We start from the raw sequence: 72,089 nt of genomic DNA on the forward strand, positions 1-72,089 counted from the left end.
TGAGCCGCGTATCTAATCCTATCCTGTGTGATACTGTCTGCTGAGCTGTGTATCTAATCCTATCCTGTGTGATACTGTCTGCTGAGCTGTGTATCTAATCCTATCCTGTGTGATACTGTCTGCTGAGCTGTGTATCTAATCCTATCCTGTGTGATACTGTCTGCTGAGCTGTGTATCTAATCCTGTGTGATACTGTCTGCTGAGCTGTGTATCTAATCCCATCCTGTGTGATACTGTCTGCTGAGCTGTGTATCTAATCTTATCCTGTGTGATACTGTCTGCTGAGCTGTGTATCTAATCCTATCCTGTGTGATACTGTCTGCTGAGCTGTGTATCTAATCCTATCCTGTGTGATACTGTCTGCTGAGCTGTGTATCTAATCCTCTCCTGTGTGATACTGTCTGCTGAGCTGTGTATCTAATCCTATCCTGTGTGATACTGTCTGCTGAGCTGTGTATCTAATCCTATCCTGTGTGATACTGTCTGCTGAGCTGTGTATCTAATCCTATCCTGTGTGATACTGTCTGCTGAGCTGTGTATCTAATCCCATCCTGTGTGATACTGTCTGCTGAGCTGTGTATCTAATCTTATCCTGTGTGATACTGTCTGCTGAGCTGTGTATCTAATCCTATCCTGTGTGATACTGTCTGCTGAGCTGTGTATCTAATCCTATCCTGTGTGATACTGTCTGCTGAGCTGTGTATCTAATCCTCTCCTGTGTGATACTGTCTGCTGAGCTGTGTATCTAATCCCATCCTGTGTGATACTGTCTGCTGAGCTGTGTATCTAATCCCATCCTGTGTGATACTGTCTGCTGAGCTGTGTATCTAATCCTATCCTGTGTGATACCGTCTGCTGAGCTGTGTATCTAATCCTAACCTGTGTGACCCTGTCTGCTGAGCTGTGTATCTAATCCTATCCTGTGTGATACTGTCTGCTGAGCTGTGTATCTAATCCTATCCTGTGTGACCCTGTCTGCTGAGCTGTGTATCTAATCCTGTCCTGTGTGATACTGTCTGCTGAGCTGTGTATCTAATCCTATCCTGTGTGATACCGTCTGCTGAGCTGTGTATCTAATCCTGTCCTGTGTGATACCGTCTGCTGAGCTGTGTATCTAATCCTATCCTGTGCGATACAGTATGCTGAGCTGTGTATCTAATCCTATCCTGTGCGATACTGTCTGCTGAGCTGTGTATCTAATCCTATCCTGTGTGATACTGTCTGCTGAGCTGTGTATCTAATCCTATCCTGTGTGATACTGTCTGCTGAGCTGTGTATCTAATCCTGTGTGATACTGTCTGCTGAGCTGTGTATCTAATCCTGTGTGATACTGTCTGCTGAGCTGTGTATCTAATCCCATCCTGTGTGATACTGTCTGCTGAGCTGTGTATCTAATCCTATCCTGTGTGATACCGTCTGCTGAGCTGTGTATCTAATCCTATCCTGTGTGATACTGTCTGCTGAGCTGTGTATCTAATCCTGTGTGATACTGTCTGCTGAGCTGTGTATCTAATCCTAACCTGTGTGACCCTGTCTGCTGAGCTGTGTATCTAATCCTATCCTGTGTGACCCTGTCTGCTGAGCTGTGTATCTAATCCTGTCCTGTGTGATACTGTCTGCTGAGCTGTGTATCTAATCCTATCCTGTGTGATACTGTCTGCTGAGCTGTGTATCTAATCCTGTCCTGTGTGATACCGTCTGCTGAGCTGTGTATCTAATCCTATCCTGTGTGATACAGTATGCTGAGCTGTGTATCTAATCCTATCCTGTGCGATACTGTCTGCTGAGCTGTGTATCTAATCCTAACCTGTGTGATACTGTCTGCTGAGCTGTGTATCTAATCCCCTCCTGTGTGATACTGTCTGCTGAGCTGTGTATCTAATCCTATCCTGTGTGATACTGTCTGCTGAGCTGTGTATCTAATCCTATCCTGTGTGATACTGTCTGCTGAGCTGTGTATCTAATCCCCTCCTGTGTGATACTGTCTGCTGAGCTGTGTATCTAATCCTATCCTGTGTGATACTGTCTGCTGAGCTGTGTATCTAATCCCATCCTGTGTGATACTGTCTGCTGAGCTGTGTATCTAATCCTATCCTGTGTGATACTGTCTGCTGAGCTGTGTATCTAATCCTGTCCTGTGTGATACTGTCTGCTGAGCTGTGTATCTAATCCTATCCTGTGTGATACGGTCTGCTGAGCTGTATATCTAATCCTATCCTGTGTGATACAGTCTGCTGAGCTGTGTATCTAATCCTGTCCTGTGTGATACTGTCTGCTGAGCTGAGTATCTAATCCTATCCTGTGTGATACTGTCTGCTGAGCTGTGTATCTAATCCTATCCTGTGTGATACAGTCTGCTGAGCTGTGTATCTAATCCTATCCTGTGTGATACTGTCTGCTGAGCTGTGTATCTAATCCTATCCTGTGTGATACAGTCTGCTGAGCTGTGTATCTAATCCTATCCTGTGTGATACTGTCTGCTGAGCTGTGTATCTAATCCTATCCTGTGCGATACAGTCTGCTGAGCTATGTATCTAATCCTATCCTGTGTGATACTGTCTGCTGAGCTGTGTATCTAATCCTATCCTGTGTGATACAGTCTGCTGAGCTGTGTATCTAATCCTATCCTGTGTGATACTGTCTGCTGAGCTGTGTATCTAATCCTATCCTGTGCGATACAGTCTGCTGAGCTATGTATCTAATCCTATCCTGTGTGATACTGTCTGCTGAGCTATGTATCTAATCCTATCCTGTGTGATACTGTCTGCTGAGCTATGTATCTAATCCTATCCTGTGTGATACAGTCTGCTGAGCTGTGTATCTAATCCTATCCTGTGTGATACTGTCTGCTGAGCTGTGTATCTAATCCTATCCTGTGCGATACAGTCTGCTGAGCTATGTATCTAATCCTATCCTGTGTGATACTGTCTGCTGAGCTGTGTATCTAATCCTATCCTGTGCGATACAGTCTGCTGAGCTGTGTATCTAATCCTATCCTGTGTGATACTGTCTGCTGAGCTATGTATCTAATCCTATCCTGTGTGATACTGTCTGCTGAGCTGTGTATCTAATCCTATCCTGTGTGATACTGTCTGCTGAGCTGTGTGACATCAGACCTTATATTTGGCATCACATTATCTGGAGGAAAATAGAAGTCAGGGTGTATAACCTTGATCTAGGGTCCAGGAGGACATCAGTTCTGCCTCAGGAGGATCATCCTGGACCTTCCATGGCTCCTTCTCTCAGGGACATACAAGACACCGCGTCACCCAAGTGTAAAGTGTCTCTGGTGACATCATCAGAGTTGTTTCAGCTCGACCTCATGAAGAACGTAAGAAGAGGACTTTTGTTTAGGAGCAGGTCAGAGAAAAGATGGTTCTGGATCAAGTCAGATGGATGGCATGTAGACTGCATGCAAGGTTTATTTAGGTCCAGTTTGTACTGGCGGTGTGGCTGCCTCCTCAGTCATGCACTCCTGGCCACCCTGTTTGCCCTATGGGCTGATTTTAATTGGTGTTAGTGCATAGTCAGGCCTGCTCCCCCTCACTCACTGAAGCCATGGCACCAGGAGTGAGATAGTTTGTGGACTCTCACTGCAATCCTTGGTAGCCGTTTGGCGCCGGTGGTGTCGTGGAGTGGGCCTGCTGTGTAACCTACACTCCCTGAAGTGTATGGTAGCCGTCATGGCACCTAACAGGTAGAATTTAGCGTAGGAACCCGTCTAACAGAGATCGCCTTGACGCTCGGCAGACGGGCTCAAATAATTTTGTACAAAACGATTTGCCAAGTATCTCGCACTTATAGTGTAGCACTTGTTATTATTATGCAATTTTGTACTCTATATTGCAGTTTATTGTCGCATTGCATGTTTCTGTCTTTTAATGTTGTTCCCTGCCATAGCAATGTGCTACTGCGGTTTGGTATGTGCTGACTGACCCCCTTTTTTGGCTTTTCTAGGTCAGGGTTGGGTAAACTGCGGCTCTCCAGCTGTTGTAAAACTACAAATCCCAGTATGCCCAGTCTGCCTACAGCAGGGCATGATGGGAGAGCCGCAGTTTGCCCATCCCTGATCTAGGTCCATGGATGGAATTTTACCAAGCCTTGTGGTGGTTCGACTTAGACTGAAAACTGATCTGCTGCCTTGAGTACCTAAAAGGAAACCCTACATAGATGCTGGTTGAGCCCATAAGCTGAGGTATGGAGGCTGATGGGAAAGAATGTGAGTCCATGCAGATTTCTGCTCATTAATGTAGCGCAGATTGATGATACAGCATGTCAATCGCTCCTGATCTGGCCCTGTAAAATAGTACTTCTGTACAATTGTCCCACCTGGCCCCATGCTTCTACCTCAGTACACTCCTGAAGAGGCCATCAATGGCTTAGAAACGGCCAGAGTCTGGGCACAAAATCATTATCGGGATTGTCTAGCCAGAAATTTTTGTCATGTCTCACCGATCCTGTGCTTCCCGAGTCCTGTGTTCTCTACTTACTGGTAACCCCTACTTACTGGTGACCCCTCAGCCAATCACTGGTGAAGTTAGAGTCATGGATGCGGTTAGCAATTGGCTGAGCCCTAATATTCTGTGTGGAGAGGGACCAGGAAGTGGAGACCATTGGGAACCCGGGAAACAATGGGACTGGTGGAGGAATCGGTGTGGAGTATTGAAGTAAAAAAAACATACTGGCCAGACAACCTTTTAACAAGTCTCTCTAGAACAGATACCACAGCGGGTGTACAGGGAGGGAAAGTTTGTCAGGTCTAGTTCTGCTCCCTCTACTTCTAGATCTGAAGAGCTGAAATAATGTGTAGGATATGTTAACCAAGGTCTTCCTAAAGAGGTGATCAGACAGTGGTCGGGACACATAGAGATTCTCCCGAACCTCAATGGTGTCCCATCAGTGGGTGTCACTGTTATGGTATTTCTCACAGTGATACAGGGCTCGTAAGAGGGTCACCACATATAAATGCCCTCCAAAAAGTGAACCCAATTCTCTCTTGATTCCCTGATGGGGCTGAGTTTTGTTTTGTCAGTGACGACACAAGCAACTATAACCCTATTGCAGCCTGAGGAAGGGCAACCTGCTGATATCTGTAGGACTAGCTGGCCATCTAATGTGTGTGGAGTGTCCCAACTCTCTCCTCACAGCAGATGTCAGGGGAAAGAAGGATCGAGCTGTTAGATTTTGACATATCTGATCTTTTCATTGTTAGGGAAGATAAGCCACCACCAGAGCTGCCTGGCTCGGTCAAGCCCCGAGGGTTTGGCCAACTACAAGGTAAAGTACATGGACAACTTGATTCACATGGACCCTTGATTATCTCTTCAGAGGGTAACTGTGTGGTTATAATCGGACCGACTACTGCAGTCTTCCTATTCAATCATCCCATATCTCTATCTGGTAATGCTAGGCAACAACTAAAATGGCCGCCATTACAGCTCCCATGTGAGCTTTCACTGACCCCCCCCCCCCCCTTCAATCCTGAATGTCTAGAAAGAAGGATCAACAGATCCATTTTTATAGGCAAACTGGCCAATCAAGAGTCTGGAAAAATTCAGTAATGGTCCATTTTAAGGGCTATGTACACCTTTGGGGGCAATTATTTTTTTTATGATTACACTTTACTCATTTGGGGCTAAAAATTATTTTATCAATTGGTCTTTAATATATTCAGCCGTTCTGTCACAAAAGGTTAACCGTTTGTCTAGCTGCGTGAAACGTGCTTTCACTTTCTGCCGTCTAATAAACCTTATCTCTAAATTACAACTTATATAAGCCACATTCTTATCAGAACTGAGCTATAATGATTGTTTAGGAGATCAGATATAAGGAGCTGAGCTGCTGAGGGAACACAGTAAAAATACAGATCCTGCTACTAGAGAATCTCAAGTCTGTACAGAGAAAGGGGCTCAACATTTTTAATACAGACCAATTGAAAAAAAGATTTTTAACTTAAAATGAGTACAATGGAACAATTAAAAAACATTTCCCCAAAAGGTGTACATAGCCTTTAAATATAAAAAATTTCGCTAACTAATCCATTGTAGAGAAGGCAAGACATTAGGAAGGCCTATTCATTGATTTTATTAAAAAATAGTAAATAATCACCAGAAATGTAGTAAAAACTAGCAGTACTCGTCACACTGCGTATTGGGGAAATGATTCAGGTTTCCGTAGTTTGAGGGATTCTGCGCTGGTATCGCTAAATCCACGAAGCCCTCTCTGTTACCATGTAACGAGTTTATACAGATGTCCCACACCGGCGGAGAGCCGTCCGCCTCCTGTGTTTTCTGCTTGTTCTGTAAACTTCTCTCCAGGTTCCGTCTCCTCTGCTTGAATTCTAGGATGGTCTTTGTGTATCTGTTGATGGTAGTTACCGATGCCGCCATACAGCACGTGAATGAGCCCCACGCCAAACTACAGGAAAAACATGTATTATTATATATTTCTTCACTAAAGCAATTGTATACAGCTGGTATAATATGGGCATCTTGTATACAAAGTAGGCATATGGACCATGCTGGTATAACCTGGGTATTTCCTGTATATAATTATATATGTACGGCTGGTATAAGTTATACATCTTCTTGTATATAGTGATATGGAGCATGCTGGTATAACCTGGGTATTTCCTGTATATAATTATATATGTACAGCTGGTATAAGTTATACATCTTCTTGTATACAGTGATATGGACCATGCTGGTATAACCTGGGCATCTCCTGTATATAATTATATATGTACAGCTGGTATAAGTTATACATCTTCTTGTATATAGTGATATGGAGCATGCTGGTATAACCTGGGTATCTCCTGTATATAATTATATATGTACAGCTGGTATAAGTTATACATCTTCTTGTATATAGTGATATGGAGCATGCTGGAATAACCTGGGTATCTCCTGTATATAATTATATATGTACAGCTGGTATAAGTTATACATCTTCTTGTATACAGTGATATGGAGCATGCTGCTATAACCTGGGCATATCCTGCATATAATTATATATGTACAGCTGGTATAAGTTATACATCTTCTTGTATATAGTGATATGGACCATGCTGGTATAACCTGGGTATCTCCTGTATATAATTATATATGTACAGCTGGTATAAGTTATACATCTTCTTGTATATAGTGATATGGAGCATGCTGCTATAACCTGGGTATCTCCTGTATATAATTATATATGTACAGCTGGTATAAGTTATACATCTTCTTGTATATAGTGATATGGAGCATGCTGGTATAACCTGGGTATATCCTGTATATAATTATATATGTACAGCTGGTATAAGTTATACATCTTCTTGTATATAGTGATATGGAGCATGCTGGTATAACCTGGGTATCTCCTGTATATAATTATATATGTACAGCTGGTATAAGTTATACATCTTCTTGTATATAGTGATATGGAGCATGCTGGTATAACCTGGGTATCTCCTGTATATAATTATATATGTACAGCTGGTATAAGTTATACATCTTCTTGTATATAGTGATATGGAGCATGCTGGTATAACCTGGGTATCTCCTGTATATTATTATATATGTACAGCTGGTATAAGTTATACATCTTCTTGTATATAGTGATATGGACCATGCTGGTATAACCTGGGCATCTCCTGTATATAATTATATATGTACAGCTGGTATAAGTTATACATCTTCTTGTATACAGTGATATGGACCATGCTGGTATAACCTGGGCATCTCCTGTATATAATTATATATGTACAGCTGGTATAAGTTATACATCTTCTTGTATACAGTGATATGGACCATGCTGGTATAACCTGGGCATCTCCTGTATATAATTATATATGTACAGCTGGTATAATTTATACATCTTCTTGTATACAGTGATATGGACCATGCTGGTATAACCTGGGTATCTCCTGTATATAATTATATATGTACAGCTGGTATAATTTATACATCTTCTTGTATACAGTGATATGGACCATGCTGGTATAACCTGGGTATCTCCTGTATATAATTATATATGTACAGCTGGTATAAGTTATACATCTTCTTGTATACAGTGATATGGACCATGCTGGTATAACCTGGGCATCTCCTGTATATAATTATATATGTACAGCTGGTATAATTTATACATCTTCTTGTATACAGTGATATGGACCATGCTGGTATAACCTGGGTATCTCCTGTATATAATTATATATGTACAGCTGGTATAAGTTATACATCTTCTTGTATATAGTGATATGGACCATGCTGGTATAACCTGGGCATCTCCTGTATATAATTATATACGTACAGCTGGTATAAGTTATACATCTTCTTGTATATAGTGATATGGACCATGCTGGTATAACCTGGGCATCTCCTGTATATAATTATATATGTACAGCTGGTATAAGTTATACATCTTCCTGTATATAGTGATATGGACCATGCTGGTATAACCTGGGCATCTCCTGTATATAATTATATATGTACAGCTGGTATAAGTTATACATCTTCTTGTATATAGTGATATGGACCATGCTGGTATAACCTGGGCATCTCCTGTATATAATTATATATGTACAGCTGGTATAAGTTATACATCTTCTTGTATATAGTGATATGGACCATGCTGGTATAACCTGGGTATCTCCTGTATATAATTATATATGTACAGCTGGTATAAGTTATACATCTTCTTGTATATAGTGATATGGACCATGCTGGTATAACCTGGGCCTCACCTGGTATATAATATACAGTATATACAGGTGGTGTAGGTATTTTATGTCAGCAGTAGTTTACCGTGTAATGACTTTTTTGATTTTCGCTGTGCTCGGTAGATGTTAATGTCTCTTCTCGGCAGATTATTTGCTGATTTTATATCTTGTGCCCCTATAATTGACTTCAACATTGAAACCACTTTACAAAGATGGCGATAAAATGTGTAATGAGTTTTCTTCATCTTGAAATAAATTCTTCCCCGACCTGAAACTGCTGATTAATGAGATCTGCTGAGAATTTTTCTCTGTTTAAGAACTATCCTGGAAGCTTTTGATCTCTTCGAGGGACTGAGATGGATAATTCATTACTGAGGAGCCAGTACTTTCTCAGCAGGACATGATAGCCGGTCTAATTGCAGAAGGCGAGAGACTGCCGAGAGTGAAATGGACCATGTGATCTGGCGTAGCCATGTAGCATAAGCTTTGATCCTTGAGTTGGGTGCATCATAGATTTCGTATTCCACTGTCCCAGGATTGAGGACGAGTCCATAATGGTCCATTGATCGGGTGGCATTACCTGCCGCTAGGATTGAATTAGCGGAATATCTTCAGGTGAGCGGTAAGGTCTATGTCCCAGCACCCAATTCATTGCATCTACATTGTATTCTTGAATTTCATACTTTTTTTTTAGTTTTCCAACAGAAATAGAGTTAGGTTATCAGGGCACAGCTAGAGCATGACCACTACCTAAACAGGTTAAATTTTTGGGATAAAGCAGAAGTCAGAATTTCAAGGAAAAGATAGAACTACTGATGATGTCTATGGTTGTGTTGGGTGCTACGGTCTACACTTCTACAACTGCAGGCAAAAAGTCGATTGAGTATAACCATCTTACCAGTAGGACCAGCCATAGTCCCAGTTCTGAGGTCTCCAATCCTCTGGACCAAGATTGACCGTCATCTGGAACACCGTTGTGTACATCATGTGTGCAACCATCCCGAGCAGCCCTGTAAGAGATATCATTACGATCATTAACCTCTCAAAATCATTTCCAATCCGGAATTTCCAAAAAGAATTGAAATTATTCAATTCAAAAACAACCTGCACTTTGATTATGACTTTTCTACCACTGGATGGCAGCAGTGCACAGCAAATAATTTTTTGTGTCAGTAATGACTGGTAGATGAAAGTCGAATCGGCCGGTTCTGAACATTCCCGCTGATCTTCGAAAATTCTGAAGAAGCAGTGGACAATTTCAACCATTACTGGAAAATACTAGAACATCTAGTGCATTGGGTAGTGAGTTGGGTAAATGGTGCAAATGGCTCACACCTGTCCACTATACTGGAGCCGAACAATATGGAGGCCAGGACAGCTTCTTCCATTGTGTCCAGTTCCATGTCATTTGTTTGGTCTTTATGACGTGTCTGTGAGACATCTCATAAATTTGAGGTGGGTTGAGGTCTTACAGATAGGACCACCATGTGACTAGATAGTCTCAAATCATATTAAAAACTATAGGTGTCCTAATGTATGGATGGCAATGGTGACCCTTAGGTCCAATTAACAAAGATTGGTCCAGTCGGGGTAAACTGAACCGTCTACATGCTGGTCCTCTGTATTATCTTCATACACAGTTAGAGGAGCTATGGAGAGAATTTGTTGAGAAGACTTTCGCTGAGCAAGAAGAAGCAGGCAACATAGATAACCAGCATGGAGAGGGTTGAGTTATATGGTGATAACACCTAAAACATTGTGCCCAGGGGACCCCATATCACTTCTGTCTCTCTTTTCCTTCCTATAACTTGGTAGATTTGCACAGTATAAAGCCTCGATTGTAAACCCTCAAGTCATGTGGTCAACATAAACTTCTGCTATTGTATTTTCCACAAAGGAAGCCAAACATTGTGGAAACATCTCAAGCTCAGGAGACATAAATCAGATGGTGGATTGCTGCCATTTCTTGGAATTTTTTGCTTCCCATAAGGCCCTTTACACAGCCCAATTTTGCAGACAATTGTCGGGAGGTAAGTGTTCCTTCCAGACAAGCGCTAGCTCATTAGTAAAGGAGACCGTTGCATTTGCATGCAGCGATCTCCTCCACTGTCCGGGGAGGAGTGATCGCTAATGTCATCGCTCGTCCCCACCTTGACACCACCAGATAATCGCTAAGAAGCGTTCCTATGAATGCTCCTTAGTGATTATCTGGCGTATTCTTGGTCCGTGTAAAGAGGCCTTTAGAGTTCAGTCTTATATCTTATCTTGAAAATTCACTCAAAGCTTCGGGAAAGAAGATATGGTGCCGGGATCTCACCACATGTCGCCCCTCATCCAGGCACCGGTGAGAAATATTTGAAGAACTTAAAAATCTGAGGAAACCGTAAAGTGATGGTGTCTCACCTGATAAAACAGTAAAAATGGCAGCAAAGGCGTTGAGCTTGAGGCCATCAATAACTGAGGTATAATAGCAAACCTCCACCGACATAAGGCTGACTCCTGTGAGGAGCAACGTGATGTACAGGACTTCAGCCACGATCGAGAGCCACAAGACGCCTGCACAAAGATAGAAGGAAAATCGTTATCATAGAATGTACTACATATTACTGTAACATCTATTCTTCTATTACTGCTGACAACCTGCCTGTATGTCATGTCTGAGAGGTAGTCACAGCCCCGCCCCCTGCTGATGACATCACTGATATAATGACATGTGATCAGACATGAGATCCACACACCTTATACTACAGGAACATCTATTCATCTATTACTGCTGACAACCTGCCTGTATATCCTGTCTGAGAGGTAGTCACAGCCCCGCCCCCTGCTGATGACATCACTGATATAATGACATGTGATCAGACATGAGATCCACACTCCTTATACTACAGGAACATCTATTCTTCTATTACTGCTGACAACCTGCCTGTATATCCTGTCTGAGAGGTAGTCACAGCCCCGCCCCCTGCTGATGACATCACTGATATAATGACATGTGATCAGACATGGGATCCACACACCTTATACTACAGGAACATCTATCCATCTATTACTGCTGACAACCTGCCTGTATATCCTGTCTGAGAGGTAGTCACAGCCCCGCCTCCTGCTGATGACATCACTGATATAATGACATGTGATCAGACATGAGATCCACACACCTTATACTACAGGAACATCTATTCATCTATTACTGCTGACAACCTGCCTGTATGTCATGTCTGGGAGGTAGTCACAGCCCCGCCCCCTGCTGATGACATCACTGATATAATGACATGTGATCAGACATGAGATCCACACACCTTATACTACAGGAACATCTATTCTTCTATTACTGCTGACAACCTGCCTGTATATCCTGTCTGAGAGGTAGTCACAGCCCCGCCCCCTGCTGATGACATCACTGATATAATGACATGTGATCAGACATGAGATCCACACACCTTATACTACAGGAACATCTATCCATCTATTACTGCTGACAACCTGCCTGTATATCCTGTCTGAGAGGTAGTCACAGCCCCGCCCCCTGCTGATGACATCACTGATATAATGACATGTGATCAGACATGGGATCCACACACCTTATACTACAGGAACATCTATTCATCTATTACTGCTGACAACCTGCCTGTATATCCTGTCTGAGAGGTTGTCACAGCCCCGCCCCCTGCTGATGACATCACTGATATAATGACATGTGATCAGACATGAGATCCACACACCTTATACTACAGGAACATCTATTCATCTATTACTGCTGACAACCTGCCTGTATATCCTGTCTGAGAGGTAGTCACAGCCCCGCCCCCTGCTGATGACATCACTGATATAATGACATGTGATCAGACATGAGATCCACACTCCTTATACTACAGGAACATCTATTACTGCTGACAACCTGCCTGTATATCCTGTCTGAGAGGTAGTCACAGCCCCGCCCCCTGCTGATGACATCACTGATATAATGACATGTGATCAGACATGAGATCCACACACCTTATCCTACAGGAACATCTATTCATCTATTACTGCTGACAACCTGCCTGTATGTCATGTCTGGGAGGTTGTCACAGCCCCTGCTGGTGACATTACTGATGTAGTGCCCTGGAGAAGGGATACTTTGAAGTCTGCACATTTGTCCCTATTTCTCCTATGCAAGGTCATCATCACGTGTGATATATATCGTGTTCATTTGCACTGTGTTTGCGAGGCTCTGTGGAAAGGGTTAATGAACATAGAGACTTTTGGAACTTTCTAGCTAATAATGAGAAGCTGGTAATTTTCCACAGTTTCCATAAGAGATTTAAAAAAAAGACAATGTTTTGGAGGGAAAAAGCCAGACCTTGTTTACCACCAAAACCAGACAGACTGACCTTGTGACACTTGTTTGTGTCTGGAAAATCTGCTCTGTCATTGCCATTAGGTATTATTGAAAATATAATGCAAGTCTATGAGAGACGGAAAGTGTAACATTGTATTTGTTTGTACTGAGTTTCTCCTCTCCACCCCTCCCACTAGAAAGTTCTAGTTCACCCAGAAACTGTATATAAGGAGAGCAGTCAGAGCCTCTAATGTTCTGCAGTTAGGGAACAGTGTTTAGAAGAGGGGACTCTGCCAGACTACTGAGTGACCAGAAGAAGATGCTGAGACGGGGATACTCTGCCACAGACCATGGATCACCAGCCTTGGATCAGGAGACCAGCCTTCTGAAGAGAGAGAGGGACAGCTAGCTCAGGCCTTTCCTCAGCATCAAACCCTTCTTCTGCCAGGGAGGAGACTGGAGAAGCCAGCCCTATGCCTCGTCTCAGGGAGGAGACTGGAGAAGCCAGCCCTATGCCTCGTCTCAGGGAGGAGACTGGAGAAGCCAGCCCTATGCCTCGTCTCAGAGAGGAGACTGGAGAAGCCAGCCCTATGCCTCGTCTCAGGGAGGAGACTGGAGAAGCCAGCCCTATGCCTCGTCTCAGGGAGGAGACTGGAGAAGCCAGCCCTATGCCTCGTCTCAGGGAGGAGACTGGAGAAGCCAGCCCTATGCCTCGCCTGTATCGTTTTGTACCTGAATCCCTCCAGTAAAGAAGCCCCCTGGTTACTGCAGACCCTGACTCTCTGGACTTATTTCCCATTGGGGTGCACCACCCCTTACCATCCCTTCTGGAGAGCAGCAACACGTGGTTAAACTTCGGCAGTGTCGGGGGACCCAGTGTAGCGATGGGGTCACCCGGACCTGGACTCTGAACTGATATAATGACATGTGATCAGACATGAGATCTACACACATGATACTTCAATAGCAGCAATTCAGGTATAGCTTTTGTTTTGAGTCATACTCCAGTCACATCTAAAGCTGCATTAACTATACTGGGAGATCTTTTTTCTACACTATACTATTATAAGAAGATTGGATTAATCTTTACATTTCCAGGAGTATGCAGTAGGCAGCCCCTGAAACAGCAGTAATTTGAGGTCTTGATACAGCTTTGGCTGTGACTTGAGAGTACTGAGAGATGGATCCCGCTCATCTGCCGGGCAGTCATTTGACAATATAAATGGTAATTCTGATGCAATATTGGCATGGACTTCACACCTCGTCGGAGCCACAGCGGCTGATGCTGCAGTTTTTTTCCTTAACATGTTTATTTTTCATTCAGTTAATGGATTTTTGGTCAAAAAAGATCATCTGAACAATTCCAATTCCCTGCCTGGATGGTCAGCAAGGGAAGAAACCAGAGCCGACCAGTACTCAAGTGGTACTGTGCAGCCGCCATACCTCCTGTACAGCACAGTGTGAACTGGGGAAGTGGTACTGTGCAGCTGCCATACCTCCTGTACAGCACAGTGTGAACTGGGGAAGTGGTACTGTGCAGCCGCCATACCTCCTGTACAGCACAGTGTGAACTGGGGAAGTGGTACTGTGCAGCTGCCATACCTCCTGTACAGCACAGTGTGAACTGGGGAAGTGGTACTGTGCAGCCGCCATACCTCCTGTACAGCACAGTGTGAACTGGGGAAGTGGTACTGTGCAGCCGCCATACCGCCTGTACTGCACAGTGTGAACTGAGGAAGTGGAACTGTGCAGCCGCCATACCGCCTGTACTGCACAGTGTGAACTGGGGAAGTGGTACTGTGCAGCTGCCATACCTCCTGTACTGCACAGTGTGAACTGGGGAAGTGGTACTGTGCAGCCGCTATAACTCCTGTACTGCACAGTGTGAACTGGGGAAGTGGTACTGTGCAGCCGCCATACCTCCTGTACTGCACAGTGTGAACTGGGGAAGTGGTACTGTGCAGCTGCCATACCTCCTGTACAGCACAGTGTGAACTGGGGAAGTGGTACTGTGCAGCCGCCATACCTCCTGTACAGCACAGTGTGAACTGGGGAAGTGGTACTGTGCAGCTGCTATAACTCCTGTACTGCACAGTGTGAACTGGGGAAGTGGTACTGTGCAGCCGCCATACCTCCTGTACTGCACAGTGTGAACTGGGGAAGTGGTACTGTGCAGCTGCCATACCTCCTGTACAGCACAGTGTGAACTGGGGAAGTGGTACTGTGCAGCCGCTATACCTCCTGTACTGCACAGTGTGAACTGGGGAAGTGGTACTGTGCAGCTGCAATACCTCCTGTACAGCACAGTGTGAACTGGGGAAGTGGTACTGTGCAGCTGCAATACCTCCTGTACTGCACAGTGTGAACTGGGGAAGTGGTACTGCGCAGCTGCCATACCTCCTGTACTGCACAGTGTGAACTGGGGAAGTGGTACTGTGCTGCCGCCATACCTCCTGTACTGCACAGTGTGAACTGGGGAAGTGGTACTGTGCAGCCGCCATACCTCCTGTACTGCACAGTGTGAACTGGGGAAGTGGTACTGCGCAGCCGCCATACCTCCTGTACTGCACAGTGTGAACTGGGGAAGTGGTACTGTGCAGCTGCAATACCTCCTGTACTGCACAGTGTGAACTGGGGAAGTGGTACTGTGCAGCTGCAATACCTCCTGTACAGCACAGTGTGAACTGGGGAAGTGGTACTGTGCAGCTGCAATACCTCCTGTACTGCACAGTGTGAACTGGGGAAGTGGTACTGCGCAGCCGCTATAACTCCTGTACTGCACAGTGTGAACTGGGGAAGTGGTACTGCGCAGCCGCCATACCTCCGGTACTGCACAGTGTGAACTGGGGAAGTGGTACTGCGCAGCCGCTATAACTCCTGTACTGCACAGTGTGAACTGGGGAAGTGGTACTGCGCAGCCGCTATAACTCCTGTACTGCACAGTGTGAACTGGGGAAGTGGTACTGTGCAGCTGCAATACCTCCTGTACAGCACAGTGTGAACTGGGGAAGTGGTACTGTGCAGCTGCCATACCTCCTGTACTGCACAGTGTGAACTGGGGAAGTGGTACTGCGCAGCCACCATACCTCCTGTACTGCACAGTGTGAACTGGGGAAGTGGTACTGCGCAGCCGCCATACCTCCTGTACTGCACAGTGTGAACTGGGGAAGTGGTACTGTGCAGCCGCCATACCTCCTGTACTGCACAGTGTGAACTGGGGAAGTGGTACTGTGCAGCTGCCATACCTCCTGTACTGCACAGTGTGAACTGGGGAAGTGGTACTGCGTAGCCGCCATACCTCCTGTACTGCACAGTGTGAACTGGGGAAGTGGTACTGCGCAGCCGCCATACCGCCTGTACTGCACAGTGTGAACTGGGGAAGTGGTACTGTGCAGCTGCCATACCTCCTGTACTGCACAGTGTGAACTGGGGAAGTGGTACTGTGCAGCTGCCATACCTCCTGTACTGCACAGTGTGAACTGGGGAAGTGGTACTGTGCAGCTGCCATACCTCCTGTACTGCGCAGCCGCCATACCTCCTGTACTGCGCAGCCGCCATACCTCCTGTACTGCACAGTGTGAACTGGGGAAGTGGTACTGCGCAGCCGCCATACCTCCTGTACTGCACAGTGTGAACTGGGGAAGTGGTACTGCGCATATAGTGCGGCTAATATCCACACTGTCCTGGTTAAGGGCGCCCTCTCTATGGGATCCCGTATCCAGTTAGTATTGGTCAGATGTTGCATACTTAGGAGTGGCCACTAGGCGGCAGCACATGACATGTAGAGAGGTGAAGGAGGCGTCTCATCAACCAGAGATTTCTTTCCTCAGTCACGTCCAGGTCACTCGTTCTTAATTTCTAAGAGTTTAATAACTTTACCAAAGAAAATATAGGAAAGTCTGAAAAATGCACAAACTCACCTCGATCTGCAGGGGGCGTGAGAGTAATAAAGCTGCGACATTTCTCACCTGGAAAAAAGGATATGAGGAGATTACACAGTAATACAGACAGACAGATATTAGATAGAACGTTGGTTAGGAGGAATTGCAGCCCTTTCCTCCATACAGAACAGCTTCAGCTCTGCTATGTTGGTGGCTTCCGGATCCCTATACTTATTGTGACCTAACACTCCAGGACACGGGGCGACCTTGACACGATGTGGCTGATGACTATTTACATAAATGTGATTTGCAAGTAACTCTGTCTCCTCTACTGATCCATCATGGAGACCATTAGTGACACTTCCATCCCAGAAGAGATCTGTGCTATTACACCGATCCATTGGCCCCTGACCCCGCTCGTGATTGAACATGGGACACGCAGTCTCCTTCCTGTCACTGATAATTTACTGGAACTCCCATGGCTCGAGACCTGAATCTTTGATGGAATTTTTTTTGTAAACATTTACAGAGTACAATCCAAAAAATTCACAACACGGGCAAGCTATGGCCACAGGATCGAAGATCCAGAAGGTATAACCCAAAATTTTTAATTATTATATATTTTCTATGGGTCTTTGTCAAGACAAGAGGTTGCTCCTTCTATTTGGAGCACCAATGACCAGAATAAGGCTTCATCGTATGGTGGCTATACTATGAGGAGATCACCTCCATACAGAAGACATCTCCGAATGACCCAGAACTAGTCCTAGAAGAAAACTGTCATGCCAACCTTGACGACCACCACAAACAGGAGGATGACAATGATCAGAAACAATAGGACAACCATCAGCAGAGACAGAAAGACAACCACCGCCACAAACAGGAGGAAGACATCGCCAATGCACAGACAGGAGGAGAACCATAACCACCATAATCAGAAGGAAGACAGTCACCAGAAACAGGAGGACAACCATCAGCAGAAACATAGGGACAACCGATACCACAAACAGGATAAAGGCCACCATCAATAAACAAACAGGAGGAGAACCAAGAACACATAAACAGGGGGACAGATACCACAAACAGAAGGAACACAATAACCAGAAACAGGAAGACAAAAGACACCACAAACAGGATGAAGGACACCATCAATACACAGAAAGGAAGAGATCCAAGACTACCGTAAGCAGGAGAACAACCGCCACAAACAGAAGGAAAACAATAACCAGAAACAGGAGGACAACCTTTAGCAGAAATAAAAGAACAACCACCAGCACAAATTGGACGACCACCATCATTTCAGACAAGAGGAGAATCACCACTACTGCAAACAGGAAGACAATCACTATCACACTTGCGCCAGCAGCATGCTGTAGTTTTTGTCCGGCCAGTCCCCATTATAGTGAATGGGGCCGGAGCGGACTTCTGGCGGCACACATGGGCTAGTGTTAGTACGGATCCGGCAGGCTGTTCTCCTGCCGGACTCTATTAGTGCAAGTGTGAAAGTAGCCTAAACAGGAGGATGACGACTATCTCCGGAACCAGGAAGACCAACTATCAGCAGATACAGAAGGACAACCACCACAAACAAAAGGACAACCAACACCACTACAGAGAGGAGGACAACAACCACCAGATACAGAAGGACAAGTACCAACATAAACAGGAGGATGACCATCATCACAAAACAGGAGGCCGTCCACACTGGAAACAAAGATAACCAGTACCACCACTAATAGGAAAAGAACTACCACCAAAAACCAGAAGGAAAACCAGCCCCAAAAACTAAAGGAAAATCGCCACCACAAACAGGAGGATCGTGATGAGCGAAAATTTAATTTGGTTGCTTAACCAAATTTTACAAACAAAAGTCACTTTGTGACAAATTACTTCATCACGAAGCACATTTCTTTGTAAGTACTGAGTGCAATGACAGGGAGCGGCGATTGTGCTGCCCCCATCAATGAACCTTTCAGATGCTGCGTTCATGCATGATCGCGGCATCCGATAGTAATAATACAATGTAAAATAAAATTAAAACATTAATAAAATCATACTTACCCTCATCCGTTTGATTGCGAAGAGCCGGCTGCCGCCATTTTGATTGAAGATCATCATCACGTCGCCCGGTGTGTTGACGTCATACGTCACCACGCAGGGGATTTCGTGTGATATTTTCAAATCAAGATGGCGGCAGCCGGCTCTTTGTGCTCAAACGGATGAGGGTAAGTATGATGTTATTTTTTACCGCCATTCAGGGAAAATCAACTCATTACCAAGAAGCACAGGAAAATTTGGCTTTGCAGCGATTCTCTCAACACTACCGGAGGACAATCACCATCAAAAAGAGGAGTGCAACCACCACTATGTTCACAGGGAGAATCATCACAACAAATAGGAGACAACCACTGAAAAACACCTCTGTAAACAGGAGGCCAACCAGCACCACAAACAAGAGAATGGCCACCACTACCACAAGAAGCAAGAGAACCAATGCCATCATAAAGTGGACAGCTACCACCACCAGAAATAGGAGGAGAACGACTACCACCAGAAAGCAGGAGGACAACCATCACCACAATTGGGAGAGAACCATCACTTCAAAGAGGAGGACCACCCTCACCAGATACAAAAAGGACAACTAGCACTACCACTAATAGGAGAAGAACAAAACCACAAGGAGGACAACCACCATCACCAGTGTGCATGTGTTTTTAATGGGAAGAAGGTACTGAGCAGCTACTAGACTATTCTGTGGCCTGCTTATCTCCCATGAGAAGAATGGATTGGGCATCTTTAAATTCAACATATCCAATCCTTCTTTCCTAAAACATCTACCACTGGGGAGAGTCAAGTTGCACCCATACTCATTAGATGGTTGTCCAGTTCTGCCGAAACAGGTGGATTCAGCCAATGTTTATGGGGTCTTTTACTCCTGCATGCCCACCACTGTATCTGCCACTCTCCATACATGACTTATAGTAGCCAAGGTCAGCACAAGCAGCAATGAGTGGTCAACCCTTCAAGTCTTGTTTCTTGGGGAGCACATAAACTCCATTGATGTGGTCGGACCATTATGCTCCTCTGACGGTTGACCACACTTCTTTCTACCAGATTTTATTCAAAGGAGAATTGAGGGTTATAGTCTTCATGTCAACAGACAGCGCTGTGATCTTCTCATATCCATCCAGGAGAAGTCAATATGGATACTGTGACCTACACATCCCCAGTAATGATGCCTTCAATATTTCAAGGTCGGCTGCTCCGGTATATTGGACATCTATAATGCATGCTGCCAAGAGATGCGAGCTTCATCGCCGAGGGTTATGAGGATTAGGCCTCAGGAGAAGACAATTATTCTAGCTGCTTTAATATGTGCATTGGGAAAATGAAAATGTAAAATCCGACATGGTCCCGACAAGAGGCGTTATAAGAGCTTAATAACCTCACATATAATAAACCGGGAACATCAGGACAGGTCTGAGATTGTGCGTCCGGCTGTAGAGGGGAGATGGGGAGGTCACAGGAAATGGGGGCCCTCCTCAAGAGCTGCCCGACACCAGCACAATCCTGACAACCTGCAGCCGGTGGGTGGGATAACTCCATCCAACTTCATGCATCACATACATTGTCCACTGGGCAGACGACCACCCTGTAATGAGCCCTCTTTATTGTGAAGTCCCATATTAGCAGCACAGAGGATTTCTGGAGAGGAGTGTGCTGATCTTGTGGAGGTCACAGGATGAGAGTTACATAGTGGAAGGAGCAGGGTCCTCCCAGCAGCACAGAGGATTTCAGGAGAGAAGTGTGCTGATCTTGTGAAGGTCACAGACTGAGAGTTACATAGTGGAAGGAGTAGGGTCCTCCCAGCAGCACAGAGGATGTCAGGAGAGGAGTGTGCTGATCTTGTGGAGGTCACAGAATGAGAGTTACATAGTGAAGGAGCAGGGTCCTCCCAGCAGCACAGAGGATTTCAGGAGAGGACTGTGCAGATCTTGTGGAGGTCACAGACTGAGAGTTACATAGTGGAAGGAGCAGGGTCCTCCCAGCAGCACAGAGGATTTCAGGAGAGGAGTATGCTGATCCTGTAGAGGTCACAGACTGAGAGTTACATAGCGGAAGGAGTAGGGTCCTCCCAGCAGCACAGAGGATTTCAGGAGAGGAGTGTGCTGATCTTGTAAAGGTCACAGATTGAGAGTTACATAGTGGAAGGAGCAGGGTCCTCCCAGCAGCACAGAGGATTTCAGGAGAGGAGTGTGCTGATCTTGTAAAGGTCACAGACTGAGAGTTACATAGTGGAAGGAGCAGGGTCCTCCCAGCAGCACAGAGGATTTCTGGAGAGGAGTGCGCTGATCTTGTGGAGATCACAGACTGAGAGTTACATAGTGGAAGGAGCAGGGTCCTCCCAGCAGCACAGAGGATTTCAGGAGAGGAGTATGCTGATCCTGTAGAGGTCATAGACTGAGAGTTACATAGCGGAAGGAGTAGGGTCCTCCCAGCAGCACAGAGGATTTCAGGAGAGGAGTGTGCTGATCCTGTAGGGGGTCACAGGATGAGAGTTATATAGTGGAAGAAGCAGGGTCCTCCCAGCAGCACAGAGGATTTCTGGAGAGGAGTGTGCTGATCTTGTGGAGATCACAGACTGAGAGTTACATAGTGGAAGGAGCAGTGTCCTCCCAGCAGCACAGAGGATTTCTGGAGAGGAGTGTGCTGATCTTGTGGAGATCACAGACTGAGAGTTACATAGTGGAAGGAGCAGTGTCCTCCCAGCAGCACAGAGGATTTCAGGAGAGGAGTGTGCTGATCCTGTAGGGGGTCACAGGATGAGAGTTATATAGTGGAAGAAGCAGGGTCCTCCCAGCAGCACAGAGGATTTCTGGAGAGGAGTGTGCTGATCTTGTGGAGATCACAGACTGAGAGTTACATAGTGGAAGGAGCAGTGTCCTCCCAGCAGCACAGAGGATTTCTGGAGAGGAGTGTGCTGATCTTGTGGAGATCACAGACTGAGAGTTACATAGTGGAAGGAGCAGTGTCCTCCCAGCAGCACAGAGGATTTCAGGAGAGGAGTGTGCTGATCTTGTGGAGGTCACAGGCTGAGAGTTACATAATGGAAGGAGCAGAGTCCTCCCGGCAGCACAGAGGATTTCAGGAGAGGAGTGTGCTGATCTTGTGGAGGTCACAGGATGAGAGTTACATAGTGGAAGGAGCAGGGTCCTCCCAGCAGCACAGAGGATTTCAGGACAGGAGTGTGCTGATCTTGTGGAGGTCACAGGCTGAGAGTTACATAGAGGAAGGAGCAGGGTCCTCCCAGCAGCACAGAGGATGTCAGGAGAGGAGTGTGCTGATCTTGTGGAGGTCACAGGCTGAGAGTTACATAGTGGAAGGAGCAGTGTCCTCCCAGCAGCACAGAGGATTTCAGGAGAGGAGTGTGCTGATCTTGTGGAGGTCACAGGCTGAGAGTTACATAGTGGAAGGAGCAGGGTCCTCCCAGCAGCACAGAGGATGTCAGGAGAGGTGTGTGATGATCTTGTGGAGGTCACAGGATGAGAGTTACATAGTGGAAGGAGCAGGGTCCTCCCAGCAGCACAGAGGATGTCAGGAGAGGAGTGTGCTGATCTTGTGGAGGTCACAGGATGAGAGTTACATAGTGGAAGGAACAGGGTCCTCCCAGCAGCACAGAGGATGTCAGGAGAGGAGTGATGAATCTCAGAGATGTAAGCAGGAGGAGAGGAGGACGGGCGGTCTGCCAGCTGTAGGTACATTCAGATCTTGGACGTCTCTCGTCTCAGCTGCCGCTCTGTCCACCTCGCAGGAATTGCTGAGCGTCTATGCACTTGGCACCAGTTCCCGCTGCCTCATCCAAAACCTGCGCTCGCTGTTTTGTCAGGATACTTCCTGGGGATCCGGCTCAATTAAATCTAATTATCTGTTTTTTCTTCTCTTGCCTTTTCTTAAAGGGACAGTGCTCTCAGTATTAATGGCGCAGGAAACTTTCCTTAGCTAAAGAGAACGTGTCAACGAAGGGGAACCATGCTGCCCGAGCATCTCCAAAGGCTGCCCCCTGGGGACATGAAAATACCTTCATTCATAAACCCCTCCCATCTGAGGGCCCTCAACTAATCAGGAGAGCCCAGAGGAGTCACATGACAGCTCCTTGAAGACGCCAACAGGAGGACCGCTGTTACTAAACCTCCATATCGTGGTGGGCTTGTTTGTGGACATTATATTTGGGAAGCTTTCATACAGATTACACTTTAGGATCAACTTTTGACCTGATCTGACCCTAGAGGATGTTTCCCTTGACGGGGCTTGGGGTCCAGGCACACTGTCTATAAGGGTCAGAGCATGAGGATTTCAGCTCTGGAGGCTCTAGGCTTATACAGTGAGGATTAATGTATTTCTAGGCAGTAACACATTGGGGACATGCATCCTCGGCAGCCAATCCTATTAAAAAATACTTTACTTAATCAGCTCGTTTTTCAGAGGGGAAAAAAATAAATCAGCAAAGGCTCAAGATCCCAGAAAATTCGACCGACATCCAGCGCCCGCGCCGTGCCCCGTCCAGCCTCATTCATTAATTCCTGCATTCATTCACTGCCGTACACAAAAGATCAAAAGATTTGTGTCCGGGGTAGAAGCCCCAGTCCTAATCACAACCAGTAACCCCTGATAGCCCGGAAATCTCCAGAAAAACCAGCAGGAATACAGGACATGGCAGAGAGGAATCACCCGCTCCAGGGAGGAAGGGGTTAAACTGATGTGGTTGTTATGGAGACTGGAGATGGCTGCTGCCCGCGAATATATGGAAATATAGTGACCATATCATATAGACCCCTGATCACATTTATACTTGTATACAGGAGATACCCAGGTTATACCAGCATGGTCTATATCACTATATACAAGAAGATGTATAACTTATACCAGCTGTACATATATAATTATATACAGGAGATACCCAGGTTATACCAGCATGCTCCATATCACTATATACAAGAAGATGTATAACTTATACCAGCTGTACATATATAATTATATACAGGAGATACCCAGGTTATACCAGCTGTACATATATAATTATATACAGGATATGCCCAGGTTATACCAGCATGCTCCATATCACTATATACAAGAAGATGTATAACTTATACCAGCTGTACATATATAATTATATACAGGAGATACCCAGGTTATACCAGCATGGTCCATATCACTATATACAAGAAGATGTATAACTTATACCAGCTGTACATATATAATTATATACAGGAGATACCCAGGTTATACCAGCTGTACATATATAATTATATACAGGATATGCCCAGGTTATACCAGCATGCTCCATATCACTATATACAAGAAGATGTATAACTTATACCAGCTGTACATATATAATTATATACAGGAGATGCCCAGGTTATACCAGCATGCTCCATATCACTGTATACAAGAAGATGTATAACTTATACCAGCTGTACATATATAATTATATACAGGAGATACCCAGGTTATACCAGCATGGTCCATATCACTATATACAAGAAGATGTATAACTTATACCAGCTGTACAAATATAATTATATACAGGAGATGCCCAGGTTATACCAGCATGGTCTACATCACTATATACAAGAAGGTGTATAACTTATACCAGCTGTACATATATAATCATATACAGGAGATGCCCAGGTTATACCAGTATGGTCCATATCACTATATACAAGAAGATGTATAACTTATACCAGCTGTACATATATAATTATATACAGGAGATGCCCAGGTTATACCAGCATGTTCCATATCACTATATACAAGAAGATGTATAACTTATACCAGCTGTACATATATAATTATACACAGGAGATACCCAGGTTATACCAGCATGGTCCATATCACTATATACAAGAAGATGTATAACTTATACCAGCTGTACATATATAATTATATACAGGAGATACCCAGGTTATACCAGCATGCTCCATATCACTGTATACAAGAAGATGTATAACTTATACCAGCTGTACATATATAATTATATACAGGAGATACCCAGGTTATACCAGCATGCTCCATATCACTGTATACAAGAAGATGTATAACTTATACCAGCTGTACATATATAATTATATACAGGAGATGCCCAGGTTATACCAGCATGCTCCATATCACTATATACAGGAAGATGTATAACTTATACCAGCTGTACATATATAATTATATACAGGAGATGCCCAGGTTATACCAGCATGGTCCATATCACTGTATACAAGAAGATGTATAACTTATACCAGCTGTACATATATAATTATATACAGGAGATGCCCAGGTTATACCAGCATGGTCCATATCACTATATACAAGAAGATGTATAACTTATACCAGCTGTACATATATAATATATACAGGAGATACCCAGGTTATACCAGCATGCTCCATTTCACTATATACAAGAAGATGTATATCTTATACCAGCTGTACATATATAATTATATATAGGAGATACCCAGGTTATACCAGCATGGTCCATATCACTATATACAGGAAGATGGATAACTTATACCAGCTGTACATATATAATTATATACAGGAGATGCCCAGGTTATACCAGCATGGTCCATATCACTATATACAAGAAGATGTATATCTTATACCAGCTGTACATATATAATTATATACAGGAGATGCCCAGGTTATACCAGCATGCTCCATATCACTGTATACAAGAAGATGTATAACTTATACCAGCTGTACATATATAATTATATACAGGAGATGCCCAGGTTATACCAGCATGCTCCATATCACTATATACAAGAAGATGTATAACTTATACCAGCTGAACATATATAACTATATACAGGAGATGCCCAGGTTATACCAGCATGCTCCATATCACTATATACAAGAAGATATATAACTTATACCAGCTGTACATATATAATTATATACAGGAGATACCCAGGTTATACCAGCATGGTCCATATCACTATATACAAGAAGATGTATAACTTATACCAGCTGTGCATATATAATTATATACAGGAGATACCCAGGTTATACCAGCATGGTCCATATCACTGTATACAAGAAGATGTATAACTTATACCAGCTGTACATATATAATTATATACAGGAGATGCCCAGGTTATACCAGCATGCTCCATATCACTATATACAAGAAGATGTATAACTTATACCAGCTGTACATATATAATTATATACAGGAGATACCCAGGTTATACCAGCATGGTCCATATCACTATATACAAGAAGATGTATAACTTATACCAGCTGTACATATATAACTATATACAGGAGATGCCCAGGTTATACCAGCATGCTCCATATCACTATATACAAGAAGATATATGACTTATACCAGCTGTACATATATAATTATATACAGGAGATACCCAGGTTATACCAGCATGGTCCATATCACTATATACAGGAATATGTATAACTTATACCAGCTGTACATATATAATTATATACAGGAGATGCCCAGGTTATACCAGCATGCTCCATATGACTATATACAAGAAGATGTATAACTTATACCAGCTGTACATATATAATTATATACAGGAGATGCCCAGGTTATACCAGCATGCTCCATATCACTGTATACAAGAAGATGTATAACTTATACCAGCTGTACATATATAATTATATACAGGAGATACCCAGGTTATACCAGCATGCTCCATATCACTGTATACAAGAAGATGTATAACTTATACCAGCTGTACATATATAATTATATACAAGAGATGCCCAGGTTATACCAGCATGCTCCATATCACTGTATACAAGAAGATGTATAACTTATACCAGCTGTACATATATAATTATATACAGGAGATACCCAGGTTATACCAGCATGGTCCATATCACTATATACAAGAAGATGTATAACTTATACCAGCTGTACATATATAATTATATACAGGAGATGCCCAGGTTATACCAGCATGCTCCACATCACTATATACAAGAAGATGTATAACTTATACCAGCTGTACATATATAATTATATACAGGAGATGCCCAGGTTATACCAGCATGCTCCATATCACTATATACAAGAAGATGTATAACTTATACCAGCTGTACATATATAATTATATACAGGAGATACCCAGGTTATACCAGCATGGCCCATATCACTATATACAAGATGTATAACTTATACCAGCTGTACATATATAATTATATACAGGTGATACCCAGGTTATACCAGCATGCTCCATATCACTATATACAAGGAGATGTATAACTTATACCAGCTGTACATATATAATTATATACAGGAGATGCCCAGGTTATACCAGCATGGTCCATATCACTATATACAAGAAGATGTATAACTTATACCAGCTGTACATATATAATTATATACAGGAGATGCCCAGGTTATACCAGCATGCTCCATATCACTATATACAAGAAGATGTATAACTTATACCAGCTGTACATATATAATTATATACAGGAGATGCCCAGGTTATACCAGCATGCTCCACATCACTATATACAAGAAGATGTATAACTTATACCAGCTGTACATATATAATTATATACAGGAGATGCCCAGGTTAAACCAGCATGGTCCATATCACTATATACAAGAAGATGTATAACTTATACCAGCTGTACATATATAATTATATACAGGAGATGCCCAGGTTATACCAGCTGTACATATATAATTATATACAGGAGATGCCCAGGTTATACCAGCATGGTCCATATCACTATATACAAGAAGATGTATAACTTATACCAGCTGTACATATATAATTATATACAGGAGATGCCCAGGTTATACCAGCTGTACATATATAATTATATACAGGAGATGCCCAGGTTATACCAGCATGGTCCATATCACTATATACAAGAAGATGTATAACTTATACCAGATGTACATATATAATTACATACAGGAGATGCCCAGGTTATACCGGCATGGTCCATATCACTATATACAAGAAGGTGTATAACTTATACCGACTACATATATAATTATATACAGGAGATGCCCAGGTTATACCAGCATGGTCCATATCACTATATACAAGAAGATGTATAACTTATACCAGCTGTACATATATAATTATATACAGGAGATGCCCAGGTTATACCAGCATGGTCCATATCACTATATACAAGAAGATGTATAACTTATACCAGCTGTACATATATAATTATATACAGGAGATGCCCAGGTTATACCAGCATGGTCTATATCACTATATACAAGAAGATGTATAACATATACCAGCTGTACATATATAATTATATACAGGAGATGCCCAGGTTATACCAGCATGGTCCATATCACTATATACAAGAAGATGTATAACTTATACCAGCTGTACATATATAATTATATACAGGAGATACCCAGGTTATACCAGCATGGTCCATATCACTATATACAAGAAGATGTATAACTTATACCAGCTGTACATATATAATTATATACAGGAGATACCCAGGTTATACCAGCATGCTCCATATCACTATATACAAGAAGATGTATAACTTATACCAGCTGTACATATATAATTATATACAGGAGATACCCAGGTTATACCAGCATGGTCCATATCACTATATACAAGAAGGTGTATAACTTATACCAGCTGTACATATATAATTATATACAGGAGATGCCCAGGTTATACCAGCATGCTCCATATCACTATATACAAGAAGATGTATAACTTATACCAGCTGTACATATATAATTATATACAGGAGATACCCAGGTTATACCAACATGGTCCATATCACTATATACAAGAAGATGTATAACTTATACCAGCTGTACATATATAATTATATACAGGAGATACCCAGGTTATACCAGCATGCTCCATATCACTATATACAAGAAGGTGTATAACTTATACCAGCTGTACATATATAATTATATACAGGAGATACCCAGGTTATACCAGCATGCTCCATATCACTATATACAAGAAGGTGTATAACTTATACCAGCTGTACATATATAATTATATACAGGAGATGCCCAGGTTATACCAGCATGGCCCATATCACTATATACAAGAAGATGTATAACTTATACCAGCTGTACATATATAATTATATACAGGAGATACCCAGGTTATACCAGCTGTACATATATAATTATATACAGGAGATGCCCAGGTTATACCAGCATGGTCCATATCACTATATACAAGAAGATGTATAACTTATACCAGCTGTACATATATAATTATATACAGGAGATACCCAGGTTATACCAGCATGGTCCATATCACTATATACAAGAAGATGTATAACTTATACCAGCTGTAGATATATAATTATATACAGGAGATACCCAGGTTATACCAGCATGCTCCATATCACTATATACAAGAAGATGTATAACTTATACCAGCTGTACATATATAATTATATACAGGAGATGCCCAGGTTATACCAGCATGGTCCATATCACTATATACAAGAAGATGTATAACTTATACCAGCTGTACATATATAATTATATACAGGAGATGCCCAGGTTATACCAGCATGCTCCATATCACTATATACAAGAAGATGTATAACTTATACCAGCTGTACATATATAATTATATACAGGAGATGCCCAGGTTATACCAGCATGCTCCATATCACTGTATACAAGAAGATGTATAACTTATACCAGCTGTACATATATAATTATATACAGGAGATGCCCAGGTTATACCAGCATGCTCCATATCACTGTATACAAGAAGATGTATAACTTATACCAGCTGTACATATATAATTATATACAGGAGATACCCAGGTTATACCAGCATGCTCCACATCACTATATACAAGAAGATGTATAACTTATACCAGCTGTACATATATAATTATATACAGGAGATACCCAGGTTATACCAGCATGGCCCATATCACTATATACAAGAAGATGTATAACTTATACCAGCTGTACATATATAATTATATACAGGAGATACCCAGGTTATACCAGCATGCTCCATATCACTATATACAAGATGTATAACTTATACCAGCTGTACATATATAATTATATACAGGAGATACCCAGGTTATACCAGCATGGCCCATATCACTATATACAAGATGTATAACTTATACCAGCTGTACATATATAATTATATACAGGAGATACCCAGGTTATACCAGCATGGCCCATATCACTATATACAAGATGTATAACTTATACCAGCTGTACATATATAATTATATACAGGAGATACCCAGGTTATACCAGCATGCTCCATATCACTATATACAAGAAGATGTATAACTTATACCAGCTGTACATATATAATTATATACAGGAGATGCCCAGGTTATACCAGCATGCTCCATATCACTATATACAAGAAGATGTATAACTTATACCAGCTGTACATATATAATTATATACAGGAGATACCCAGGTTATACCAGCATGGTCTATATCACTATATACAGGAAGATATATAACTTATACCAGCTGTACATATATAATTATATACAGGAGATGCCCAGGTTATACCAGCATGGTCCATATCACTGTATACAAGAAGATGTATAACTTATACCAGCTGTACATATATAATTATATACAGGAGATGCCCAGGTTATACCAGCATGGTCCATATCACTGTATACAAGAAGATGTATAACTTATACCAGCTGTACATATATAATTATATACAGGAGATGCCCAGGTTATACCAGCATGCTCCATATCACTATATACAAGAAGATGTATAACTTATACCAGCTGTACATATATAATTATATACAGGAGATGCCCAGGTTATACCAGCATGCTCCATATCACTATATACAAGGAGATGTATAACTTATACCAGCTGTACATATATAATTATATACAGGAGATGCCCAGGTTATACCAGCATGGTCCATATCACTATATACAAGAAGATGTATAACTTATACCAGCTGTACATATATAATTATATACAGGAGATACCCAGGTTATACCAGCATGCTCCATATCACTATATACAAGGAGATGTATAACTTATACCAGCTGTACATATATAATTATATACAGGAGATACCCAGGTTATACCAGCATGGTCCATATCACTATATACAGGAATATGTATAACTTATACCAGCTGTACATATATAATTATATACAGGAGATACCCAGGTTATACCAGCATGCTCCATATCACTATATACAAGAAGATGTATAACTTATACCAGCTGTACATATATAATTATATACAGGAGATACCCAGGTTATACCAGCATGGTCCATATCACTATATACAGAAGATGTATAACTTATACCAGCTGTACATATATAATTATATACAGGAGATGCCCAGGTTATACCAGCATGCTCCATATCACTATATACAAGAAGATGTATAACTTATACCAGCTGTACATATATAATTATATACAGGAGATACCCAGGTTATACCAGCATGGTCCATATCACTATATACAGGAATATGTATAACTTATACCAGCTGTACATATATAATTATATACAGGAGATACCCAGGTTATACCAGCATGCTCCATATCACTATATACAAGAAGATGTATAACTTATACCAGCTGTACATATATAATTATATACAGGAGATACCCAGGTTATACCAGCATGGTCCATATCACTATATACAGAAGATGTATAACTTATACCAGCTGTACATATATAATTATATACAGGAGATGCCCAGGTTATACCAGCACGGTCCATATCACTATATACAAGAAGATGTATAACTTATACCAGCTGTACATATATAATTATATACAGGAGATACCCAGGTTATACCAGCATGCTCCATATCACTATATACAAGAAGATGTATAACTTATACCAGCTGTACATATATAATTATATACAGGAGATACCCAGGTTATACCAGCATGCTCCATATCACTATATACAAGAAGATGTATAACTTATACCAGCTGTACATATATAATTATATACAGGAGATACCCAGGTTATACCAGCATGGTCCATATCACTATATACAAGAAGATGTATAACTTATACCAGCTGTACATATATAATTATATACAGGAGATGCCCAGGTTATACCAGCATGCTCCATATCACTATATACAGGAATATGTATAACTTATACCAGCTGTACATATATAATTATATACAGGAGATGCCCAGGTTATACCAGCATGATCCATATCACTATATACAAGAAGATGTATAACTTATACCCGCTGTACATATATAATTATATACAGGAGATGCCCAGGTTATACCAGCTGTACATATATAATTATATACAGGAGATGCCCAGGTTATACCAGCATGCTCCATATCACTATATACAGGAAGGTAAGACCCTCAGTATCAGCGTCCTGTACGATACATTATAACGCAGTCTAAATCTTCACCCTGATGTGAAATCAATAGAAAGAGTAAAGTGTAATACGTAGACGTCAGCTCCTCGCTCCAGCGTCTGCCCTTCAAATCCCTCAATGGCTGATGTGTCTAAGCCTATCAGGTTGTGATACTATCTGCTGAGCCGCTGTACGTGTATCTGGCATTTGTGATACTTTTTGCAGATTATGTATCTAATCTATGTAGTGTGATACTGTCAGCTAGTCTTGGGTATGTAATGCTATGATGTTTCCGTCCAGAACTACAGTCCTCATCATGCATTACTACGATGACGCTGCTGTTTTCTACGGGAGATTACTGTATATCGATAATGATTTACAAACCTTTCCATTTCTATTACAGGGGCTAAACATTTTGTAATGAAGGGAAGACTCATAATTCGAGTATTAACCACTCGTTCGGTCACAAGCAGAAAACCATAACAAAGTAATTTAAAAAACCAATTGTGATATTTAAAAAAAAAAAAAAGCTTTATTATTCCACAGCATCAGACACAGCGGTCAGTCAGAAGATATAACACCATCTCCACCAGGAAATATCCTAATAACATTTAATGACTGTAGGGAACTATCCAATACACACATCTAATAACAGTATAATACTACTTATGCATGTGAATATTACTGCCATTGTACGTCTATATAAAAGTATAAAACTATCACCGATATAAACATATAACTACTATAATACTGCTCCTATGTACAAGAATATAACTACTATAATACTGCTCCTATGTACAGGAATATAACTACTATAATACTGCTCCTATGTACAAGAATATAACTACTATAATACTGCTCCTATGTACAAGAATATAACTACTATAATACTGCCTCCTATGTACAAGAATATAACTACTATAATACTGCTCCTATGTACAAGAATATAACTACTATAATACTGCCTCCTATGTACAAGAATATAACTACTATAATACTGCTCCTATGTACAAGAATATAACTACTATAATACTGCCTCCTATGTACAAGAATATATCTACTATAATACTGCCTCCTATGTACAAGAATATAACTACTATAATACTGCCTCCTATATACAAGAATATAACTACTATAATACTGCTCATATGTACAAGAGTATAACTACTATAATACTGCTCCTATGTACAGGAATATAACTACTATAATACTGCTCCTATGTACAAGAATATAACTACTATAATACTGCTCCTATGTACAAGAATATAACTACTATAATACTGCTCCTATGTACGAGAATATAACTACTATAATACTGCCTCCTATGTACAAGAATATAACTACTATAATACTGCTCCTATGTACAAGAATGTAACTACTATAATACTGCTCTTATGTACAAGAATATAACTACTATAATACTGCCTCCTATGTACAAGAATATAACTACTATAATACTGCTCCTATGTACGAGAATATAACTACTATAATACTGCCTCCTATGTACAAGAATATAACTACTATAATACTGCCTCCTATGTACAAGAATATAACTACTATAATACTGCTCCTATGTACAAGAATATAACTACTATAATACTGCTCCTATGTACAAGAATATAACTACTATAATACTGCTCCTATGTACAAGAATATAACTACTATAATACTGCCTCCTATGTACGAGAATATAACTACTATAATACTGCCTCCTATGTACAAGAATATAACTACTATAATACTGCCTCCTATGTACAAGAATATAACTACTATAATACTGCTCCTATGTACAAGAATATAACTACTATAATACTGCCTCCTATATACAAGAATATAACTACTATAATACTGCTCCTATGTACAAGAATATAACTACTATAATACTGCCTCCTATGTACAAGAATATATCTACTATAATACTGCCTCCTATGTACAAGAATATAACTACTATAATACTGCATCCTATGTACAAGAATATAACTACTATAATACTGCTCCTATGTACAAGAATATAACTACTATAATACTACTCCTATGTACAAGAATATAACTACTATAATACTGCTCTATGTACAAGAATATAACTACTATAATACTGCTCCTATGTACAAGAATATAACTACTATAATACTGCTCCTATGTACAAGAAAATAACTACTATAATACTGCCTCCTATGTACAAGAATATAACTACTATAATACTGCTCCTCTGTACAAGAAAATAACTACTATAATACTGCCTCCTATGTACAAGAATATAACTACTATAATACTGCTCCTATGTACAAGAATATAACTACTATAATACTGTCTCCTATGTACAGGAATATAACTACTATAATACTGCCTCCTATGTACAAGAATATAACTACTATAATACTGCTCCTATGTACAAGAAAATAACTACTATAATACTGCCTCCTATGTACAAGAATATAACTACTATAATACTGCTCCTCTGTACAAGAATATAACTACTATAATACTGCTCCTATGTACAAGAATATAACTACTATAATACTGCTCCTATGTACAAGAATATAACTACTATAATACTGCTCCTATGTACAAGAATATAACTACTATAATACTGCTCCTATGTACAAGAATATAACTACTATAATACTGCTCCTATGTACAAGAATATAACTACTATAATACTGCTCCTATGTACAAGAATATAACTACTATAATACTGCTCCTATGTATAAGAATATAACTACTATAATACTGCTCTTATGTACAAGAATATAACTACTATAATACTGCCTCCTATGTACAAGAATATAACTACTATAATACTGCTCCTATGTACGAGAATATAACTACTATAATACTGCCTCCTATGTACAAGAATATAACTACTATAATACTGCTCATGTGTACAAGAATATAACTACTATAATACTGCCTCCTATGTACAAGAATATAACTACTATAATACTGCTCCTATGTACAAGAATATAACTACTATAATACTGTCTCCTATGTACAGGAATATAACTACTATAATACTGCCTCCTATGTACAAGAATATAACTACTATAATACTGCTCCTATGTACAAGAAAATAACTACTATAATACTGCCTCCTATGTACAAGAATATAACTACTATAATACTGCTCCTCTGTACAAGAATATAACTACTATAATACTGCTCCTATGTACAAGAATATAACTACTATAATACTGCTCCTATGTACAAGAATATAACTACTATAATACTGCTCCTATGTACAAGAATATAACTACTATAATACTGCTCCTATGTACAAGAATATAACTACTATAATACTGCTCCTATGTACAAGAATATAACTACTATAATACTGCTCATGTGTACAAGAATATAACTACTATAATACTGCCTCCTATGTACAAGAATATAACTACTATAATACTGCTCCTATGTACAAGAATATAACTACTATAATACTGCTCCTATGTACAAGAATATAACTACTATAATACTGCTCCTATGTACAAGAATATAACTACTATAATACTGCTCCTATGTACAAGAATATAACTACTATAATACTGCTCATGTGTACAAGAATATAACTACTATAATACTGCCTCCTATGTACAAGAATATAACTACTATAATACTGCCTCCTATGTACAAGAATATAACTACTATAATACTGCTCCTATGTACAAGAATATAACTACTATAATACTTCTCCTATGTACAAGAATATAACTACTATAATACTGCTCCTATGTACAAGAATATAACTACTATAATACTGCTTCTATGTACAAGAATATAACTACTATAATGCTGCTCCTATATACAAGAATATAATTACTATAATACTGCCTCCTATGTACAAGAATATAACTACTATAATACTGCTCCTATGTACAAGAATATAACTACTATAATACTGCTCCTATGTACAAGAATATAACTACTATAATACTGCTTCTATGTACAAGAATATAACTACTATAATGCTGCTCCTATGTACAAGAATATAATTACTATAATACTGCCTCCTATGTACAAGAATATAACTACTATAATACTGCTCCTATGTACAAGAATATAACTACTATAATACTGCCTCCTATGTACAAGAATATAACTACTATAATACTGCCTCCTATGTACAAGAAAATAACTACTATAATACTGCCTCCTATGTACAAGAATATAACTACTATAATACTGCCTCCTATGTACAAGAATCTAACTACTATAATACTTCTCTTATGTACAAGAATATAACTACTATAATACTGCTCCTATGTACAAGAATATAACTACTATAATACTGCTTCTATGTACAAGAATATAACTACTATAATACTGCTCCTATGTACAAGAATATAACTACTATAATACTGCTCCTATGTACAAGAATATAACTACTATAATGCTGCTCCTATGTACAAGAATATAACTACTATAATACTGCTCCTATGTACAAGAATATAACTACTATAATACTGCCTCCTATGTACAAGAATATATCTACTATAATACTGCCTCCTATGTACAAGAATATGACTACTATAATACTGCCTCCTATGTACAAGAATATAACTACTATAATACTGCCTCCTATGTACAAGAATATAACTACTATAATACTGCCTCCTATGTACAAGAATATAACTACTATAATACTGCCTCCTATGTACAAGAATATAACTACTATAATACTGCTCCTATGTACAAGAATATAACTACTATAATACTGCCTCCTATGTACAAGAATATAACTACTATAAAACTGCTCCTATGTACAAGAATATAACTACTATAATACTGCTATGTACAAGAATATAACTACTATAATACTGCCTCCTATGTACAAGAATATAACTACTATAAAACTGCTCCTATGTACAAGAATATAACTACTATAATACTGCCTCCTATATACAAGAATATAACTACTATAATACTGATCCTATGTACAAGAATATAACTACTATAATACTGCCTCCTATGTACAAGAATATAACTACTATAATACCGCCTCCTATGTACAGGAATATAACTACTATAATACTGCTGCTATGTACAAGAATATAACTACTATAATACTGCTCCTATGTACAAGAATATAACTACTATAATACTGCTCCTATGTACAAGAATATAACTACTATAATACTGCTCCTATGTACAGGAATATAACTACTATAATACTGCTGCTATGTACAAGAATATAACTACTATAATACTGCTCCTATGTACAAGAATATAACTACTATAATACTGCTTCTATGTACAAGAATATAACTACTATAATGCTGCTCCTATGTACAAGAATATAATTACTATAATACTGCCTCCTATGTACAAGAATATAACTACTATAATACTGCTCCTATGTACAAGAATATAACTACTATAATACTGCCTCCTATGTACAAGAATATAACTACTATAATACTGCCTCCTATGTACAAGAATATAACTACTATAATACTGCCTCCTATGTACAAGAATATAACTACTATAATACTGCCTCCTATGTACAAGAATCTAACTACTATAATACTTCTCTTATGTACAAGAATATAACTACTATAATGCTGCTCCTATGTACAAGAATATAACTACTATAATACTGCCTCCTATGTACAAGAATATAACTACTATAATACTGCTCCTATGTACAAGAATATAACTACTATAATACTGCTCCTATGTACAAGAATATAACTACTATAATACTGCCTCCTATGTACAAGAATATAACTACTATAATACTGCTCCTATGTACAAGAATATAACTACTATAATACTGCCTCCTATGTACAAGAATATATCTACTATAATACTGCCTCCTATGTACAAGAATATAACTACTATAATACTGCCTCCTATGTACAAGAATATAACTACTATAATACTGCTCCTATGTACAAGAATATAACTACTATAATACTACTCCTATGTACAAGAATATAACTACTGTAATACTGCTCTATGTACAAGAATATAACTACTATAATACTGCTCCTATGTACAAGAATATAACTACTATAATACTGCTCCTATGTACAAGAAAATAACTACTATAATACTGCCTCCTATGTACAAGAATATAACTACTATAATACTGCTCCTCTGTACAAGAAAATAACTACTATAATACTGCCTCCTATGTACAAGAATATAACTACTATAATACTGCTCCTATGTACAAGAATATAACTACTATAATACTGTCTCCTATGTACAGGAATATAACTACTATAATACTGCCTCCTATGTACAAGAATATAACTACTATAATACTGCTCCTATGTACAAGAAAATAACTACTATAATACTGCCTCCTATGTACAAGAATATAACTACTATAATACTGCTCCTCTGTACAAGAATATAACTACTATAATACTGCTCCTATGTACAAGAATATAACTACTATAATACTGTCTCCTATGTACAAGAATATAACTACTATAATACTGCTCCTATGTACAAGAATATAACTACTATAATACTGCTCCTATGTACAAGAATATAACTACTATAATACTGCTCCTATGTACAAGAATATAACTACTATAATACTGCTCCTATGTACAAGAATATAACTACTATAATACTGCCTCCTATGTACAAGAATATAACTACTATAATACTGCTCCTATGTACAAGAATATAACTACTATAATACTGCTCCTATGTGCAAGAATATAACTGCTATAATACTGCTCCTATGTACAAGAATATAACTACTATAATACTGCTCCTATGTACAAGAATATAACTACTATAATACTGCTCCTATGTACAGGAATATAACTACTATAATACTGTCTCCTATGTACAAGGATATAACTACTATAATACTGCTCCTGTGTACAAGAATATAACTACTATAATACTGCCTCCTATGTACAAGAATATAACTACTATAATACTGCCTCCTATGTACAAGAATATAACTACTATAATACTGCCTCCTATGTACAAGAATATAACTACTATAATACTGCTCCTATGTACAAGAATATAACTACTATAATACTGCCTCCTATGTACAAGAATATAACTACTATAATACTGCTCCTATGTACAAGAATATAACTACTATAATACTGCTCCTATGTACAAGAATATAACTACTATAATACTGCCTCCTATGTACAAGAATCTAACTACTATAATGCTGCTCCTATGTACAAGAATATAACTACTATAATACTGCTCCTATGTACAAGAATATAACTACTATAATACTGCTCCTATGTACAAGAATATAACTACTATAATACTGCTCCTATGTACAAGAATATAACTACTATAATACTGCTCCTATGTACAAGAATATAACTACTATAATGCTGCTCCTATGTACAAGAATATAACTACTATAATACTGCTCCTATGTACAAGAATATAACTACTATAATACTGCTCCTATGTACAAGAATAGTACTACTATAATACTGCTACTATGTACAAGAATATGACTACTATAATACTGCCTCCTATGTACAAGAATATAACTACTATAATACTGCCTCCTATGTACAAGAATATAACTACTATAATACTGCCTCCTATGTACAAGAATATAACTACTATAATACTGCCTCCTATGTACAAGAATATAACTACTATAATACTGCTCCTATGTACAAGAATATAACTACTATAATACTGCCTCCTATGTACAAGAATATAACTACTATAAAACTGCTCCTATGTACAAGAATATAACTACTATAATACTGCTATGTACAAGAATATAACTACTATAATACTGCCTCCTATGTACAAGAATATAACTACTATAAAACTGCTCCTATGTACAAGAATATAACTACTATAATACTGCCTCCTATATACAAGAATATAACTACTATAATACTGATCCTATGTACAAGAATATAACTACTATAATACTGCCTCCTATGTACAAGAATATAACTACTATAATACCGCCTCCTATGTACAGGAATATAACTACTATAATACTGCTGCTATGTACAAGAATATAACTACTATAATACTGCTCCTATGTACAAGAATATAACTACTATAATACTGCTCCTATGTACAAGAATATAACTACTATAATACTGCTCCTATGTACAGGAATATAACTACTATAATACTGCTGCTATGTACAAGAATATAACTACTATAATACTGCTCCTATGTACAAGAATATAACTACTATAATACTGCTCCTATGTACAAGAATATAACTACTATAATACTGCCTCCTATGTACAAGAATATAACTACTATAATACTGCTCCTATGTACAAGAATATAACTACTATAATACTGCTCCTATGTACAAGAATATGACTACTATAATACTGCTCCTATGTACAAGAATATAACTACTATAATACTGCTCCTATGTACAAGAATATAACTACTATAATACTGCCTCCTATGTACAAGAATATAACTACTATAATACTGCTCCTATGTACAAGAATATAACTACTATAATACTGCTCCTATGTACAAGAATATAACTACTATAATACTGCTCCTATGTACAAGAATATAACTACTATAATACTGCCTCCTATGTACAAGAATATAACTACTATAATACTGCTCCTATGTACAATAATATAACTACTATAATACTGCTCCTATGTACAAGAATATAACTACTATAATACTGCCTCCTATGTACAAGAATATAACTACTATAATACTGCTCCTATGTACAAGAATATAACTACTATAATACTGCTCCTATGTACAAGAATATAACTACTATAATACTGCTCCTATGTACAAGAATATAACTACTATAATACTGCCTCCTATGTACAAGACTATAACTACTATAATACTGCCTCCTAGCTGAGAGGACGTGTGTAGGTGGTTCTCCTCATGTCAGGAGCTAGCCCAGGGAGGGGTCACCCTGGGCGGGGATACTCCCCAGGCAAGGCCCCTGCTCCAAGGCCTACTCTGGGAAACAATTCCCAGACATCTCAACCTGTGGATGAAAATCCCAAAGTTCTTGTGAAGAAAATGAATGTCAGCGGTAATGTCGTCAGCGGTCCAAGTCAAGGTGTCAGCAGTCTTTATGGAGGAAGAAGCCAAGAAGTAAAGAAAGTAACAGCAGAGAAGAAAGCAGCCGCAGTAAGTAAGAGTGTGATGAAGCCATCGACCAGTGTGAATGTGCAGCGTCCAGAATACCCTGAGGGAAGAGGCCAGCAGACTGTGCAGGAGGTGAAGACTCCATTGCGGCCGGCAGGTGTGCAGCCCTCACCCTCCCCATGCAGACAGAGAAGAACTTCTCTGGAGAGACAGACCATACAGCAAAATCTGCAGCAAAATGTCCTGATAACTTCTGACCGTACGAGATCTGGAAGCAGCAGCAAGAAAGATGCAAAAAGTGTGGATGAAACCAAAGAAGGTAAAGCAGGAAGGTTACCAGGTGCAGCCACTGGAGAAAACCTGGGAGCCGGTCTCCAACCTGGGGATTGTGCACCCACCGCAGTGACCGCAACAAGTCCAAAGCCACAAGTGTCTTCACCAGCAGTGCAGAGACCTGGGCTGGACTCAAGCGGAGCCACTACACCTGTGAGTCCACAGCCTGCAATACCCAGCAATGGACAGTCTGTTGGAGGGGGAGAGCGCGCACCTGAGCTGAGCCTCGCTGACAAAATCCCAGCACTGGTGCAGAGAATGGAGACTCTGAGAAGAGAGAAACTGCAGCTTCAGAAGCAGATAGACTGCATGTACAAGCTGAAGGCAGCAAACCCTGACCACCAGGAGCTGCACGACCGCAAGCTGAGCTCCCTGGCCATACAGCTCGCTGACACCGTAAGGGAGATGGACTCTGTCCTGGAACAACTAGGACCAGTTGGAGAGACTTATAAGAACCAGCAGCGCTTTGTATCAGATTTTTTCCAAGATGGCGCCCGGCAGTCCCATGGAAAACTGTTACTGCAGCCAGCAAGTTTTTCCTTTAAAGAAGGAAGTCTGTACAAAGGGGAAGCAAGCTTCCAGCAGCAGCAAGCACCTGAAGCAGTTCCTAGCATGGCACTACAAGTCCCAGCATCCACTACTCTGCAGGAGGAATGTGGCCTGTTACCTGAAGGTAACCCTGTAATAGCAGTGCAGTCACCACAAGAGTCTGGGGGCAGCACTGAGCACATGGACTGTGGACTCCTAACAGAAGGTAACAGTGCAGCAGCACATGAAACTGCTATTACTGAACCAGGTCCTCAGGACTGTGCTGTGCAGGGCGGTACTGCTGAGGACATCCATGTACAGGACAGTACTGCTGAGCATATTCAGGTGTCTGAGGATACTGCTAAGAACATTCAAGTGTCTGATGATGTTGATGATACTGTGTGTGATAATACGCTATGTGATACTGCTCTGTCAGGGGAGGGTGCACCACAGTCTGTTTGGGATCTGGGATCCTCTGGGGAATCAGGCCAGTCTGTGGATCCCTCTGTTAATGTTGGTGACACTGATGGTGTGGAGGGGTCAGTACAATCTAATGTACAGGAGTTTCCCCCGTTAGTTACACAGACAGCACCAGAACCCCCTAGTACAGGAGGCCAGCAGCCTACACAAGGCTCACAAGGACAGCAAAATAGTGGACCTGGTCACACCTCCTCTGGGAATGCCTGGAGCCGTGGCTCACCATCATTTAGGTCAAACACCAGTTATACCGGCCAGGCTTTTAAGAGGAGGAACGTGGTCAGGTTCAAGCATAGAGGTTCCAAGGAAGAGCTGCCCGATAGGAGGTATGTCATCAGAGAGCTGCTATGTAAGCAAATGGGCTTCCAGCCATCCAACATCCTGGCTGTCATAAACCTCCCGGACAGGCAGGGTTTTGACATCAGCTTTAAGCTTATGTCTGATCTCGATCTCTTCTGGGCTAGCTTCACCAGGTTCAGGGAAGAAGAAGGCTGGAATAAGTTCAGTTTTATCCCCATCTCTAAGCCAGATACTGTTAACGTCACCATCATCTTCTGGAATGAGTCGGTTCCCCACCAGGACATTGTAGTTTGGCTGAGGAGACATTGTGACCTTATGTCCGAACTCACTAAAACCAGAGATGAAGACGGTATCTGGACTGGGGGGTGGAAGGTCTTGGTGAAGCTCCATCAGCACCACAATATAACCCAACATCTGCCCAATTCTTTCTTCATTGGCAGGGAGAAGGGTGTGTGCTTCTACGCGGGTCAGCCTAGAAAGTGCTTTAAGTGTGGGAAGACCGGTCACTTAGCGAGTGCGTGCACCATGGTGAAGTGCAACCTGTGCGGTGAGATTGGTCATGTCAGTGCCAACTGCCAGGTCATTAGGTGTAATTTGTGTGGTACGATTGGTCATTCCCACAGGGACTGTCCCATCGCCTGGCACAACATAAGCAAGGACTTTCCTGATGATGACTTACCGGAAGGGATAGATGACCTAGAGGAGGACACGTTGTTATCGGGGTCAGTACCAACAGGGCCAGAGCCTCAACAGGACTTACCAGACAGTGATCCAGTACAAACCCAACCCCAGTCGGATATCTTTGAGGGGAACATGGAGGTGGTCACACAGGCTGTAGACACAGAGGCTGTCTCTTCTTCTGCTCCAGTGTTCACCACTGGGGAGAATAAGCAGCCTAAAAGAAAGAAAAAAGATAAGTCCAGCCGTAAGCCTGAGGGTGAGTGGACCACTGTCCGAAAGCCAAGTAAGGTGAAAGTGGACAGTAGACCAGATGGGACAGTGACCGCCAATAGATTCAGTGTCTTGTCGGAGTCAGACGCAGAGGCAGAAATGGAAAGTGAGTTAAAACGTATGATGGCCGAGTATGATGAGGACCCAAGTGATGATCCTCCTTCTAAAAAGAGACCTTTTCAAGTTGAGGAACAGTATGATTCAGACATGGAAACTGGTGGGGGTCAGCGGGAGTGCTCAGACTCTGATATATGATGATGGGGTCCATCTCTCTGTTTCTTCCACTTTGTTTTATTTTAATGCCTGATTTTTATATTAAAGTCATTTCCAGCAACGTAAATAGCATGAAAGTGAGGAGAACAAGGCATGCTGTGTATGAACATCTGAAGTATCTGGATGCCGATGTCTTCTTCTTGCAGGAGTCCCATCTAAATACTTTGGGTCTAGTACGGGAGGCAGAGAGAGAATGGCAGTCTGGTCCTTCCTTCTGGTCGCTGGCTGTGGAACCATATGCTGGGGTCTCCATACTGTTTAACACCAGGGATGTGACCATACATAGATTAACGGAGGTTTCCATGGGAAGGTGTCTGGTCCTGGAGGTCACAATCCGAGGTAGAAGGCTCCGATTCATCAATATCTATGGTCCACAGACAGTGACTGAGAGGACTGACCTTTTTAATGAGGTAAAGCCATACCTGTTCACATCTTTTCCTGTGGTCATGGCGGGGGACTTTAATGCTGTTATGATGCCCAGTGACATACCTACTGACAGGCCGCTTACTAGAGATTCTAAGGTCCTGAACAGGATGATTCTTCAGGCTGGTCTGTCCGATGTGTTTGCATGTGGTGGTAGAAAGCCAAAGTTCACTTATTCTTGTGCTGGCAGAAGTAGTCGGATAGACTTAGCTCTGGTGAGTCCTTCTGAAAACATCAGTGAGAGGAGAGAGAAAGTTGTCCCTTATTCTGACCACCTAGCTTTGTACTTCTGTTTGGGAGCCACCAAGCGCCCTGATCTCGGGAGAGGGTCATGGAAACTCAACTCCAGCCTCTTGGATGATCCTTACATCCAGAGTTGCATCCACTCCCTTCTTGAAGATCAGCTAGAGAGAATGGATTTTTACGAAAACGTGGCTGACTGGTGGGAGGACGTCAAGGATGAGATCAGATCCCTCTTAAAGAGACTGTCTTTAAAAAAAGGGAAGAGTAAATATAGCCAGTATCTCAAGCTGCGGAAAGAATTGGAGTCACTGTATTCGGCAGATGGGGGGGACCAACGAAGGATAAACCGACTGAAATCTGAGATGAGGCAGTATCAGTACAACAGGTACACCTCCCTGGTTCTTGAACGGGATTATGGGACCTTAGGGTCTCCTGATCCCTTTGAGAACTGCCGGGAGCGTGTGGCTAATAAATCTGTTGCAGGTCTCACTGATTCCCAGGGTGTTTTGCAGGAATCTCGGGAGGGTATCCTGGGGGTGGTGAGATCCTACTATGCTGACTTATTTCAGAAGAAGGTTTTGGATAAAGAAAAGATGGCTCAATTCTTGGAGGCAACTCCAGGCCCTGATACTAAAAATTTGGACTTTTCTCCTTTAACAGCAGAATTAACGGTGGAGGAGGTTAAAGAGGCCATTGATCAGTTACATCTGAAGAAGGCACCAGGTCCAGATGGTATTACCGCAGAATTTTATAAGAAGTTCAGAGACCACTTAGCTCCAATCCTCGTGGACGTGTTCAAAAATTGTCTAGAAAGTCACCTGATGCCTCCGTCCATGAGGGTGTCCTCCTTAATTCTGCTGTCTAAAGGGAAAGAGCCTAGTGATATCAAGAACTGGAGGCCGATTGCCCTCTTGAATGTCGACAGGAAGATTCTGGCGAAAATTTTGTTCTCTAGGTTAGTTTGTTTGTCCCAGGCACTGTTGTCAGGCTGTCAGTTCGGCACAGTAAAAGGGCGGAACATCTCTGGAGCAGTCATCTCGATAAGGGAGATGTTTGAGAGATGTAAAGCCCTGAGGTGTGGGAGATATGTTGTAGGTCTGGACCAGGCTAAAGCTTTTGACAGAGTAGACCATGAGTATCTATGGGCCACTTTGTCAAAGTACGGTATTTCGGGACAATTTATCGATTGGCTGAAGACTTTGTACAGAGAGGCAGAGAGCTTTCCTCTGATCAATGGTTGGCAGGGGGGCACGTTCAGGGTTGAGGCAGGGGTGAGACAGGGTTGCCCGCTGAGTCCACTGCTGTATGTGTTTGCCTTAGACCCGTTCCTGAGGTCACTGCAGGAGTGTGATTTTCAGGGGGTGCCGGTCCCCCACTGCCTGCCCCTGAGTGTTGTCGCCTACGCGGATGATGTTACTGTGGTGATATCTGAGCCTCATGAGGTGAAGATGTTGTCTGCAGCCATCAGAAGCTACTCGGAGGCCTCAGGGTCTCTGGTCAACCTTGAGAAGAGTCAAGCTTTCTGGACACTAAGTTCTGATCCAGACTTTGATCTGCCACAATTTACGAAAGCCTCCATCTATATTAAGATCTTAGGGGTTAAATTTGAGAGGGACGATAATGCCAGGATAAACTGGGAAGATAAATTGGAAGCCGGAAATGCAAAGGTTCAGCGATGGAAGAACTGGAGGCTGACCTATAGAGAAAGGGTCAAAATGTTAAAGACTTACAGTCATGTGAAAAAATTAGGACACCCTTTGAAAGCATGTGGTTTTTTGTAACATTTTTAATAAATGGTTATTTCATCTCCGTTTCAACAATACAGAGAGATTAAAGTAATCCAACTAAACAAAGAAAACTGAAGAAAAGTCTTTTCAAGATCTTCTGTAAATGTCATTCTACAAAAATGCCTATTCTAACTGAGGAAAAAGATAGGACTCCCTCACATGTATTCCCTCTTAAATTGGCTCAGATCTCACACAGGTATATCACACCAGGTGCACATAATTAGTAGATCGTTACTCTGCATGTTGAATGAGGCTTGCCCTATTTAAACCTCAGACATTTAGTTTGGTGTGCTCCTGACTGTTGAAGTGAGAGTGAGCACCATGGTGAGAGCAAAAGAGCTGTCAGAGGACTTCAGAAAAAAGATTGTAGCAGCCTATGAGTCTGGGAAGGGATTTAAAAAGATCTCAAAAGATTTTGAAATCAGCCATTCCACTGTCCGGAAGATAGTCTACAAGTGGAGGGCTTTCAAAACAACTGCCAACATGCCCAGGACTGGTCGCCCCAGCAAGTTCACCCCAAGAGCAGACCGCAAGATGCTAAAAGAGGTATCCAAAAACCCTAAAGTGTCATCTCGAGAACTACAGCAGGCTCTGGCTACTGTTGATGTAGAAGTACATGCCTCTACAATCAGAAAGAGACTGTACAAGTTTAACTTGCATGGGAGGTGTGCAAGGAGGAAACCTTTGCTTTCCAAGAGAAACATCGAGGCCAGACTGACATTTGCCAGCGATAAAGTTGACAAAGACCAGGACTTCTGGAATAATGTTCTTTGGACAGATGAGTCCAAAATTGAATTATTTGGACACAACAGCAGAGGACATGTTTGGCGTAAACCAAACACAGCATTCCAAGAAAAGAACCTCATACCAACTGTGAAGCATGGAGGTGGAAGTGTCATGGTTTGGGGCTGCTTTGCTGCAGCAGGACCTGGTCAGCTCACCATCATAGAATCCACGATGAATTCTACTGTGTATCAGAAGGTGCTTGAAGAACATGTGAGACCATCAGTTAGAAAATTAAAGCTGAAGCGGAACTGGACCATGCAACATGACAATGACCCAAAACATACTAGTAAATCAACCAAAGATTGGCTGAAAAAGAAGAAATGGAGAGTCCTGGAATGGCCAAGTCAAAGTCCAGATTTGAATCCCATTGAGATGCTGTGGGGTGACTTGAAAAGGGCTGTACGTGCAAGAAACCCCTCAAACATCTCACAGCTGAAAAAGTTCTGCATTGAGGAGTGGGGTAAAATTTCCTCAGACCGATGTCGAAGACTGGTAGATGGCTACAAGAACCGTCTCACTGCAGTTATTTCAGCCAAAGGAGGTAACACTCGCTATTAGGGGCAAGGGTGTCCTATCTTTTTCCTCAGTTAGAATAGGCATTTTTGTAGAATGACATTTACAGAAGATCTTGAAAAGACTTTTCTTCAGTTTTCTTTGTTTAGTCGGATTACTTTAATCTCTCTGTATTGTTGAAACGGAGATGAAATAACCATTTATTAAAAATGTTACAAAAAACCACATGCTTTCAAAGGGTGTCCTAATTTTTTCACAAGACTGTATCTGGTCCCTGTCTTCTTATATATATCTATCATTTTTCCTTTGCCAGAATCTTTCTCGGCTAGGCTCTTTAGCCTGTTCTTCCAGCTTCTTTGGGGGAACAGGTTGAACCTAATAAAGAGGGGTATAACATACCTGCAGAGGAGAGAGGGTGGGCTGGATATGATAAATCCAAGGGTGTTCTTTGACTCCATGTTTCTAAAAGTCAATTTTGGTGGCCTGGACTCGGAGAACAGCTCCCTGTGGGTGAATAGTGTCAGGGATTGGATATTGCCTTTTGCAGAATCTTGGGTGCGAGGCGACAGTCTCAAGAGGAGGAGAAGGACGAGTGACTACCTCCCCCAGTACCTGGACTATGCCCTGAAGTGTGTCAGGAAGTGGAGGCTAGAGAAGTCTTTCATCATGAGTAAGACCAGGAAAGAACTATACAATAAGATATGTAGGGACTTCTTTTGTTCTCCCCTTGCTCTGAGGGATTGTCCGACCACCACACGGCAGGAAAGTCTGAGGTTCCTCAATGGGAAGAGACTTCCTGCTAAACTGTATGACATTGCCTGGTTGTCACTACATGGGAGGCTCTTTGTCAGAGGTAATTTGAAGTACCTATCTCAGTCAGATAGGAAGTGTCCTCTGGGATGTCCACAAGAAGAGACCATGGAACATTTCATAATGGAGTGCTCGGGAGGAAGGAAAATATGGACAGAAGTCTCTGGCAATTTAAGAATCCCAAGGTTGCAGTCCCTAAAGTATCCTGAGATTATCTATGGTATTCCATCTACTAATGGTAACATCGACAAGGGTACGCTATATATAATAATATCCACCATTAGGTATTACCACTGGCATGCAAGAACTCGAGTGTCCCTACACAGTGAGGCCTTCCAACACACAACAACAGTCAGCCAAATACTGTCTGAACTCAGGTGGATCAGGTCATTGGAGATAAGTAAGAACCAGAACAACAAAATATTGTGGAGAAATGTACATCTGGATTAGAAATGGTTCTCTTATTGTTCGGTTGTACTATAGGATGTTTTTTAAGTTAAAAATGTTTTTGTGTTTTCTATAGTGGAGTAATCATTTACGAAAACTGAATGTAATTTATGTTTTTGAACTGAAGTGAAACTTTGTTCATGTAACTGTATTTGTCTTGTTTTTTACAATAAAAATTGCCTCCTATGTACAAGAATATAACTACTATAATACTGCCTCCTATGTACAAGAATATAACTACTATAATACTGCTCCTATGTACAAGAATATAACTACTATAATACTGCTCCTATGTACGAGAATATAACTACTATAATACTGCCTCCTATGTACAAGAATATAACTACTATAATACTGCCTCCTATGTACAAGAATATAACTACTATAATACTGCTCCTATGTACAAGAATATAACTACTATAATACTGCTCCTATGTACAAGAATATAACTACTATAATACTGCCTCCTATGTAAAAGAATATAACTACTATAATACTGCTCCTATGTACAAGAATATAACTACTATAATACTGCCTCCTATGTACAAGAATATAACTACTATAATACTGCTCCTATGTACAAGAATATAACTACTATAATACTGCTCCTATGTACGAGAATATAACTACTATAATACTGCCTCCTATGTACAAGAATATAACTACTATAATACTGCTCCTATGTACAAGAATGTAACTACTATAATACTGCTCTTATGTACAAGAATATAACTACTATAATACTGCCTCCTATGTACAAGAATATAACTACTATAATACTGCTCCTATGTACGAGAATATAACTACTATAATACTGCCTCCTATGTACAAGAATATAACTACTATAATACTGCCTCCTATGTACAAGAATATAACTACTATAATACTGCTCCTATGTACAAGAATATAACTACTATAATACTGGTCCTATGTACAAGAATATAACTACTATAATACTGCTCCTATGTACAAGAATATAACTACTATAATACTGCTCCTATGTACAAGAATATAACTACTATAATACTGCTCCTATGTACAAGAATATAACTACTATAATACTGCCTCCTATGTACAAGAATATAACTACTATAATACTGCCTCCTATGTACAAGAATATAACTACTATAATACTGCTCCTATGTACAAGAATATAACTACTATAATACTGCCTCCTATGTACAAGAATATAACTACTATAATACTGCCTCCTATGTACAAGAATATAACTACTATAATACTGCTCCTATGTACAAGAATATTACTACTATAATACTGCCTCCTATGTACAAGAATATTACTACTATAATACTGCCTCCTATGTACAAGAATATAACTACTATAATACTGCCTCCTATGTACAAGAATATAACTACTATAATACTGCCTCCTATGTACAAGAATATAACTACTATAATACTGCTCCTATGTACAAGAATATTACTACTATAATACTGCCTCCTATGTACAAGAATATAACTACTATAATACTGCTCCTATGTACAAGAATATAACTACTATAATACTGCTCCTGTGTACAAGAATATAACTACTATAATACTGCCTCCTATGTACAAGAATATAACTACTATAATACTGCTCCTATGTACAAGAATATAACTACTATAATACTGCCTCCTATGTACAAGAATATAACTACTATAATACTGCTCCTATGTACAAGAATATAACTGCTATAATACTGCCTCCTATGTACAAGAATATAACTGCTATAATACTGCTCCTATGTACAAGAATATAACTACTATAATACTGCTCCTATGTACAAGAATATAACTACTATAATACTGCTCCTATGTACAAGAATATAACTACTATAATACTGCTCCTGTGTACAAGAATATAACTACTATAATACTGCCTCCTATGTACAAGAATATAACTACTATAATACTGCTCCTATGTACAAGAATATAACTACTATAATACTGCCTCCTATGTACAAGAATATAACTACTATAATACTGCCTCCTATGTACAAGAATATAACTACTATAATACTGCTCCTATGTACAAGAATATTACTACTATAATACTGCCTCCTATGTACAAGAATATAACTACTATAATACTGCTCCTATGTACAAGAATATAACTACTATAATACTGCTCCTATGTACAAGAATATAACTACTATAATACTGCCTCCTATGTACAAGAATATAACTACTATAATACTGCCTCCTATGTACAAGAATATAACTACTATAATACTGCTCCTATGTACAAGAATATAACTACTATAATACTGCTCCTATGTACAAGAATATAACTACTATAATACTGCTCCTATGTATAAGAATATAACTACTATAATACTGCTCCTATGTACAAGAATATAACTACTATAATACTGCCTCCTATGTACAAGAATATAACTACTATAATACTGCTCCTATGTACAAGAATATAACTACTATAATACTGCTCCTATGTACAAGAATATAACTACTATAATACTGCTCCTATGTACAATAATATAACTACTATAATACTGCCTCCTATGTACAAGAATATAACTACTATAATACTGCTCCTATGTACAAGAATATAACTACTATAATACTGCTCCTATGTACAAGAATATAACTACTATAATACTGCTCCTATGTACAAGAATATAACTACTATAATACTGCTCCTATGTACAATAATATAACTACTATAATACTGCTCCTATGTACAAGAATATAACTACTATAATACTGCTCCTATGTACAAGAATATAACTACTATAATACTGCTCCTATGTACAAGAATATAACTACTATAATACTGCTCCTATATACAAGAATATAACTACTATAATACTGCCTCCTATGTACAAGAATATAACTACTATAATACTGCTCCTATGTACAAGAATATAACTATTATAATACTGCTCCTATGTACAAGAATATAACTACTATAATACTGCTCCTATGTACAAGAATATAACTACTATAATACTACCTCCTATGTACAAGAATATAACTACTATAATACTGCCTCCTATGTACAAGAATATAACTACTATAATACTGCTCCTATGTACAAGAATATAACTACTATAATACTACCTCCTATGTACAAGAATATAACTACTATAATACTGCCTCCTATGTACAAGAATATAACTACTATAATACTGCTCCTATGTACAAGAATATAACTACTATAATACTGCCTCCTATGTACAAGAATATAACTACTATAATACTGCCTCCTATATACAAGGATATAACTACTATAATGCTGCTCGGTGATGTGTCGTTACATTGTGTTTTCTATCACTGTATTGCAGTTACATTCTCAGTCAGTGCTGTAGAGGTCGTTATTCTCTCTCCTAAAGGTGAATCTTAACTCCTTAAGGACCCATGACGTACATGTACGTCATCTCTGGCAGTGACTTAAGGACCAGAGAAGTACATGTACGTCATGGTTATCGGGCGGTTGCAGGAGCTGCGCCCACCCGATCAGCGGCAGGGGTCCGGCAGTCACTGATAGCCGGACCCCTGCTTCATGCACCAGCACTGCACAGCTGTGCGATGACCATACAGGGAGTAAGAAGCCATTGGGTCCCCGTGCTGCTGGGGGAGAGCCTGTGAGATCCAGCCCCCTGTATTGTAATGCATTGTAAAGGGGATCAGACCCCCAAAAGTTGAAGTCCCAAAGTGGGACAAAAAATAAAGGGAAAAAACTTTTTTGTAAAAAAAATAGGGAAAAAAAAGAAAAGTAGACATATTAGGTATCAAAGCATCCATATCGACCGGCTCTATAAACATATCACATGACTTAACCCCTCAGGTGTACACCGTCAAAAAAATTAAATAAAAACTGTGCTAAATAAACCATTTTTTGGTCACCGTACATCACTAAAAGTGCAACACCAAGCGATCAAAAAGGCGAATACCCCCCAAAATAGTACCAATCTAACAGTCACCTCATCCCGCAAAAAATGAGCCCCCACCTTAGGCTCCTTTCACACTGGCGTTTCTGGGTCCGCCTGTGAGATCCGTTTCAAGGCTCTCACAAGATGCCCCAAAACAGATCAGTTCAGCCCCAATGCATTCTGAATGGGTAAGGATCCGCTCAGAATGCATCAGTTTGGCTGCGTTTGGTCTCCGTTGCGTTTTTTAGGCGGCCACTAAAACGCAGCTTGCAGTGTCAGACACTAAAACATAGTTTTTTTTGTTTCAAAAATGCTGTTATTGTGTAAAACTTAAGTAAAGAACATTTTTAAAGAAAGTATACTTATTAGGTATTGCCACGACCGTAACAACCTGCTCTATAAAAATACCACATGACCTAACCCCTCAGGTGACCACCGTTAAAAAGATAAAATAAAAATGGTGACAAAAAAGCCATTTTTTTGTCACCTTACATCACATCAGTGTAATAGCAAGAGATCAAAAAGTTATAGGTACCCCAAAATAGTGCCAATTAAACTGTCATCTCATCCTGCAAAAATCATACCCTACCTAAGATAATCGCCCAAAAAAATAACAAAGAAAAAAACTATGGCTCTCAGACTATGGAGACACTAAAACATTATTTTTTATTGTGTAAAACTTACAGTAGACATATTAGGTATCGCCATGTCCGTAATAACCTGCTCTATAAAAATAAAATAATAATAATAATAAAATAAAAACGGTGTCAAAAAAGCCATTTTTTGTCACCTTACTTCACAAAAAGTGTAATAGCAAGTGATCAAAAAGTCATATGCACCCTATAATAGTACCAAACAAATCATCATCTCATCCCGAAAAAAACGAGCCCCTACACAAGACAGTCGCCCAAAAAAGAAATTAAACTACGGCTTTCAGAATGTGGAGACACTAAAAAAAAATCATTTTTTTTCAAAAATGCTTTGTTATGTAAAACTGAACAAAAAAGTAGTCATATTAGGTATCGCCGCGTCCGTAACAACCTGCTCTATAAAAATATCACATGACCTAACCCCTCAGGGGAACATTGTAAATAACAAAAAATAAAAACGGTGCCAAAACCTTGCCTCACAAAAAGTGTAATATAGAGCAACCAAAACTCATATGTACCCTAAAATAGTACCAACAAAACTGCCACCTTATCCCGTAGTTTCCAAAATGGGGCCACTTTTTTGGAGTTTCTACTCTAGGGGTGCATCAGGGGGGCTTCAAATGGGAGATGGTGTCAAAAAAAAACCAGTTCAGCAAAACCTGCCTTCCAAAAACCGTATGGTGTTCCTTTCCTTCTGCGCCCTGCCGTGTGCCCGTACAGCTGTTTACGACCACATATGGGGTGTTTCTGTAAACTACAGAATCAGGGCCATAAATATTGAGTTTTGTTTGGCTGTTAACCCTTGATTTGTTAGTGGCAAAGAATTTATTAAAATGAAAAATCTGCCAAAAAAGTGAAATTCAGAAATTTCATCTCCATCTTCCATAAATTTTTGTGGAACACCTAAAGGGTTAACAAAGTTTGGGTTTAGTTTCTAAAAGGGGGTCATTTTTGGGTGGTTTCTATTATGTAAGCCTCACAAAGTGACTTCAGACCTGTACTGGTCCTTAAAAAGTGCGTTTTGTGAAAATTTTCTTAAAAAGGCCCCTTTCACACGGGCGAGAATTCCGCGCGGATGCAATGAGTGAGGTGAACGCATTGCACCCGCACTGAATCCGGACCCATTCATTTCTATGGGGCTGTGTACATGAGCGGTGATTTTCACGCATTACTTGTGCATTGCGTGAAAATCGCAGCATGCTCTACATTGAGTGTTTTTCACGCAACGCAGGCCCCATAGAAGTGAATAGAGCTGCGTGAAAATCGCAAGCATCCGCAAGCAAGTGCGGATGCGGTGTGATTTTCACGCATGGTTGCTAGGTGACGATCGGGATGGAGACCCGATCTCTATTCTTTTCCCTTATAACATGGTTATAAGGGAAAAATAATAGCATTCTGAATACAGAATGCTAAGTAAATTAGGGATGGAGGGGTTAAAAACACAAACAAATTTAACTCCCCTCATCCACTTGGTCGCGTAGCGGATCTCCTCTTCTTTCTACTTTCTTCAGGACCTGGCTAAAGGACCTTTGATGACGTCACTGTGCTCATCACATGGTCCATCACATGATCTTTTACCATGGTGATGGACCATGTGATGAGCACAGTGACGTCATCAAAGGTCCTTTAGCCAGGTCCTGAAGAAAGTAGAAAGAAGAGGAGATCCGCTACGCGACCAAGTGGATGAGGGGAGTTAAATTTGTTTGTGTTTTTAACCCCTCCATCCCTAATTTACTATGCAGTCTGTATTCAGAATGCTATTATTTTACCTTATAACCATGTTATAAGGTAAAATAATACAATCTACACAACACCGAACCCAAACCTGAACTTCTGTGAAGAAGTCCGGGTTCGGGTCTGGGTACCAAACATGCAGATTGTAAAGTAGTAACTATTTTTTTTAGGTGTAACTATGTATTAAAATAGAAGTAGAGAAATTGAAATTTGCAAATTTTTCCTAATTTCTGGTACATTTTGTATTTATTTATTTTTATAAATAAAAATAAATGTTTTTGACTCAATTCTACCAGTGTCATGAAGTACAATATGTGATGAGAAAACAATCTCAGAATGGCCCGGATAAGTCACCACATAAAGTGACACATGACAGATTTGCTAAAAATGGCCGGGTCCTTAAGGTGAAAAATGGCAGGGTCCTGAAGGTGTTAAGCACAATCCGCTTTATGTAATAATTATAGAGGGGGACATGAAGCATTATAACACTGTACACAATATGGCGGTGCTCTGTCGGTGTACTCTAGTCACATCCAGAGCTGCATCCCGACCTCCCTCCTGCAGCGTTGGGTCTGTACATAGAATATTTTGCACAAGACGTACCTGCCTCAGCTGTGTCACATGCTCTGCTCCAGTCACACCCAGAGCTGCGTTTAATTTTGCTGGCCTGTCTTGTAGGCGGAGTTTAGTGAAAGCCCATCGTGTCCACCAGGATGACCAGAGATGGATCTCACCTGTTGGTCACCTAAGCTGCCATTTTTTAGTGACCCCCCCCCCCCAGCCGCCAATGCCGCAGGGCCTCCTGGTGGTGAATCAGCATTGTGTCAAAGTTACACATCAAGAGCACTGTTAGCTCGGCGTGTGCCTCATGGGTAGGCGACAACTACCAATGGCGGCTAATTGCGACATCCACAGGGGTTGTCACTCACCCTACGCATTTACTTTAAGGATATAACCCCTTCCTTCCTAGCTCCCCCTCTCTTGCTCGTCTCCTGCTTTGGCTGAGTGTCAGCCTAAACTGTAGTTCTTGCATTATATTCAGGAAGTTGGACTATCATACGATGCTGCACCTGCAGTTAGGATCTCGGGTGGGTCGCCGGTCGGCCTCCCCGTGGCTTCCGTCATTTAAAGTGACCAGCGCACTGGTCTATTATAAGTCCTGGTCCCCAGAAGCGGGGTACATAATGTACTGTCCCTTTAAATCCCAGCTCTCATCCATCAGGGTCTATTCCTTATCAATAATGCCTCTCAATCATTTCTAAAGCCACAGAACCCATCCCTCAGAGCAGCCCTGGTATTAACCCCTTCATGTCCCAGTGGAATAAGCACTTGTAACCCCCACAAGCCCATACATGGACACATATGTAGCAGTGCTGAGTGTGCGATATGTAAAAGAACTGAATTTAGCAGATACTGCGGATCTGATTTTTTTTCAGGCACATTTGTTACAGGAAGGGCAGTTGAGTTTGCTATATATAAAGTAAAGCTGTGTTTGTCTGGTGCATCAGAGCTATGTTTGTCAGATGTAGCAGAGCTTATGACATGTTTTACTTGTGGTATTGTGAGACATCATAGCTGAATTTGTAATAGACTGCAGAAGCAGCAGGGCTTACTGTGTCACATGTAGCAGAGCTGAGTGTATCAGACGCACAAGAGTTGAATATGTCTTATGTTGTAAGGCTGAGTGTATGAGATGCAGCAGGGCTGAGTGCATGTCCAATGTCCTAGTGAAGTAGCAGTGATGAATATGTCTGATGCAAAAGAGCTCTACCTAGAAGATGCAGCAGAGCTAAGTATGTGTCCCGTCAGATAAGGCAGAGCTGAGGGTAACAGGTTTAGTATAGTAAAGCCCCGTCAGTCACACGCAGCAGAGCCCCGTCAGTCACACACAGCAGAGCCAAGTGTAACAGATGCAGCAGAGCTAAGTATGTGTCCCGTCAGATGAAGCAGAACTGAGGGTAACAGATTTAGTATAGTAGAGCCCTGTCAGTCACACGAGTGTAACAGACGCAGCAGAGCCGAGTGTAACAGACGCAGCAGAGCCGAGTGTAACAGACGCAGCAGAGCCGAGTGTAACAGACGCAGCAGAGCCGAGTGTAACAGACGCAGCAGAGCCGAGTGTAACAGACGCAGCAGAGCCGAGTGTAACAGACGCAGCAGTGCCGAGTGTAACAGACGCAGCAGAGCCGAGTGTGACACATGCAGCAGAGCCGTGTGTGTCACAGACGCAGCAGAGCCGAGTGTAACAGATGCAGCAGAGCCGAGTGTAGCAGATGCAGCAGAGCCGAGTGTGACAGATGCAGCAGAGCCGAGTGTGTAACAGATGCAGCAGAGCCGAGTGTAACAGATGCAGCAGAGCCGAGTGTCACAGATGCAGCAGAGCCGTGTGTGACACATGCAGCAGAGCCGAGTGTAGCAGATGCAGCAGAGCCGAGTGTAGCCGATGCAGCAGAGCCGAGTGTGACAGACGCAGCAGAGCCGAGTGTGACACATGCAGCAGAGCCGAGTGTAGCAGATGCAGCAGAGCCGAGTGTGACAGACGCAGCAGAGCCGAGTGTGACAGACGCAGCAGAGCCGAGTGTGACAGACGCAGCAGAGCCGAGTGTAGCAGATGCAGCAGAGCCGAGTGTAACAGACGCAGCAGAGCCGAGTGTAGCAGACGCAGCAGAGCCGAGTGTAGCAGATGCAGCAGAGCCGAGTGTAGCAGATGCAGCAGAGCCGAGTGTAGCCGATGCAGCAGAGCCGAGTGTAGCAGATGCAGCAGAGCCGAGTGTAGCCGATGCAGCAGAGCCGAGTGTAGCCGATGCAGCAGAGCCGAGTGTGACAGACGCAGCAGAGCCGAGTGTAGCAGATGCAGCAGAGCCGAGTGTAGCAGATGCAGCAGAGCCGAGTGTGACAGACGCAGCAGAGCCACTCACCGTCCCCGCTGACGGTCTCCTCGCAGGACACCCAGATGCCGGCATGGAAGCGCCGCTCCAGGAACTTGTCTTCGCCGGTCTCCCAGGAGTAGTGCACGGCGGCGCTGCCGTTGGAGTCGGAGCCGTTGCCGCGGATGCAGAGCCCCGCCTTCTCCCGGGCGGCCCCGGTGCAGAAGGGTTTGGGCACCTTGCGGACGCCCTGGCACCAGTAGCTGCTGCAGAAGGCGGTGACGGAGAAGAGCAGGGACAGGGAGCTGAGGGTGAGGGCGATGCCGGCTCTCCGCCGCCGCTCCATCCCCAGCACTGCGCCTGCCAGAGGGGGGAGAGGAGCTACTGCTGCCTGCTGGGCCCGCCCCCCGGTGACGGGTGCGCCCCTCCCAGTGTGCGACCACCGACCTGCTGACTGCCACTGGAGACCACCGACCACACACTGGACCTGCTGACTGCCACTACAGACCACCGACCACACACTGGACCTGCTGACTGCCACTGGAGACCACCGACCACACACTGGACCTGCTGACTGCTACTGGAGACCACCGACCACACACTGGACCTGCTGACTGCCACTGGAGACCACCGACCACACACTGGACTTGCTGACTGCCACTACAGACCACCGACCACACACTGGACCTGCTGACTGCCACTACAGACCACCGACCACACACCGGACCTGCTGACTGCTACTGGAGACCACTGACCACACACTGGACCTGCTGACTGCCACTACAGACCACCGACCACACACTGGACCTGCTGACTGCCACTACTGACCACCGACCACACACTGGACCTGCTAACTGCCACTACTGACCACCGACCACACACTGGACCTGCTGACTGCCACTACTGACCACCGACCACACACTGGACCTGCTGACTGCCACTACTGACCACCGACCACACACTGGACCTGCTGACTGCCACTACTGACCACCGACCACACACTGGACCTGCTGACTGCCACTACAGACCACCGACCACACACTGGACCTGCTGACTGCCACTACTGACCACCGACCACACACTGGACCTGCTAACTGCCACTACTGACCACCGACCACACACTGGACCTGCTGACTGCCACTACAGACCACCGACCACACACTGGACCTGCTGACTGCTACTGGAGACCACTGACCACACACTGGACCTGCTGACTGCCACTACAGACCACGACCACACACTGGACCTGCTGACTGCCACTACTGACCACCGACCACACACTGGACCTGCTAACTGCCACTACTGACCACCGACCACACACTGGACCTGCTGACTGCCACTACAGACCACCGACCACACACTGGACCTGCTGACTGCCACTACTGACCACCGACCACACACTGGACCTGCTGACTGCCACTACTGACCACCGACCACACACTGGACCTGCTGACTGCCACTACTGACCACCGACCACACACTGGACCTGCTGACTGCCACTACAGACCACCGACCACACACTGGACCTGCTGACTGCCACTACTGACCACCGACCACACACTGGACCTGCTAACTGCCACTACTGACCACCGACCACACACTAGACCTGCTGACTGCCACTACAGACCACCGACCACACACTGGACCTGCTGACTGCCACTACTGACCACCGACCACACACTGGACCTGCTGACTGCCACTACTGACCACCGACCACACACTGGACCTGCTGACTGCCACTACTGACCACCGACCACACACTGGACCTGCTGACTGCCACTGGAGACCACCGACCACACACTGGACCTGCTGACTGCCACTACAGACCACCGACCACACACTGGACCCGCTGACTGCTACTGGAGACCACTGACCACACACTGGACCTGCTGACTGCCACTACAGACCACCGACCACACACTGGACCTGCTGACTGCCACTACTGACTACCGACCACACACTGGACCTGCTGACTGCCACTACTGACCACCGACCACACACTGGACATGCTGACTGCCACTACAGACCACCGACCACACACTGGACCTGCTGACTGCCACTACTGACCACCGACCACACACTGGACCTGCTGACTGCCACTACTGACCACCGACCACACACTGGACCTGCTGACTGTCACTACTGACCACCGACCACACACTGGACCTGCTGACTGCCACTACAGACCACCGACCACACACTGGACCTGCTGACTGCCACTACAGACCACCGACCACACACTGGACCTGCTGACTGCCACTACTGACCACCGACCACACACTGGACCTGCTGACTGCCACTACTGACCACCAACCACACACTGGACCTGCTGACTGCCACTACAGACCACCGACCACACACCGGACCTGCTGACTGCCACTACAGACCACCGACCACACACCGGACCTGCTGACTGCCACTACAGACCACTGACCACACACTGGACCTGCTGACTGCCACTACAGACCACCGACCACACACCGGACCTGCTGACTGCCACTACAGACCACCGACCACACACCGGACCTGCTGACTGTCACTACAGACCACCGACCACACACACTGGACCTGCTGACTGCCACTACTGACCACCGACCACACACTGGACCTGCTGACTGCCACTACTGACCACCAACCACACACTGGACCTGCTGACTGCCACTACAGACCACCGACCACACACTGGACTTGCTGACTGCCACTACTGTCCACCGACCACACACTGGACTTGCTGACTGCCACTACAGACCACCGACCACACACTGGACCTGCTGACTGCCACTACAGACCACCGACCACACACCGGACCTGCTGACTGCCACTACAGACCACCGACCACACACCGGACCTGCTGACTGCCACCACAGACCACCGACCACACACCGGACCTGCTGACTGCCACTACAGACCACTGACCACACACTGGACCTGCTGACTGCCACTACAGACCACCGACCACACACCGGACCTGCTGACTGCCACTACAGACCACCGACCACACACCGGACCTGCTGACTGCCACTACAGACCACCGACCACACACACTGGACCTGCTGACTGCCACTACAGACCACCGACCACACACTGGACCTGCTGACTGCCACTACAGACCACCGACCACACACTGGACCTGCTGACTGCCACTACAGACCACCGACCACACACCGGACCTGCTGACTGCCACTACAGACCACCGACCACACACCGGACCTGCTGACTGCCACTACAGACCACCGACCACACACCGGACCTGCTGACTGCCACTACAGACCACCGACCACACACGGGACCTGCTGACTGCCACTACAGACCTCCGACCACACACTGGACCTACTGACTACCACTACAGACCACCGACCACACACGGGACCTGCTGACTGCCACTACAGACCTCCGACCACACACTGGACCTGCTGACTGCCACTACAGACCACCGACCACACACTGGACCTGCTGACTGCCACTACAGACCACCGACCACACACTGGACCTGCTGACTGCCACTACAGACCACCGACCACACACTGGACCTGCTGACTGCCACTACAGACCACCGACCACACACCGGACCTGCTGACTGCCACTACAGACCACCGACCACACACCGGAACTGCTGACTGCCACTACAGACCACCGACCACACACCGGACCTGCTGACTGCCACTACAGACCACCGACCACACACGGGACCTGCTGACTGCCACTACAGACCTCCGACCACACACTGGACCTACTGACTACCACTACAGACCACCGACCACACACGGGACCTGCTGACTGCCACTACAGACCTCCGACCACACACTGGACCTGCTGACTGCCACTACAGACCACCGACCACACACTGGACCTGCTGACTGCCACTACAGACCACCGACCACACACTGGACCTGCTGACTGCCACTACAGACCACCGACCACACACTGGACCTGCTGACTGCCACTACAGACCACCGACCACACACCGGACCTGCTGACTGCCACTACAGACCACCGACCACACACTGGACCTGCTGACTACGACCGGAGACCACCGACCACACACTGGACCTGCTGACTGCCACTACAGACCACCGACCACACACTGGACCTGCTGACTGCCACTGGAGACCACCGACCACACACCGTACCTGCTGGCTGCTACCGGAGACCACCGACTGCACACCTGACCTCCTGACGGCTACTGGAGACCACCGACCGCACACCGCACCTGCTGACTGCCACTGGAGACCACCGACCACACACCGCACCTGCTGACTGCCACTGGAGACAACCGACTGCACACCTGACCTGCTGACTGCCACTGGAGACCACCGACCGCACACCTGACCTGCTGACTGCCACTGGAGACCGCCGACCACACACTGCACCTGCTGACTGCCACTGGAGACCACTGACTGCACAGCGAGCCCTTCTTACAGGATGATTGTTGCTCCAAGAGTCTTCCTCCTTCCATCCGGCTCAGGGACAGTTATCACCCAGCTTTCCCAGGTGCCAGATCTTCTGTAGTCAGACTGTCCTCCTCCTAGGAAGATTTGTCAGGAGTCCAGGAAAACTGAGTGACAACCAATATCTATCTATCTATCTATCTATCTATCTATTATCTATCTATCTATCTATCTATTATCTATCTATCATCTATCTATTATCTATCTATCTATCTATCTATCTATTATCTATCTATCATCTATCTATTATCTATCTATCTATTATCTATCTATTATCTATTATCTATCTATCTATTATCTATTATCTATCACCTATCTATTATCTATCTATCTATTATCTATCTATCTATCTATTATCTATCCATCTATCTATCTATCTATCTATCTATCTATCTCCTATCTATCTATTATCTATCTATTATCTATCCATCTATCTATCTTCTATCTTCTATCCACAGTACAGACCAAAAGTTTGGACACACCTTCTCATTCAAAGAGTTTTCTTTATTTTCATGACTATGAAGGCATCAAAACTATCTATTATCTATCTATCTATCTATTTATTATCTATCTATTATCTATCTATCTATTATCTATCTATCTATCTATCTATTATCTATCTATCTATTATCTATCTATCTATCTATCTATCTATTATCTATCTATTATCTATCTATTATCTATCTATCTATCTATTATCTATCTATTATCTATCTATCTATTATCTATCTATTATCTATTATCTATCTATTATCTATCCATCTATCTATCTATCTATCTATTATCTATCTATCTAATATCTATTAACTATCTATCTATCTATCTATTATCTATCTATCTATCATCTATCTATCTATTATCTATCTATTATCTATCTATCTATTATCTATCTATTATCTATCTATCTATCTATTATCTATCTATCTATTATCTATTATCTATCTATCATCTATCTATCTATTATCTATTATCTATCTATCTATCTATCTAGAAAAAAAGAAGGAAAAAATCCAAGGCAGCACACAAGTAATCCGTGAAAAAAAAGGGTGTTTATTGACCCATGTGGACAGCAACGTTTCAGCTCTCTCAATGGAGCCTTTGTCAAGCCATAGTGGTCAGTGCAACATCAGGTGCTTATAAAGCATACAAATTTACAACAATCTCATTACATGATTATACATCAATTATATAAAAACCTGTAAAATATTCCAGTGAGCATGACATCGTAAAGTGACATTGTGCACAGTGCATTCAAAACACTGTATTATGTATAGAACAGTGTCATAAATAATATTTGAAAAACAACCACCTACATAATTGTGATACATACATATCATAAGGCAATCATCAGTGCCAGGTGTCCCTAGTTGTGTTCATGACTAAACAGTAAAGATCTATAACATATTTACTTCTGGATGTCCCATGTGCAGCGGAAGGTCGCAGGACCCGTTCGGCGTCCGGAACTCGGCACTGCGCATGCGCGAGATGAGCTTCCTCCCGCGAGATGTTCTGGGTGTGCGGAGATCGGCGGCCCACATCCAAGATGGCCACAGAGCAACACAGGCGAACTGGGCATGCTCATTCCCCACACTGGGCGGGTAGTCAAGCGGCATACATAGCGATCATGTGAGGAGTCACATGATATCATCACTGGGCAACGGACCTGTCAAACTTAGTTTAAAGAGCTACAGCCACGTAGCATAGGGGGGTACAGCGGACCAATCCAAATCTGTGGCACACACCACTTCTCCATGTTGCCGTCTCGTCCCCAAACGTTATACACACTCAGGTCCATCTGCCCTCTCCATTCACACTTCAGCTCTCCAAGTATGCGGCCTCCATATGAGTTGCAATCAGAGGCAGCAAAATAAGGGGGGTCTAGTGAACACAGGTGTACCCATCAGTTAACACCTTGTCACAGCATCCCCAATAGGAGAACCAAGCTGATGCAGTCACACAATACATAAGTTCACCATCCCAACCGTACGTGTAAAATGGAAATTCGCTGCCTCAGAGCGCCTGCATCACCAAGCACCACCCACAGATGCGGGTCCCCGACGTCCGCCACTCCACAACCCAGCGATCAAAAAGCTCGTGTAGATGTTGAAACGCCGTTCCAGTCCTGCCGTCCTCCAGTGCCCAAACATGCCATCCATTGTAAAATAAAGTGTCACTTTAATCTACAAAGAAGTGATGAATATAAAAAATATAGTGATGAATATAAAAAATATAAAAACAATATTAGTTATTAGCTTAAACTATAGCAATTGCACTTGTATATGACCTTACACAAGAGAGACGAGGTCAAATTACCCAGAACCCCACAGAAAAGACAAAACATGGGGTACTACATATCACTCGGACAACCCACATCAACAAACATACATGTGGGGAAACAGACATACAACATAACCAGAGACATCAAACCACCCTAAAATCAACGTTGAGCCCTGCTGGTTTAAGAGTCTTCAACTCGTAAATCCAGTAGAGCTCCCTTCTTTTCAGACGTGTCGTCCTATCCCCACCCCGTCTGGGTAAGGGCACTTGTTCTAGAATCCTAAATTTTAAATCCCGTTCTTGATGGCCTACATCTGTAAAATGCTTGGGAACAGGTAAGTCCAGCCTCTTCTTCCTTATGGTATATCTATGTTGATTCAACCTTGTTTTGACATCCCAGGTTGTTTCCCCGACATACCAAAGTCCACAAGGACAGGTTAGCAGGTAAACAACATAGGATGAATCACATGTAAGGTATTGTTTAATACAAACTGTTTTCCCCGTAGCTGGATTGACAAAGGAGTCACCCTTAATCATATAGGGGCAATTGACACAACTACAGCACGGATAACAGCCCCTTCGTGTGGAACCGAAATACGTGCTGCAGTCAACCTTCCTAGATCCAACATCTGTTCTAACCAATTTGTCACCTAGGTTTCGGCTTCTCCGAAAGGAACATAGTGGCGGTATCTTGAATTCGTCTATATGGTCAAAGCCACTGGCCAAAATCGGCCAGTGCTTTCTGACAATAGTGGATAACCGAGAGCTACTAGAACAATAGTCTGTAACTAGCGGTATCCTAGATGTGGAAATCTTAGATTTAACTGGGTCACCATCCTTCATCCTCACTTCAGTTTTGGTAATACTTTCCCTAACAAGCTTTTTAGGATAACCTCTAGATCGAAATTTTTTAGCCATTTCGGCTAGCCTTTGGTCCCTAATTGGACCTGGCTCAACTATCCTGGCCACTCGTAACATCTGACTGTATGGGAGGGACTTAATCATTGGCCGCGGGTGGTGGCTCTCGTATCTGACAAGCGTGTTTTTGTCCGTAGATTTCACAAAGAGGTCGGTAGACAGGGTATCTCCCTGAATACTCACCTCAGTGTCAAGAAATTGTATTCTCTCATGTGAGTGAATCAAGGTAAATTTGACGCTGGGGTCAATCTCATTCAGGAATGAGTGGAAAGCCATGAGGTCCTCTGTGGCGCCCACCCATATCAAAAAAACATCATCTATGTAACGCCACCACCCCAGCACATGGCTGAAGTGGCGGCATCCATAGACGTATGAGTCTTCCAAATGTGTCATATATATATTTGCATAGGTGGGCGCCACATTGGACCCCATCGCTGTCCCCCTCAACTGTACATAATAATCATCCTGAAATAAGAAATAATTTCTAAAAAGAATAAATCTCAATAATCCCAATAAAAATAACCTGCATTCCTCAGTGTAGGTCGTCTGCATAAGACATAGTTCCACTGCATGGAGCCCCAATTCATGCTCGATTGACGTGTATAAACTACACACGTCAAAGGACGCAAGAATGGCGCCATCAGGGATTCTCAGATCCTTGATCTTCACCAGAAAATCACTGGTATCCCTTATATAGGATCTGGCGGACACAGCAAACGGCCGCAAGATCCTATCAAGGAAAATAGCTGGATTACAAAACAAGGAGCCCCTGCCGGACACAATGGGTCGGCCCGGGGGGGCACGCAAATCCTTGTGTATCTTCGGAAGCGTATATAATATTGGGGTCATTGGTTTTTCACATAACAGATAATTACACAATTTCTCATCTATGATGCCACCCGATTTGGCCTGTAATAACATATCCCTGAGTTCCCTCAGTAGATTAAACTTAGGATCATTGGAGACCCGCTGATACACATTACTGTCCGCCAACTGTGATAGGATTTCTTGCACGTAGAGATCCGTGTCCATTACCACAACCCCACCACCCTTGTCCGCAGACTTGATGGTGAGGCTGCGGTTTGAAGACAGATCTCCAACGGCTTTGATATCCTCAGACGTCATGTTAGCATGGCCCATGGGATTCGCTATCAATTCACGCTTCAATTTATCTATGTCTCGCCCTACTGCCAGAGTAAAAGCCTCAATGGCAGGATGGTGTGACACAGGATTAAAGTCACTTTTTAGGAAAAGTCCCGTATCATGTAAAGTTAATTCACTTGTTCTTATGTTATCAATACGTGATCTATCCTGTTGCTCAGAGGCCCACACCTTCAATCTAATCATACGGTAAAATTTTTGTAAATCTAGCTCAACATTGAACCAGTTGGTTGTGGCTACGGGGCAAAAGGATAGTCCCTTGTTTAGAACATGAATCTGTTCACTGGTAAGTGTGGTAGAAGATATGTTTACCACTGTATTTTCTTCCTTTCTTTCGCCGTCCTTGGTCTCTGGGATCTGGGTGCCCGCTCTCTTTCTCCACTTGTGCTGGCGCCGACCGCCCCGCCGGAGTCTCCTGGTTCTGTACTCTGCTCCGGAAAAGAAGAACGAGAAACTCCACTCCTAGGAGAAAATGCAGCACCCTTCTCTTTGGATCCTTGGTGTGTATTTCTATTATCACTCGCCATGGCTGGGGATCTTTTTTCTCCAATCGGTCTCCGATTTTTTCTAAGGTCACCTTGCCAATTATAAACATAGCCAGTGGCATAGTCGTCCATATCCCTGGACCATTTACTTCGTTTTTTTGCCTGGAGATCACCCTTAAATTTTTCAAGAAATACAGCACTAGCTGACATATAGGTGTCAAAATCCTCTTGGGAAAGCATCAATTTAAGTTGGTTAGTGAGGGCTTGTGTGCTAGCCCCTGTGATGGATAACTCCTTTTGCAAAAATTCTATATTTAATAACATAAAGTCAAAAGCATATTTATTAGAAATTTGTGTGAATCTCGCACAAAACTCAGAATTATTTAAAAACAAGTCCGGTCTAAGGTGCGAGCGCATACCTCTCGGTATTCTATGGAGGCGATGGTATTCGCTTAGCGTTTGCAGATGTAGATCCAGATTAATGGAACGTTTTGAATCATACTCAAGCTTTTTCTTGACGTCTAAAACAGAAGGAGCGGATAAGAAGGAGACATCTCTCACCGTGTTCTGGAAAATTCTCTCCTCATCTTCTCTCGTGTAAGAAAACACATCAGGGTTACCAGTAGTTACATTCTCTTCCATGGTGATGGTGCAAAACAGCTCGTCTGGTCCAGATAATATAAAGTAAAAAATAGAAGAGCAGCACACAATGTATGAGCAGGTGCAATACCTTGAAAAGGGCCACGGACCTGGTCCAAATGAGATATAAAGAAGGAAAAAATCCAAGGCAGCACACAAGTAATCCGTGAAAAAAAAGGGTGTTTATTGACCCATGTGGACAGCAACGTTTCAGCTCTCTCAATGGAGCCTTTGTCAAGCCATAGTGGTCAGTGCAACATCAGGTGCTTATAAAGCATACAAATTTACAACAATCTCATTACATGATTATACATCAATTATATAAAAACCTGTAAAATATTCCAGTGAGCATGACATCGTAAAGTGACATTGTGCACAGTGCATTCAAAACACTGTATTATGTATAGAACAGTGTCATAAATAATATTTGAAAAACAACCACCTACATAATTGTGATACATACATATCATAAGGCAATCATCAGTGCCAGGTGTCCCTAGTTGTGTTCATGACTAAACAGTAAAGATCTATAACATATTTACTTCTGGATGTCCCATGTGCAGCGGAAGGTCGCAGGACCCGTTCGGCGTCCGGAACTCGGCACTGCGCATGCGCGAGATGAGCTTCCTCCCGCGAGATGTTCTGGGTGTGCGGAGATCGGCGGCCCACATCCAAGATGGCCACAGAGCAACACAGGCGAACTGGGCATGCTCATTCCCCACACTGGGCGGGTAGTCAAGCGGCATACATAGCGATCATGTGAGGAGTCACATGATATCATCACTGGGCAACGGACCTGTCAAACTTAGTTTAAAGAGCTACAGCAACGTAGCATAGGGGGGTACAGCGGACCAATCCAAATCTGTGGCACACACCACTTCTCCATGTTGCCGTCTCGTCCCCAAACGTTATACACACTCAGGTCCATCTGCCCTCTCCATTCACACTTCAGCTCTCCAAGTATGCGGCCTCCATATGAGTTGCAATCAGAGGCAGCAAAATAAGGGGGGTCTAGTGAACACAGGTGTACCCATCAGTTAACACCTTGTCACAGCATCCCCAATAGGAGAACCAAGCTGATGCAGTCACACAATACATAAGTTCACCATCCCAACCGTACGTGTAAAATGGAAATTCGCTGCCTCAGAGCGCCTGCATCACCAAGCACCACCCACAGATGCGGGTCCCCGACGTCCGCCACTCCACAACCCAGCGATCAAAAAGCTCGTGTAGATGTTGAAACGCCGTTCCAGTCCTGCCGTCCTCCAGTGCCCAAACATGCCATCCATTGTAAAATAAAGTGTCACTTTAATCTACAAAGAAGTGATGAATATAAAAAATATAGTGATGAATATAAAAAATATAAAAACAATATTAGTTATTAGCTTAAACTATAGCAATTACACTTGTATATGACCTTACACAAGAGAGACGAGGTCAAATTACCCAGAACCCCACAGAAAAGACAAAACATGGGGTACTACATATCACTCGGACAACCCACATCAACAAACATACATGTGGGGAAACAGACATACAACATAACCAGAGACATCAAACCACCCTAAAATCAACGTTGAGCCCTGCTGGTTTAAGAGTCTTCAACTCGTAAATCCAGTAGAGCTCCCTTCTTTTCAGACGTGTCGTCCTATCCCCACCCCGTCTGGGTAAGGGCACTTGTTCTAGAATCCTAAATTTTAAATCCCGTTCTTGATGGCCTACATCTGTAAAATGCTTGGGAACAGGTAAGTCCAGCCTCTTCTTCCTTATGGTATATCTATGTTGATTCAACCTTGTTTTGACATCCCAGGTTGTTTCCCCGACATACCAAAGTCCACAAGGATGGCCAGGATAGTTGAGCCAGGTCCAATTAGGGACCAAAGGCTAGCCGAAATGGCTAAAAAATTTCGATCTAGAGGTTATCCTAAAAAGCTTGTTAGGGAAAGTATTACCAAAACTGAAGTGAGGATGAAGGATGGTGACCCAGTTAAATCTAAGATTTCCACATCTAGGATACCGCTAGTTACAGACTATTGTTCTAGTAGCTCTCGGTTATCCACTATTGTCAGAAAGCACTGGCCGATTTTGGCCAGTGGCTTTGACCATATAGACGAATTCAAGATACCGCCACTATGTTCCTTTCGGAGAAGCCGAAACCTAGGTGACAAATTGGTTAGAACAGATGTTGGATCTAGGAAGGTTGACTGCAGCACGTATTTCGGTTCCACACGAAGGGGCTGTTATCCGTGCTGTAGTTGTGTCAATTGCCCCTATATGATTAAGGGTGACTCCTTTGTCAATCCAGCTACGGGGAAAACAGTTTGTATTAAACAATACCTTACATGTGATTCATCCTATGTTGTTTACCTGCTAACCTGTCCTTGTGGACTTTGGTATGTCGGGGAAACAACCTGGGATGTCAAAACAAGGTTGAATCAACATAGATATACCATAAGGAAGAAGAGGCTGGACTTACCTGTTCCCAAGCATTTTACAGATGTAGGCCATCAAGAACGGGATTTAAAATTTAGGATTCTAGAACAAGTGCCCTTACCCAGACGGGGTGGGGATAGGACGACACGTCTGAAAAGAAGGGAGCTCTACTGGATTTACGAGTTGAAGACTCTTAAACCAGCAGGGCTCAACGTTGATTTTAGGGTGGTTTGATGTCTCTGGTTATGTTGTATGTCTGTTTCCCCACATGTATGTTTGTTGATGTGGGTTGTCCGAGTGATATGTAGTACCCCATGTTTTGTCTTTTCTGTGGGGTTCTGGGTAATTTGACCTCGTCTCTCTTGTGTAAGGTCATATACAAGTGTAATTGCTATAGTTTAAGCTAATAACTAATATTGTTTTTATATTTTTTATATTCATCACTATATTTTTTATATTCATCACTTCTTTGTAGATTAAAGTGACACTTTATTTTACAATGGATGGCATGTTTGGGCACTGGAGGACGGCAGGACTGGAACGGCGTTTCAACATCTACACGAGCTTTTTGATCGCTGGGTTGTGGAGTGGCGGACGTCGGGGACCCGCATCTGTGGGTGGTGCTTGGTGATGCAGGCGCTCTGAGGCAGCGAATTTCCATTTTACACGTACGGTTGGGATGGTGAACTTATGTATTGTGTGACTGCATCAGCTTGGTTCTCCTATTGGGGATGCTGTGACAAGGTGTTAACTGATGGGTACACCTGTGTTCACTAGACCCCCCTTATTTTGCTGCCTCTGATTGCAACTCATATGGAGGCCGCATACTTGGAGAGCTGAAGTGTGAATGGAGAGGGCAGATGGACCTGAGTGTGTATAACGTTTGGGGACGAGACGGCAACATGGAGAAGTGGTGTGTGCCACAGATTTGGATTGGTCCGCTGTACCCCCCTATGCTACGTTGCTGTAGCTCTTTAAACTAAGTTTGACAGGTCCGTTGCCCAGTGATGATATCATGTGACTCCTCACATGATCGCTATGTATGCCGCTTGACTACCCGCCCAGTGTGGGGAATGAGCATGCCCAGTTCGCCTGTGTTGCTCTGTGGCCATCTTGGATGTGGGCCGCCGATCTCCGCACACCCAGAACATCTCGCGGGAGGAAGCTCATCTCGCGCATGCGCAGTGCCGAGTTCCGGACGCCGAACGGGTCCTGCGACCTTCCGCTGCACATGGGACATCCAGAAGTAAATATGTTATAGATCTTTACTGTTTAGTCATGAACACAACTAGGGACACCTGGCACTGATGATTGCCTTATGATATGTATGTATCACAATTATGTAGGTGGTTGTTTTTCAAATATTATTTATGACACTGTTCTATACATAA

At 42.3% G+C, this 72,089-nt stretch overlaps 1 protein-coding gene across 1 annotated transcript; it reads right to left on the reverse strand.

Annotated features, from left to right (window-relative positions):
• Positions 1-6,074: 6,074 nt before the first annotated feature.
• Positions 6,075-58,696, reverse strand: GSG1L2 (GSG1 like 2). Its single transcript, XM_040435842.1, has 5 exons — positions 58,389-58,696; positions 16,946-16,993; positions 11,105-11,257; positions 9,600-9,711; positions 6,075-6,417 (listed from the first exon to the last, which is right to left on the reverse strand). Exons 1-5 carry the CDS (start codon positions 58,681-58,683, stop codon positions 6,126-6,128), a joined length of 900 nt encoding a protein of 299 aa, XP_040291776.1. The 5' UTR covers positions 58,684-58,696; the 3' UTR covers positions 6,075-6,125.
• Positions 58,697-72,089: the final 13,393 nt, after the last annotated feature.

The sequence above is a fragment of the Bufo bufo genome, chromosome 6 (assembly GCF_905171765.1).
Source record: "Bufo bufo chromosome 6, aBufBuf1.1, whole genome shotgun sequence".
NCBI classification, from domain to species: domain Eukaryota; kingdom Metazoa; phylum Chordata; class Amphibia; order Anura; family Bufonidae; genus Bufo; species Bufo bufo.

Excerpts from the sequence above, each read along its gene's own strand:
- GSG1L2 (XM_040435842.1), bottom strand. The coding sequence starts at position 58,683 with ATGGAGCGGCGGCGGAGAGCCGGCATCGCCCTCACCCTCAGCTCCCTG. Across the intron at positions 16,994-58,388 it reads GGAGACCGTCAGCGGGGACG|GTGAGAAATGTCGCAGCTTT; the intron begins GTGAGTGGCTCT and ends CCTTTTTTCCAG. Across the intron at positions 9,712-11,104 it reads CATTTTTACTGTTTTATCAG|GGCTGCTCGGGATGGTTGCA; the intron begins GTGAGACACCAT and ends TATCTCTTACAG.